Source organism: Cibotium barometz, chromosome 3 (genome assembly GCF_041138505.1).
Source record: "Cibotium barometz isolate CiBa-2024 chromosome 3, ASM4113850v1, whole genome shotgun sequence".
Classification (NCBI taxonomy): domain Eukaryota; kingdom Viridiplantae; phylum Streptophyta; class Polypodiopsida; order Cyatheales; family Cibotiaceae; genus Cibotium; species Cibotium barometz.
This window is the reverse complement of record NC_141048.1, coordinates 2,746,080-2,818,168: the sequence shown is the minus strand read 5'-3', so window position 1 is coordinate 2,818,168 and position 72,089 is coordinate 2,746,080. Positions and strand designations below refer to the sequence as shown.

The 72,089-nt window shown below is 39.3% G+C and overlaps 1 protein-coding gene and 1 pseudogene across 1 annotated transcript; both read left to right on the top strand.

Annotated features, from left to right (window-relative positions):
• The first annotated feature begins 31,779 nt into the window (after positions 1–31,779).
• On the top strand, positions 31,780–32,835 carry LOC147639602 (salt stress-induced protein-like). Its single transcript, XM_086772134.1, has 3 exons — positions 31,780–32,037; positions 32,156–32,341; positions 32,444–32,835. The coding sequence occupies exons 1-3, from the start codon at positions 32,020–32,022 to the stop codon at positions 32,693–32,695; spliced, it is 456 nt and encodes a 151-aa protein (XP_086628260.1). The 5' UTR covers positions 31,780–32,019; the 3' UTR covers positions 32,696–32,835.
• A 24,999-nt stretch (positions 32,836–57,834) lies between these two features.
• On the top strand, positions 57,835–58,790 carry LOC147639601 (uncharacterized; annotated as a pseudogene).
• The last annotated feature ends 13,299 nt before the right edge of the window (positions 58,791–72,089 follow it).

Sequence of the window (72,089 nt, the reverse complement as noted above, 5' to 3'; positions counted from 1 at the left end):
GTCGTTGATGGACGGCGTCGGTGGCGTACAGTCGTCAACCGACCAATCCTTACCCGGCGCTGCAGCCAGGCCAGGCCAGCGGCCAGCTGAGGCGGCCGGCCGGCCGGCCAGGCCACCCTTAGGCGCCCAGCGGGCAGCCAGTCTTAGGCGCCCAGCGGGCGGCCAGCCAAAGGCCAGGCGGGCGGCCAGCAGAGCGGCGGCCATCAACGACCACCAGGGACAGCAGCAAAAAAAAGAAAGAAAAGAAAAAAAAAGGGGTTTTTTTTATAAAAAAAAAACAATTTTTAAAAAAAAATATACTTTCATTATTTATTTTTATGAATAATGAAAATAGCGGGCGGCCAACCCTTAGGCGCGCTCCCCATGGGCGGGCAAAAGCGGCAATGAAACGGGCGGCCAGACTTGGCCCTAAACACTCCCCACGGGCGGGAGGCCCCGCCCGAAGCGGCGAGGGTCGGCCCGGCCCGTTATTTTTTTTTAAATTTAAAAAAAAAAAACACAAAACAACGGCACACCCCACGAAACAAATCCACACGACCGTCGTGTCGTATGGCCGTAGTGCCTGTTTTCAACGAGAGAGACCCACCGCATACGGCCGTAGCGCCGCGTGCTAAAAAAGAGACAAATCCCACGGATGTAGTGCCGAGTCCTTCGAGACAAAGCCGTTCTATGGCCGTTGTGCCTAGTGAACGCGTCTATGACCGTAGCACCTCGAAATGATTCCTGCCGTAGTGCACATGCTATGCATTCATGGTGTAGTAGACGAATATATGTGCCGTATCACACTAACCCCCCACCAACACTTGGAGTTATATCTTTGGGAGAAGTGTGGCACAGTCGTGCCGTAGTGCACCCTGGCCATTTGTGGCATAACGCACTTGCTCGTGCGGTGCACATACGTCTAAGGGTGCCGTAGCGTGCCCATGTCTGCTGAACCATTGACAGTCTTGCACAAACGTCATGTCATGGTGTGCACATGTTGGTGTCCATCGTAAGTGCACTCATACCCACATTGTGCCGTAGTGCACTAGAATTTTTTTTTAAGGTGGCAAGAGGGAAATCGATGGTAATGTTCTCGCGTAGTTCGAGAAGTATTCGTTGACAATACATAAATACATGATATAAATTCTCTCTGTTAGTGGTTTAACCATGTGGTTTACCACAAAGTAATATGAGAGAAGATCAGACACATTGTTCTTGTTGAAAGTCCACAAGAAGAAGTTCGTGGCTCCAATGTGCTTAGACCCAATGAAAAATGTCTACTTGGACATGGTCCATTGTGACGAACAAATGTAGTCCGTAGAGACACTTTTGCAAGCGCAGTCTTGCCATGGTCATGACTTCTAAAATTGGTCAATGGCATTTAAGATAGCTGGGATTGAGGTCGCGTTTATCAATTACCTGCTAGTAGCCTTGATCAACTCTGGGAGCGTAGCCTCGCCAGATTTCAATTTCCACTTTTGCGAGCGTCGTCTTGCTAGAGTTAAACTTTTGCTAGACAAACAAATCTGAAGGGGTATAGTCTTGAGATGTAATGCTCAATGCCCTTATACAATTTGATCGAAGAGAACTGTTCTTAAACTTACTAGCATGGTTTTCTCTTCTTTTTATTGCCATGCGTCGACATCCCACTGCTCGAGAGTTTGTGGTGATCTTTCGAGGGGGGAAAGAGCCTTTTTATATGTCACATCAATTGGTTTGGTGGTAATTTGATGGTATGGGACATCAATTCTCACGGAATCGATTGTAGTCTTGGTGGAATGGGACGCCAAGGCTTGTGCATGTAACTTGACTCTTTGGCAGGTCTGTATGTACACTTGTCCGTAGTGATAAAGTGTGCAACATAAAATTTGACCTTTGAAAATTACAAATATAGCCATGAGTTGGGATAAAACCCAGTTACAGAGTTCGGAGAAGCTCTAGGTAGCAAGACCATGATGGTGTACTAGTGCTAACAGAGTGATTTAGTTCCGGAGTGATCTAAATCTAGAGGTTAGCAGTAAGACTAGTTTGGTTGGACAATTTCATGCATGGGGGACGCCCTATAGCATTTTGCAAGCATAGTCTTGCCTATGTTCAACATAAGTGTGCGATTGTGAACACATTTTAGTTGCTACCATATGAATTTGGGAAATATATTACTTTCCTACATAAGCAATTGTAATATTGCATGACAGGCTATTTTTCTTACAAAGTTCATGTGGGTGTAAACCCTATAAGTCGTATGACCCCTGGGGAATGAGTGGAGCATTTCTCGGATTTAATAAGGTTTTACATGGCAATAGTGAGTAGTATCTCACTCCAGATGAGCCTGATTGTTGTTAGTATCGGATCCAACATATGAAGTGTACATAACTTGGGCTGAGTTAGGATAGAAGGCTAAGCCGGAGAGCTTAGTGGTAAATCCTACTGTATCTGGTGAGTTTTGACTTAACCGGAGTGTTAAGAAGTCAACTCAAAGTCTGGGGCTGAACTATAGTGTTCGGAGGCAGACATATCTTTTGTTAAATCGGAGAATTTAGCAATAGATGAGCTTGGGGTGAACCATGGTACCCAGGAAAAAAGCTCTTCACACTAAAATAGTGCACAATAATTTTAGGGTGATAAAAATCCATCGCAGGAATGTTTTACAACTTTCCATAGATGATAGATGAAGACCATGTACTTTACGGAGTTAAAGTACATAGGTGGTGACTTCGGCGCCACATTTTTTGTAGGAAGTCACCAGTGGTGTGGTTAGGTCAGCCGAGACTCCACAAGACCTATGCACTAGTTTTTAAGTTGACCTATATGATAAGGACGTCCAAAAATTCGTGTTGTAATACCAGAAATTGTACTGCAATGTGCAATGGAGGGGTCAATTTGTGTAGTCACTTCTTAGCATAGCAAGTGACTTAATCATCTTGTTATAGATGGTTGTATATGGTACTCCCACTCGGGGGAGGTACGCCATGGGTACGGAGTTACTCATAGACTAGTATGGAGCTACTAGTGTAATGATAGTGGGTACGTAGTTACTCACTACTAATACATAACTGCTAATAACATTAAGATCCTCGAGTGAAAGATACTCTAGATCAACATTTTAAATTACCGAACCACAATCCATGAGTATCGAGGTACTCATAAATATGTTAACGTTGCTCAAATCGAGGGACCGATTTGTTCGATGGTATGGAATAAGCAAGGAGAGTGGAGTAACTTAAAAGTTACACATCACTAGTCCTAGTGAATTGTCAAGGTCATCCGTAGTTTGATGATCTCCTCTACCTATCAGACAACATTCAATTTTGCAAGCCCTGGCATTTAATCCGTAGTGATTATGAGTCTGGTGTGAGATATGGTTATGAAGAACTTACAAGAGTACTCGTTTATTTGCTTGTCATTGGTAATAGCTTGGTAGAGATTGCCACCTGTGATGGGTAGGTAACTTTGCTGCTATAATGAGGAGGCAGCAAATAATGTTCTCATAGTTATACTTCATACCAACACCAAACATGGATAGGATGAAATTCCTACGTTCATCATCACGAAGTACTGTGATGTTTGCATTTATATTGAATGTACGATGGAATGGGACATTGGGCTTGTGTAATTACCATCAATTATCTAGCAACCTATGGCTTCGCAGCAGCAAGCTCAGTCATTATCTGTGGATTGATAATGTGGTTATTAGTAGTTTGGAATTTTTCTTGATAGATGGTACAACCCACCCACATGATTCATAAGTGTGTAACCGCTTATGAAGGGTAATAATATGCAACAATGAAGCACTTTGTTACAAGTGTGAAACCACTGATTTGTTGCAAAACAGTTTATCAATAGTACCACCATATGTGCGTAGACACTATACCACATCTTCGGTGCAAGATGTTTTAAAAGTTTCTTGGAAGGACTCAAGAATATAAGATATGATATTAAACACGGTCTAGATTTGTTCTTGGACCTATGACACTAGCGCGTAGTCCGCTTGACAGTAGAGTTTTTGAGTACAAAAACCTTTCTTGAGGGAAAGGAGGGATATCCTCAAATATCACATAAACTCGAATAGTTGTGTGAGTCCAGACAATACTTGAAGGGATGTGTCTGGTAATAGCAACAAAGAGTTGTAAGTGATTGGATGTAACTCCAGACACCCGTCCACATACTATATGGTCTGTCTCCGCATATATAGTATGGCATAAGAGATTGGAAGTTTGATTGTTATATTTGAAGGGAAATCTTCAAAAACTTACATTTACTCTGAGTTAGAGTGGAGTTTAACCATCCGTAGATTGATGGTAGTTAGAAACTCAAAAAGATTCTAGAGCATATGCTTGTGCAAAGATGTTACTCTGAGCGAAGTATCTCTCAACTTTGGAACTAATCCTTGTGATGCATGATTAGATTGGCTCTAGTTTATTTCTCCTATGGCCGTAGAGCTTTCCAAGGAGAAGTTTTAACAAGTTGGTAATGCAACATGGTAGTGTAGTCTACAAATATCTAGTAGCATAGTCTGAGAACTTGCGCTACTAGAGTGCTCTCCAGTACATTAGCTTCTGTGCTAATGACATGATGCAAAATCAAGGCATGAAATTTGCCTTAAGGTTTTGGGTTGAAATACCAAATCATGGCTTGTGTGAGCATGATCCTGTCTTTACAGAGGTCTGGCGTGCTGTACGCGTACGCACTTTGTCACAGCTGCGCCCACCTTCCTCGCCGGCACGTAATGCTAGTCCGCCGGAGAGACTGGCCGTAGGTGCGGTGGGTAGTGAGGCGAGAGTTAGTCCGGAGAGGCTAGCCGAGTCTTCGGGGTATAGTTTTGATAGTCCAAGTGCGGGTCATCCTGGGATTCAGAAGACCTATGCACTAGTTAAAAGACAATTTTATTGGCCTAGTTTGTTTAAGAACGTCCAGACTTATGTGCTGAAATGCAATAAGTGACAGGTCAATAAACATGAACGTCTTAAGGTTGGAGGACTACTCCATCCGCTGGAAATTCCTCAAGGAAAATGGAAAAACATTTCCATGGATTTCATTACCGGTTTACCCAAGACGAGTCAAGGGAATGACTCGGTGTGGGTGGTAGTGGACACGTTAACTAAAATGGCAAAGTTTATTGCCACGAAGAAAACTGTAAAAACGCCATAGTTGGCAAAACTCTTTATTGAACATCTCTACAAGCTATATGGCCTGCCCGCAGATATAGTGTCAGATAGAGATAGAAAGTTCAACAGTCATTTTTGGAGGGAAGTCTTCAAAAAGTTGGATACTACTCTGAGTATGAGCACGGTAGATCATCCGGAGTCTGATGGTCAAACAAGAAAAGTTAACCAAATACTCGAGGATATGTTGCGTTCTTATGTAAGTAAGAAGCAATCAAATTGGGAAGAATATTTGCCCATATTGGAGTTTGCTTATAACAACTCCAAGCATTCAGCGACGACGACTGGATTTACACCATTCATGTTAATGTATGGATTCCAGCCGAGATCTCCAAGCTGTAGACCTAGAAAAGGAGAAGATTCAATCTGTCAAGGATTTCCTTGAAGATATGAATGATATGCTCAAAGCTGTACGCGAGAGCATTCGTAGCGCACAGGATCGCGCTAAAACATTTGCCTATAAAGGACGCAGACAAGTGACCTTTGCAGAAGGTGACTTTGTATTTTTAAAGGTTCCTGCGCAGTCAGCAACCATGAAAACGGGAAAGTGTGATAAACTTTCTCCTAGATATTGCGGTCCTTTCAAGGTCCTTAAGAAGATTGGGGACGTAGCCTACAAACTTGAGTTACCGGAGAGTTCTCAAGTTCATCCTGTCTTCCATGTTAGTAAACTGAAGAAATCAGTTCACGGGTTAGAGAACGTAGTTTCTCTAGATATTTTGATGGAATTGATCACTCCACCAAAGATACCACATGAACCGGAAAGGATTCTTGGGTATCGAGATAGACAAACCCGACATAAAGTATACCAGGAGGTATTTGTTAAATGGATAGATAGGGATGAGGAGATATACCTGGGAATGCCGTAGTGCAATTTCCAAAAGGTTTCCCCAGTTTGTTTTTGAGGACGAAAACTCTTCTTAAGGGGGGGGTAATGTCACGTAGGCTGTAACGCCTGTGAACCGACGGCAGACCGGATGGCTATATCCGGGGTTCAGTGGGAGAGGACGCCCATGCGGAGTCATGGGTGGCCAGGCTAGTGTGGACGGCAGGCCACACACTATATAGCCTGGGGGATGAGGGGCAATCCTCATTCTTCCTCTATGGCTGGGTGGTGAGCCAGAGGCCGTCCCCTCTTGTGGTAATGCCCGTAGCGGCGTTACGGGAATGTAACATATACGTATGCATGTATATGTAAAACAAAAGTTATCCCTAGTGGCGAAAAATAACTTTTAAATTGTCCTACATGGGAAGTTATATAGTATTAACTATGTAACTACTAAGGAAATCTATCTTGCAAGTTGGAGTAGAGGAGAGAGTCACAAGATCCCAACGTTCAAGTTGTTCCTTCAATTATTCTCTAATCGTTGTAATTATCTACAAGTCTACGTTTGGTTGGTGAAATAGACATTGCCTTCTATTTCACACAAATTATAACAATGATAGTAGATTGTAGAAACATCACATCTCCTTCTACTAAGTAAATAGCTAACCATGTTAAGAGTATAGTAGATTACCCCCATCATGTGCTTTCACACTAATTCTTGTATCTCATTGGGCTTGATAGAAGTAACAATTTCTCTATCGGCATTTGCATTAATCTCGGCATCTAGCTTCTGCTCAATTGTTTGTTATAACAGTGGTCATCCATATTGCTATCATTTCAACTCAGTCATTTTGTGGTGTTACATCTAAGTGATTTCTTACATCCTTAATGATGAGCGAACCTTTCAAGGCTTCATATGCTTAGGCTTGCCACACCCAGCTTAAGTGGATGGCACAAAATGTGTCACACCAAAATGCTCCCGTGACCCCATCAACATGTAGGCATGTAGTGATGTAACTCGTGTGCTGCATATTTGGTCACTAGCTTACAGAGCTGGCAACTGTGCATGTGTCATTTCTGAAGTTAGTAATCTATATGCTGAATAAGTCCAAGACTCTTGGGCTAGAGTTGCTTGAATCTAAATCTTTAGCAACACTAATCACTGTGGCTAGGTCTCCTTGTCACCACCATGGGTTACAAAACCATTCCCCTTATCACCAACTCTAAAAATTTGCCAACAAGAGGTGATGGGCATTGGAGATGTGATTTGGATACTTCACTCTCCACTATGAAGCCCACATACCAATAAATGCACAAAATAAGTTGACTACCCACCATCAAATAGGACTCTACAAGTCCATGTTTGGTTGGTGAAATAGACATTGAGTTCTAGCCTCTAGTATTTCACACAAATTATAACAATGATGGTAGATTGTAGGAACATCACATCTCCTTCTACTAGGTATGTAGGTAACCAAGATAAGAGTATAGTAGATTACCCCCATAATGTGCTTTCACATTAATTCCTGAATCTCATTGGGATTGATAGAAGTAACAATTCCTCAATTGGCATTAGCATTAATCTCAGCATCTAGCTTCAGCTTAGTTGTTTGTTATAACAATGGTCATACATATTGTTATCATTTCAACTCTGTCATTTTGTGGTGTAACATCATCTGAGTGATTTCTTACATCCTTAATGATGAGCTATAGATTCAATATCCTATCCAAAATTTTTAAGGCTTCGTATGCTTAGGCTTGCCACCTAGCTCAAGTGGATGACACATTATGTGTCGCACCAAAATGCTCCCATGAGCTCATCCACATGTAGGCATGCAATGTTGTAACTCATGTGCTACACATTTTCTCACTAGCTTTTGAAAGTGTGTAAAAGAAGAAGCCCTAGTACCCAACTCTATACCCTCGAAGCTTGAAATCTCAAATGTTGTTCTTACTACACAATTTAGCTCAAGTAACGTTCATATCATGTTTCGTGGCCAATTATGGATTGTGCTCTTGAGTGGTGAAGAGCTGACAACTGGGTAGGTGCCGTTTCTCAAGTATAGTATTCTCTATGATGCTGAATGAGTCCGAGACTCTTGGGCTAGAGTTGCTTGCATCTAAATCTTTAGCAACACCAATCATTGTGGCTAGGTATCCTTGTCACCATGGGTTACAAAACCATTCCTCTTATCAATCTCTAAAAATTTTCCAACAAGATGTGGGGATGTGATTTGGATACTCCACCCTCCACGGTGAAGCCCATGTATCACTAAATGTACAAAATCAGTTGACTACCCACGTCAAATAGGACTCTTGTCTCATAATGCATTTATGTCTTATGCCTCGACAAAAATAGCACTATAAAGAGAATTGCCTCAACAACATGCTTGGTTCCTAACTTCAAGTTCAATGTCTCACTTCAACTCGTGAAGGGGACACTCTCATACTACACCTAAACAAAGCAGTGTGTTCCAAGCACGTCCACACGAACTCTAGCCTTTGATTATCTCCATCTTAATCTTAATGGGCAAAGGCAAGTCATTAGAAATTTTTTGGACCCAAAAAATGCCTCTTAAGGATTCCTAATTTTAAGGGATTAGAGCTTAAAAAGCTAGGCTTAAGGGAGACAAAGGCTATGATGACCCCTATTTTTTGCCTTGCCACATCAGCCATACCCCCCTAGTTTCACTTTTTAAAGGGAATATTCTCATACTCTCTCTCTCTTACTTTTTGACTTTTCTCATACTTTCTCTCTTACTTTTTGAATTTTTTATCTTCACTCTCTACAAATTGAATCTTTCTTGCCAGTTTGAAATCTCCTTTCTCATTAACTCCCACCATATCTCCCTTCCACATCAGCAAAACATTCTCGCATTTAGATGAGCCCCAAAAAGTGAAAATTTTTTCTTTTTTATCTTTTTACATTTTGAGGTGGAAAAAACACCACCCAACCAATATGTATAATGAAAATAATTTTTTCTCTCCAAAAAGCTTGTAATTCAAGGGTCACGTCAGAAGCCTATCAGGAGCCAGTACATCCATAACTAACTGTCAGGTCCCCACAACCCCATAAACATAACTAACTATCAGGAACCACTACATCCATGAGATCCCCAAATTGTGGGGACCCCAAAAATTATTATTTTTTAATTTTTCTCATAAATGTAATTTATTGATAAAAAAATCCATGTTAGTATATTTGTATATCAAAAATATCATTTTCTACTTATAGAAAAACGAATTTGTGTTAAACCTGTGAGAGCAAAGTTTTAACAGTCTCTCTCTCTCTCTCTCTCTCTCTGTCTCTCTCTCTCTCTCTCTCTCTCTTTCTCTCTCTCCCTCTCTGATGATCTCTCTACTTTAGCTTCTTCCTTTGCTTAGCTATGGAGCCTTTGCAAGCTGTGTGTGTAGCCCCTTGTGAAGCTAGAAAACGGAAGGTTGATTTACACATTCGTATTCCTGAAGAGTATGGCAGCTCTAAAAAAACCCATCCTACTAATGCACAATCTGTCCAAGCTCGTAAGATAGCTAAGGAGAAAAATGTATATTTTTGGATTGATGGGCATCTTTATCCAGTTGACCCTCCATTAAGAGCAAACCCTCCTTTTCGCAATTTATCATCTTTTATGCAATTTGTTCGTGAAGGAGAGCTTGGCTTGTTAGGATACTGTAGAAGATTGACTACAAGTAGAGCTTGGCAAACCCATATTCTGCAATCTCAATTGCAAGCATCACAATTCAGCCTTTTACAATGTCAAAGAAGGACTTAAAACATCATCAGATAAAATGAAAGAGATTCTCGCAGAGAACATTGTGGAGAAGGAAGCAAAGATTCAAAGGCTAGAGGAACTTTTTAAACGACTCAAAGCAACGCCAAATGGTGCTCGTCGTGAACGCATAAAGACATTGGCTGGTATAGAAACTCTTGCGTTAAAAGGTGGAGCCTGGAAGAAAAGGATTCTTACAACAAAGTAAGTAACATAAACTTTCATTATGGACTCAGTGATTTAAACAAAATAGTCATGATTTGTGTTCTGCCAGGAATTTTTCTGCAAACAAGAGGTGTGTGGTTCTAATGAAGAGGGATGGAAGGATTTGGTCAAAGCCATTCTGAATACTAAGGATATTCTCTCAATTATTACTGACCCTCGTCATCCTAAAATACGCCAAGCTAATGTCAGCAATGTAGTGAGCGAGATTACCACCTCCATCGATTCTTCATTAATTCAACATGCTTGTGATGCGGTTGGAATCAGCATGAAAGGGCACCAAGCAATTCGTCAGGTTATAAAAGATGCATTTCTAAGACAAGGAATCACTGGCACTTTATTTTCTACACTCAAGGTGATTCACAATGTCAAGCGTATCAATAATGATGATGTGCAGCAAGCTATAGGATAATTTTATCACGTTGAGGACACACTAACATTAGAGATAGGATAATTTTATCACGTTGAGGACACACTAACATTAGAGATAGGGTCGAGTAGAAAGAAAATCAAGACAACAAGTACAGAATTTCACTATGATGTTTACAATAACATCTTTGTTCATATTGAGAGACTGAAACAAGCTATGGTGAAGTTCTATGGTCTTTCACCAGAAGGTGAGAACTTGCAATTGCTACTATTCATGTTTTTCAGTAGAAAATGAAGACGATTATTTTGTTTTGAATATTGTAAATTATTGTTTATTTGCAGTTTTGGGGAGCACACTTTCATTTGTGCTCAAGCTAGATGAGTGTCAAATTGTGAAAGGTCAGAAACTGGAACGTATGAGCATTACGCTTATGAATGAGGCCATGATCTGTGCATGGGAAAAGACTACCAAACCAAGTTTTAGTGTGCAATTTGAGAAAGAGGTCTGGTGGCTTGGTGCATTCGAGGTACCGAAGGAGACACGAGGTATTGACATGGATGTTTGGAAGGACTCCCTGGATAACAGATGTAATCAAAAAGCAAATTGATGATCAACTTTTAGATGTAGAAAACATGGAAAAGTTCAAGATGGATTGGCATCTTGGGGGAGATTTGAAGACAATTAAATGCATGATGGGTTGTGCTCAAGGCGTGACATCAAGATGGCCTTGTCCATACTGCAATGCTTACATTCATATTCCTAGGTAAAAAAAGACAAATGGAAAAGGTATACAAAAGGTTGGTTCTGTTGGAATAAACTGGTGTTTTAACTTTGACTTTTTCTAATTAAATTCTATTGTCATGTGTACAACACATAGTTTATGCCCATGGTGCGTATTTCATAAACAAGTATGGATCGCTCGACATGTGGAGTACCCAAGGGATGGAGAAATCACATATTAAAGTAAGAGGGGTTTATTTCAAAAATACAAGACATGGAGGTGGAGCTTCTGCAGGAGGAACATGTACAAACTATCTACAAGAGATGTTCAATTGGTTTGATTGCACAACCCTTGGAAGGGTATTGTTTAGGGAGCGGGCCCAACAATCTAAGCTTGTGCAAGAGGCACGCAAGGCTGCAAAAAGTCATGCTCGGCTTGAATGGTCGCAGACCAATGCTCCCCATAGGCATGGTGCTTGGCATGCACGAATGAGGAGACAAGGGAGGCGTTGGGTTGTGCACGCACCAGCATAAATCTAGATGTAATAAGGCTAAGAAAATCAGTTTAGTTAGGTTTTTTGCCCTTTAAAAAAACTATTAATAGTTCCTTCTCTCACTTCATTTTCATTCACTTTTAGAGAGCTTAAGCTCAAGATCTACGTAGACACCCACGTAAGGACACCAGCACATCACCACGTTAGCATAGTTGTACATGGATATGGCACCAAGAACACCGCACGTGTTACCATGCCTTCACAAAACACAGTGCAAGGCACCCACAACGACCACATACTAGCGACACCACGGAAGAGAGTGACCCCTTGATTCTAGGACACACCCAATGGGATCACCAGGAGTCCAACCCTCCTCCCACAGCAACACCAACGCACACACATGCAGGCCCTTCTAGTGGGAGAAAGCGTGTGAAGAAGACCCCACAATGCAGCCAACCCAGAGATCAAGATAGAGAGGCCGATGATGAGCAGTTCGACTAGGTTGGTGAAAACATTCCTACATTGCGCAGTACCATAGGTGGCAAGACCCTACTACTAGGATAGGGTCCCCTACCTACCCGGGAGGAACTTGATACACAGGTATCACAGCAAACAGGAGGAGGAGAATTCAGACTATGAGAGAGACCAAGAGGAGGTTCGTGCAAGTGCGCGCAAGCGTAGAAAGGTCAAGCTCTTCAAGACAAGGAAGTCCCAACCTCATCAACGCACTAACACAACACAGAGAGCTCTAAGGAGAAGGATGCGCCAAGGGCATAGGGCTCTACAAGAAATCAAGTTGTATTAGAGGAACACTAAGTTGCTGATAAGAAGAGCCCCTTTCACTCGCACAGTGAAGGAGATTCTCCAACGATATAGAACAGAGTTCCGTGTGCAGGGGATTGCCCTTGAAGCATTGCAAGAAGCCTCCGAGGCTTACCTTTTTGGGCTTTTTGAAGACACCAACCTCCTTGAAATACATGCAAAGAGGATTACCATATCTGCCAAGGACCAGCAACAACTAGCTCGACGCATTCGAGACAAGCGAGACGACACGATCTAGAGATCTTAGATGTTAACCTTTTTTTTGAAGCAACTCTTTTGTTTCAAACCCCCCTTTGTAACAAGCCTATCTGGCTTTCATTTGTAATCTTCTGATAATTAAAATTTTAAGTTTCTCTTACAATGTCTCGGTGTCATCATGTTTGTTTAACATGGAGTGTCTATCATGTGCCAGTTTTTCACCCAAGGTATCAGAAATGCTCCTGGAGGACTGAGGAAGCTGTGCCAGAACATTACAAATTTGGCCTCTGCAGCAACGGCGATGTAGGCTCAAAATTCGCATTATTCTGGCACTTCTCCCCTAGCCACTCAGCATCATTTCTGATGCATTTATAATGAAGTTGAGCACACTAATTGCGGAGAAACAGTAGTTTATAGGATAAAAACACCTTTAATCATGTGTAAAAATATAGTGTTTATCATCTAATGCATCAGAATTGCTCTTGGAGGACTGGGGAAGCTATGCCACAATAGTGCGAATTTAAGCTCTGCAGCGGCAATGCAGGCTCAAAATTGGCACTGCTCTCCTATCCACTCAGGATCATTTCTGATCCATTTATAATGAGGTTGAGTACACTAATTGTGAGAAACAATAGTTTATGAGATAAAAACAGCTTTAATCATGTGTAAAATTACATTGTTTGTCATCCAATGCATCAGAATTGCTCCTGGAGGACTGGGGAAGCTATGCCAGAATAGTGCGAATTTAGGCTCTGCAGTGGCGGTGCAGGCTCAAAATTCACACTGTTCTGGCATTGCTCCCCCAGCCACTCAGGATCATTTCTGATGCATAATTAAGTTGAGTACATTAATTATAAAAACAATAATTTATAAAACAAAAATACCTTTAATCATGTGTAAAAATACATTGTTTGTCATCTAATGCATTAGGGCAAATTGTTGAATGTACTTAAGCAGCTCAACAGGCACCCATCGATCATTGGGGCAATTGGGAAAGGAGATGGAGTGGGAAGCCAAGTAATACTCCATGTATGCAATCTGCGTCTCATAATGTTGGGACGCAAGGGCGAGCGACTTTTCAAAGTCGACTTCACGAGAGAACATGACAAAGAGCTTACTCTTGTTCGCCCACGGGGTGGTGGAGAGGAACTCACAGAAGTTGTCAAAGTGGGTAGCCATGTGAATGCAAAGAGATAGTGTGAGCTCATGCTTGGTTTCTATCGCGTGAAAATGAGAAAGAAGGCACCTTTGGCTATTTATAGTTCAAATTTAAAGTTTGGCCTTTTCACACTAGACTGCTAGACAAAAAAATTACAGTTTGTAAAAATATTAAGATTTCAATTAAATAAAGGTTGGTTAAAAAAGATCCTGCTACAAAATTACAAGCATATCATCTAATCTAAAATTGTTATAATGTCTTTATTTTTTGCCCCTCTTGTGACATTTACTTCATGTTGATCTCCATCTCCTTGTTGACTTGAAAGCTTGTCATTGCCTTCACCTCGATCCTAAAACTCTTGCCCCTCACATGCATCAAAACAGAGGCTATTTTCCCATATACTCAGTTCATCTTCAAGCTCTTCCACACATGCCTACTATGTGTTGGTTGGGCTATGCACCTTACTGTGCTGCTGAAAATTCAAGGTCCCCCATTTGCCATGATTCTGAGACCATGGTTGTCCCTCCTTATGCTTCCCAATCTATAAAAATATAGAAAGTGGCACAATAACCAGAAAGTGTAAGGGTTAATTCTAGACATGTAGTGGAATTAGATATACATTTCTTCTCATCAACTTGAAACTTGACTCTTCCACATTGTCAAAGCCTACAATGCTAAAGTGTTGACGTAGGTCTGCTAGGCTCCAATGCTTGCTTTATGTGACCCCTCATTAACCTCCCTCTCCTAGTAATCCTTGAATGAGGTCAGACCGTACCTCCTTACAAATATACATTGTTTTTGTTTGGTGCATTGGCATGGAATTGAACATGTGCACAAAAACATGTAAAGGACAAAACCAATTTAGCCCTACTGACCTAGATGCCTTTGAAAACTTAAGTGATGTCTTGATATCACTTACCATCTTAAACTTTAAGCATAAGATGGTCCAAGCATCAGCTTTGGGCCATTCGGGATTGTTAAGAGGGGGGTTGGGGATCTCTTCTAGCTTGCCATATAAACTTGGTTTTTTATCTACAAAATATGAGTGAGAAAAGAAAAAGATATTGTTCTCTTACAAGATCACTTGGGCTTTGAGAGATACAAACATTGCCTCTCCAATGGATGCATGCATAGCATAGAAAACTCCGGTGAGGCTTTGGAGTGGTTGTTCCTCAAAATAATTAGAGGGGAAAACATCTGCAAAGAGACATAAGAAAATGGAGAATCATAAGAAAATTTGAAACAAAAAATCCAATATTAGCATGTTGTTAAAGGTGTGTTTATGTTACACTGACAATTTTAAGGAAACCTTGGTCGTTGGCCTTGAATAAACAGGGCTCCAAGGGTATACACATGTTGCACTATGGCAACAGTCCTTCCTCTTAGTATGCTTGAAGCCTTGTAGCCGCCCCTTCCAATGATGTAGCATATTACCCAGTTGATGCACTCGATGTGGTCACTTAGAGCTTGGCTGCATGTAGACCCAAGCCCCAACCCTGAATCTTGTTGGAGCCCAAACTCCATTCTCATCTCTTATGTTATGCAACACAAGCTCTTCCACCTTCTCCTCCCTAGGTCTTCTCACATTACTAGAAGAGGCCATGGTGGTAAGAAAAGAGAAGAAGGGAAAAGAAAAGCTTGTTTTACAATAGAGTAGTGGAGAGGAGAGAAAGTTCAGGGTTTTCAGTAGTGCAGCAAGGGAAAGCTTAAAAGAGGGTTAGAGTTTGAGAATAGGCTTCTTGAACCTAGAGTAGACTAAAGAGGGATAGAGTTTCTGCAGTAGCAATGGAGAGGGAGGGAGCTTGAGAGAGAGAGAAAGAGAGAGATTGAGAGGGAGGGAGCTTGAGAAGGAGGGAGAGCTTGAGAGGGATGGAGTTTTTGCAGCAATGGAGAGCTTAGAAAAAGAAGAAAGAGGGAGAGGGAGCTTGAGACTGAGGGAGCTTGACAAGGAGGAAGAGCTTGAGAGGCATGGAGTTTCTGCAGCAATGGAGAGCTCAGAAGAGGAAGAAAGAGGTTCAAAATGAGCTTTCCAAACCTAGAGTATGTTGGGGGGAAGTTTGAGAGAGAAAACACACTTTTGGAAAAAAAATAAAATTTTTTAATTTTTAGGGTTTCTAATCTGCACGATTCTAGGTGGGGGGACCTCTGAGTTTGGGCCCAAGAGGTAGGGGGACAAGATTAGTAATTAGGCCCCATTAGCAAACCAAAGCCTAGGCCCCCTAGGATCAAAGAAGTAAAAAATGTGCACCCAGCCCTCTTCCTATTGGTCCATTCCTAATCAAAAGTTAATCCAAGAGGCCCTCTTTGGGACCTAAAAATTTCTAATGTTCTCCTAGGAGGTTGCATGGACCTTCGGAGTCCTTGTTAAAAGAGATATCATATTTGAGAGCCTAAATTTAAGACTCTACTCCAAAACGTATACAATTTAAGACTTTACTCTAAAAATGTATACAATTTATTAAAAGTTACACACACAAGGAATGAGAAGGAGAAACCAAATGCAAGCACTTGAGGGAAAAATAAAGAGGTTTAAAAGAACACAACACTCTAATAAGGTCTAGGGAGAAAAGAGGAAGGGTATGCTGATACACATGGTAAAAGAGGGCATGAAAAACAATGACGAGGAAGGGCAAGTAGGTACAGGTGCAAACAAGTGTGTGGGTAAGAAGACTCAAATTTTGTGAAGCTCTTATGTGTTCAATCTTACTTTCAAGAAATTAAGAAGGTAGAAAATCATCTTTTCCTTAGCTTTAACAAAACTATTCTATAGGTTACACATTTTCCAGGAGTGCACAACATGTGATAAATTTTTCATCCCTTTCATCTTCCCTCTTTATACATCTTGTTGAAAACCAGTTGAATGAATACAGGATTAGCTTCAGACCACAATTACCAGAAAGCACCCATGAGATCTTCAAGCAGCCACAAATAATCACTACAACAGAATAATATTGTTGTAGCGAAAATAGCAGCGCTTTTATAAGTAGAAGGGTACCAAGATATTGGGCCTATATCATTGCTAAAAATGCTGCTATTTTCATTGCATGGGATCACTTCTCAGCAACAAAAATTCACTGCTCATCAGCCAACGATCTTTCATTGTTCAGTAGCAAAATCTCACTATTGTTTTTGCTATACTGAGCAACGATAGAACTGCCTAGAAAAAATAAGCTGGGGAAGACTGGGGAGTTTGCACAGGACTCCCCAGTCTGCTTTAGCTATTTTTTAATTAAAACATAGTCACAATATTTTAATACAAACATAAACTTGAAAAAGATAGAAACTAAGAAGAATGCAAGTGAGCCTATGCATAGAACCTATGCATAGAGTCTATGCATAAATCTCTATGCATAGAGCCTACGTGTAGAGCCTATGCATAGAGTCGTATGCATAAAGCTCATGCATAGAGCCTTATGCACAAAGCTCTACATATAGAGCCTACACATAGAACTCTACGCATAGACTCTATGGATAGAGGTAAACCTTAGCTAAACCTACACCCAACACCCAAGGGTGCAATAAAGGTACAACTTGAATAAGCAATTAAACAAAAAGGAGAGCTTATCTCTTTTTTGTGAAGACGAAGGAAAGGATTAGTGCAAGAGCTATAAAATAAAAGATTAAACAAAGTAATTAGTAGATTAAACATAAGCTTTATGCAAGCCTATGCATAGAGCTTGCAAGAAGCCTATGCATAAAGCTTGCATAAATAAAACTCTATGCAAAGAGCTTGCAAGCCTATGTAAAGCTTGCATAAATAAGCATAAAACTCTATGCAAAGAGCTTGCAAGCCTATGTAAGCTTTATGCATAAAGCCTATGCATAGATTAAACAAGCCTATGCATAAAGCTTGTAAGATCTATACATAAAGTGTATCCATAGAGCTTGCAAGCCTGTGTATAATCCTTTATGGAAGCCTATGCGTAGGCTTTAACCCGGCACCCAAGGGTGCAATCAAGTAAGATAAAATCATAAACAATTAAAACCATAAACTAAGATCTATACTTTTGCCAGTAACACTCTATTCTCTACTCTGTGTTAATTTTTATACACTTTACAGGTGATTTAGTCAGTTGGCAGCCATCCAAGGTTGCATTTAGTGAATACTCAGTCTTTGTAGTGTGTTGAAAGATTTTTCATTTGATAGAAAGTGATGGCTAGCAGTAGTGATGTATTCGACATGTTGTCTGCTAAGGACAAACTTGATGGGACTAACTACCCATTGTGGTCCTATATGATGAGGCATGTATTGGTTGCTAAAGGCCTTTGGAATGTGGTCATTGTTAGTTAAACTCGTCTTGTTTCACAACTACTAGTGCAACCAGGTGCTACAGGTACATCTAAAGTAGAATTTGATATACAGATGTGATTCCTCTACATGCACCACCAGTAACTCCCACTACTTGTCAAAAAAGATGGGATGGAAGAGATGCACAGGCACATGCATTGCTTGCACTTTCTATGAAGCAAAGCATTATTCCTCATATTCAGTCATGTAAGACTTCAAAACAGGCATGGGATGCTCTTTCTGCATTATACCAGGTGTGCAATGAGGCACGTGTTGCATATCTACGCAAATAGTTGGAGTCTGAGCACATGAATGAGAGAGACTCAATGGATAGCTTCTTGACCAAGATCAAAGATTCTAAGGAGTAGCTTGCTAGTGTGGATGAGATATATCCTGATAGTACATTCGTGCCCACAATTCGCCTTAAAAGCTTTGACCAAGATCAAAGATTTTAAGGAGTAGCTTGCTAGTGTGGATGAGATATATCCTGATAGTACATTGGTGCCCACAATTCTCAATGTATTGCTGGATTCTTATCAGAGTTTTGCCTCTACCCTTAGACTCATGATGAAGGGAAATCCAAATGCCCTTACATTTGATGAGATGGTTTCAGTACTCTTGCAAGAAGAGCAATCTAGGCAAAACAAATCTAATATGCGAGTTGATGACCAAGGTTTTATTGTTGCCAATCAGAAAGGCAAAGGTAAAGCTTCTTCCGCATGGTGGCTATAAGCCAAAGTCAAAATCCTCAGTTAAGGATATAGAGAAAGAGGGTGATAAGCCTAAAAACAAGGGCAAGTGTCACTCTTACAAGAAACTAGGGCACTACGTACATGAGTGCAAGAAAAGGCTATAGAAGGAGAAAAAGAGAGAATTGGGCATGGTTGTGGCTCATGCATCTACAGCAAGTGCAAAGAAGAAGGAATCTGTTAGTTTTTTTGAAGATTATTGGGCATGGACTGTACATTGCAGTTATGACCCTTGTGTTCATGATGTATGCATGTCAATGGCAATATTGGATGCTAGTAAGCACATTACTTCTCAAAAAGGTCATCTCTGGAATCTATCCCAAGTGCAGGAACCATCACATGTCTGAATGGTTCCTCATATCCTATCAAAGGAGTTGGTAGGATATCCTATCAAAGGAGTTCCTCATATCCTATCAAAGGAGTTGGTAGAGTTGTGCTTACTGCTGAATATGGGAGCGTACTTACTCTTTTTGAACGTTTTATATGTGCCAAGAATTAAGAAGAACTTGGTCAGTTTTAGCCTTAGCCTTGTCAGGCTTGATGGTGAAATTTGTAGATGATAGAAGTACAATTCAGGATAGAAATGACGGTTATTCTATCATTGCCTCAGGTACCTTGTTACATGGCCTATATAAGATGGATGTATTTGAGAAGTTGCACCATGAAATTTGTGGATGACAGAAGTACAATTCAGGATAGAAATGACGGTTATTCTATCATTGCCTTAGGTACCTTGTTTCATGGCCTATATAAGATGGATGTATTTGAGAAGTTGCACCATGATCCTTGATCAGTCTCTATGAATGATGGAGAATTATAGCATGCACGATTTGGCCATCTGAATTATGGTAGTTTGTTAAGCCTTAAAAGGCATGATATGGTGTCTAAGTTGCCACCTCTTGAGACCCCTACTAGACATGTAAGTGAGGGGTGTATTCTTGGTAAAATGCATTGGGCATCATTTCCAAAGGATGGATTTGTGAGATCTGTTAAGAAATTACAGTTTATACATAGTGATGTATGTGGTCCTATGAGGACACCATCTATTGGGGGATATCTCTACTTTGTCACTTTTATTGATGATTACTCTAGATATAGCTGAGTGTATCCATTAAAGCAGGAGTCTGAGGTTTTTATGTGCTTTAGGCACTTCCTATCTATGGCTAAAAATGCATGTGAATGTAAAGTTGGCACCCTACATTCAGATCGAGGCAGGGAGTTTATGTCCAAGGAATTTCATGCATATATGGCTGAAAAAGACATAAGGCATCAATGTACAGTGCCATACACACCTCAGCAAAATGGTGTGCGACTGAGTGGAAGAATAGGTCTCTCATGGAGATTGTAAGGTTCCTCTTCAATCCTAAAAGATGTATAAGCTCTCCTCTCAGTCCTTGTAACCATTCCCTATTTCAGAACGCAAGAAAACATTGTTTTTCCTTGTTTTTGGCCTAGAGAGAGAAAATATTCTAGAGAGAAGTAATTTAATTTTGAGATATTTTTGGATACAAAGTTTCTCCTTATATCTAAGATGAATTCCCCTGAAACAGAAGTTCAAAAATAATTTTCCAATGTGCATTAGAAATTAATTGAATATGTATATTAGAGACCTTACCCTGAGGGTCCACATTTTCAAAAAAATTTGATTAAGGTCCAAAGAGTGTTCTAAAGAGCCAATAGGATTAATCCAAGTGTTTCACTAAGAAAAATGTAAAGAATAAAAGAAAACCTCCCAAAAATGAGTAAATTCTCACATAAGATGAAGAGTTGACTAAGTATTGGGTTTATTAATTTAAAAAATGAGATTTATTAGTAAAAAAATAAAATTTTGACACTTCAATAAGGAGGGAGGGGGCTCATGAAGGAGGCGCTTATTTCACATCATTACTCCATATTTTTAATTCAAAAAAATCAGATATTTCATCTCTTCTCTCTCCTCCTTCAAACAAGATCAAAAAAGTTAGCCAAACTGGTCCAAATCTTGTCCAAACTGCATCAAACTTAAGCTGGAAGCCTAGATAGAACCTAGTTGGACTTGGTTAGTAGCCTTCCTAACCTATAAATAGATCCTCATTCCTTTCTATTTTTTTCTTTGGCCCATTTACATGCCAGTATAATTTTTAAATTAGTGTATTTTTATTATACCTAGAGCTATTTTGCCTCTCCTTTGGGAAGCTTTGGAGCTTCACTAATCTTCATCCACTCTTGGAGATTACCCTCTCCATCTTGCTGGCCAAGCTTCTCTTGGGGACTTCACTTCTCTCTAAAGAATCAAGCAAAAAACCAAGGGTAAGCCTAAATCAATGGTGTTTTTCTATCTTTTTCAATGGTAATCATCTTCCCAACCTTTCTAATGCTTGGGAAGCATTTTAATCAATGGTTTTTTTCTTAGAACCAATCTTTTAGTGATTCATAATGTTTAATGGATTAATGCTAATCTTTTATGCTTAAATATAATATTTTTTATTAGTAAATCTCTCTTTTTGTAAGAATATTCACCTTTTTGGTTGAATCCTTCGTGGAATGATGAATCTTAGTGTTAATCTCATTTTCTTAACCAAAACTCTAGGCTTAACAAGCTAGAGATAGAGATTAAGCAATTGAAAAAGGGCTTATTCTAACATTCTTGTAATTATTTTCTTATAGGAATGATAAATGGATATTTTAAAAATAAACAAGAGGTTAAATGTAATTATGCTCATAATTATGCTTAGGTATGCATAATAAATTTTTAGTTTAAAAGAGGAAGTCCCACCATTATGTATTGAAATTTAGAAGTAGAATTTTGAGTATTTTCAAAAAATGCAGTGAAGCAATTTTACCATAAAAAAATGAATTTAATTTTTATGCATAAATTTGATAATTCAAAAAGAGAAATTCTCATCATATTCTATGCATAAGCATTTTAATTCAGGATAAAAGAGGGATTTTTGTTGCATTTATGGAAAATACATTTATAGTATTTATGCATAAATATTTAAATAGAGAAAAGAGGAATGTTTGTTATATTATTTTTTTAGTATGTGCATTCTTAAAAATTTAGATGCAAAAAGATGAATTTTCATGATATTCTATGTACATACATTTTAAATATTAAAAGATAAATTTTGGGTATATTTCAAAATAGGTATATTCATGTTATGTATATACATGGGTATTTTTATTTATTTATTAAAAAAAAGGAATTTTCATCGTACTTTTAATTAGAAAAATGCATAAATTAGTTTCAGTGTTAAAAGAGAAAGTTTCACCATAATTCTACATAGATAATGTAGGGCATATTGATGCTGAGGTTCAATTGGAGAAAAGAATAATTTAGAATATTGCTATGAGAATAATTCAATAAAATGATGTATGCATATTATATCAGTCACATAGAAAAAGAAATCTTCTCGTTAAAATTTCATTATTCTCAAATAAAAGTATTATGACCAAGAATGAATGAATTTTAGTTTTTTTTTGGGATTTTACCCTTACGATTAGAAACCACAGTTCTTTTATCAGATAAATAAGAGAAAAATCTTTAGGAAATAAGTCTAAGATTAAATCCGAGTAATTCAGGGTTAGACATTGAGCCAGTGAGAAAGGTGGGTCAGTAAGATGCCCGCCCATCTCTTGAATCAAAAATTAAACCAAGTCTTGTGACCATTCCCATTTCTTCAGTACACAAAGAATGGATAACCGGCTGATTTAGAGAAGTTTTCCCTAAGACATTGAGAAATGACTTATAAATTTGTTGTAATTGATGGGTGGATCACCGAGATAGGAGATTCGTGATTTTCATTAAGAAAGTCTGGGTTTTAAGAAAAAGGGTCTTGTGAAATAAAACTCAACGGGAAATTCTTACTTGCATACAAACTCTATTTTTGAAAAAGGACTGTTTGATGCCAGAATGCTAGAGGAAGCATTTGGCTTATGGGTTAATCTAAGGAGAGTTACGTTGTTGCAACAACTAGCGGGAAGTCATCGAAGGACGTCTCTTGATGCCAAGGTCTTGATGACCAGCCTCAGTATGGTTAAAAATGGTGCGCTTTCGGTACGATGGGTGAGGGCCGACGAAGCAGTCCCTGAGTGAAGTGCTAGGACACCTAAGGAGGATCCCAAAGGGTTCTTACCAGGCGATGCACGGGCTCGCGACTACTAAGACACCCATACGTATGTCGAGGAAGATATTGATGGATTGGCGAGAAATTATCTAAGTGAACTGGAAACTTAAAATTCGATCTCATTGGTTGACTAGCTGGTCTTCAACGGAGAGTTCGGATGACATTTTGATTGTAATCTGAGAGTGATGGAAAGGCAATAGCACCCCTCTTTATAGAAAAAAGAGGTACTAGTAGTCTGTCTCCCTCCTCACGACCCTGTTTTTTGTCTCCGATTGAGATACCTCTTTTTAGTGTGTTGTTTTTTGTCTCCTCACGACCCGATTGAGTATATTGTAGTGTGTTGTATACAAAGTATACAATGTTTTTGGGGTCCTCGGCATGATTCAAGCGCAATTCACATGCGTTTTGGGCAGCGTAAGGTTTCTGCAAATGTTCTTAAAAGGCGTCATTTTATATTAGTTCTGCTCAATTTTGGGTGTTTGGGTTGTGTAGTGGCAAAGCTTTGGTGTGCAGCAGCATCTACAGTGTCTTCAACATCGACCATCATCCTTTTGCTAGTAACACTCTATTCTCTACTCTGTGTTAGTTTTCATACACTTTATAGGTGATTCAGTCAATTGTTGGCAACCATCCAAGGTTACATTCCAGTGAATACTCAATACTTGTAGTGTGTTGAAAGATTTTGCATTTGGTAGAGAGTCATGGCTAACAGTAGTGATGTATTCAACATGTTGTCTGCTGAGGACAAAATTGATGGGACTAACTACCCCTTGTGGTCCTATATCATGAGATATGTATTGGTTGATAAAGGCCTTTGGAATGTGGTCAATGTTAGTGAAACTCGTCTTGTTTCACAACTACTAGTGCAACTAGGTACTACAGGTACATCTGAAGTAGAATCTGATACAGATGTGGTTCCTCTACATGCACCACCAATAACTCCCTCTACATACAGATAAAGATGGTGATAAGCCTAAAAAAAGAAGGGCAAGTGTCACTCTTGCAGGAAACCAAGGGACTACATACATGAGTGCAAAAAAGACTAGGGAAGGAGAAAAAGAAAGAATTGGGCATGGATGTGGCTGATGCATGTGCACCAAGTGTAGAGAAGAAGAAATCTACTAGTTTCTCTCAAGATTATTGGGCATGGACTGTACTTTGCAGTTATGACCCTTCTGCTCATGATGTATGCATGTCAGTGGCAAAATCAGATGCTAGTAAGCACATTACTTCACAAAAAGGTTTTTTCTCATCTCTGGAATCTGTCCCAAGTGCAGGAATTGTCACATGTGTAAATGGTTCCTCATATCCTATCAAAGGAGTTGGTAGGGTTGTGCTCACTGCTACAAATGGGGATGCATTTACTCTTTTTGGAAGTTTTATATGTGCTAGGCATTAGGAAGACCTTGCTATAGCCTTAGCCTTTTTAGGCTTGATGGTGAAATTTACGGATGATAGATGTACAGTTCAGGATAAAAATGATGGTTATTCTATCATTGCCTCAAGTACCTTCTTTCATGGCCTATACAAGATGGATGTATTTCAGAAGTTGCAGCATGATGCTTGCTCAGTCTCTATAACTCGTGCAATAGGTGATGTAGAATTATGGCATGCACAATTTGGTTATTAAAATTATGGCAGTTTATTACGCCTTCAAAGGCATGATATGGTGTCTGAGTTGCCACCTCTTGAGACCCCTACTAGACATGTAAGTGAGGAGTGTATTCTTGGTAAAATGCATCAGGCATCATTTGCAAAGGATGGATCTATGAGATCTGTTAAGAAATTACAGCTTATACATAGTGATGTATATAGTCCTATGAGGACATCATCTATTGGGGGATATCTCTACTTCGTCACTTTTCATGATTACTCCATCCATTAAAGCAGAATTCAGAGGTTTTTATGTGCTTAAGGCACTTCGTATCTATGGTTAAAAATGCACGTGAATGTAAAGTTGGCACCCTTTGTTCATATCCAGGAGGGGGGAGTATATGTCGAAGGAATTTCATGTATATATGGCTGAAAAAGGCATAAGACATCAATGTATAGTGCCATACACACCTCAACAAAATGGTGTGGCTGAGTGGAAGAATAGGTCTCTCTACATGGAGATGGCACGATGTATGGTGAAAGCCCAAGATTTATCTCATGGTTTTTGGTTAGAGGCAACTACGTGCACAAACTATGTGTTGAACAAATGCGCTACCAAGGCTGAAAAAGGCATAAGACATCAATGTATAGTGCCATACACACCTCAACAAAATGGTGTGGCTGAGTGGAAGAATAGGTCTCTCTACATGGAGATGGCACGATGTATGGTGAAAGCCCAAGATTTATCTCATGGTTTTTGGTTAGAGGCAACTACGTGCACAAACTATGTGTTGAACAAATGCGCTACCAAGGCCTTGCAGTCTAAAACTCCTTTTGAAGCTTGTAGGAAGCCTTTTGTGGCTCATTTGCGTGTTTTTGGTCGTCTTTCTTATCGTCTTGTGCCTGAGCAATAACGTAGTAAGCTTGATGTGATAAGGCACTTAAATGCATATTTGTGGAATACTATTTAGAAAGCAAGGGATATAGACTCTACCATCCAACCTCAAAGCAGATTTTGCTAAGTAGAGATGTTGTTTTGTCAAAAACTCAGTTCAGGCCATGCTTTCATACAAAAAACAGTAGAATGTATGCTCAGAGGACATGTTTGATTCACTCCTACCTTTGTTTAATGGAGGGCAGCCATATATAAAGCAATTGAATGCTCAACAAAGTATTGAAATTTAGCCTTTACATGTGCAAAATCAACTTGCAAATCATTTTTTTGATGAGGTAATTATTGAGGATGTAGATGATGAGGAGAGAGCAGCCATAGAAGAATCTAGGCATATGCCAAGATGGCTTGTGCAACCATTGAGGGATAGCAAGTTGGCAGCTTCTTTACCTAGCGAAACTCGTGCAGGTTCTTATCATGCAGATTATTCTCATGTGGATCATGTTCTCATTTCTACTTTATGTAATGAGGAGAAGCCTGTTTCCTTTGAGGAAGCACAGGATGATGATCATTGGATGCATGCTATGCAGTATGAGTATAACTCTATACTCAAGAATGACACCTGGTATTTGATAGATCTACCTCATGGCAAGAAGGCCATTGGTACTAAGTGGGTTTACAAGTTAAAACGCAAAGAAGATGGTAGCATTGATCGCTACAAGGCCAGACTTGTTTACAAAGGGGTATGCCCAGCAAAAGGGCATTGATTATGATGAGACCTTTGCACCCACATCTTGTATGACTACCATTGGGTGTCTCATTGCTTTGGTAGCACATCATGGGTGGAATGTACATCAGTTGGATATTAAGACTGAATTCTTGAATGGTGACTTACATGAAGACATGTATGTATCGAAGCCTCCTAGTTTTGATGTGAGAGGAGAAGAGTCTAAAGTATGTAGGTTGAAAAAGGCTCTTTATGGCCTTAAGCAGGCTCCTAGAGCATGGTATGAGAAGATTCATGCATACTTCATTGCAAATGATTTTTGCAACAGTCCAACAGAGAGTACCCTCTATGTGAAGAGGAGTAAGGACACATTTTTTTGTCATCATTCTATATGTTGATGACATGCTGCTCTCACGGGACCTGATATAGATCAGATTTCAGCCTTTAAGGCTGATTTGTAGGTCATCATTTGAGATGTCAGATTTGGAGTCCTTGCATTATAATTTAGGGATTCGGTTTATGCAGCACAATGATGGCATTATTTTGCTGCAATCTAAATATATACAAAAGCTATTAAAGAGGTTTAATCTTGAAGACTGTAAACCTATGGCTACACCTATGGAGATAGGTACTCGACTTAGTCTTCAAGATGCAAGAGACTCTTTTGGTGCTAGTTTGTATCAGTAGACTGTTGCATCCCTTCTATATGTATGCAACACGAGGGCAAATATACAGTATGCGGTCTCACAGTTGAGAATATTTATGCATGGCCAAAGTACGAAGCATTGGTAGGATATCAAGCGCGTTTTTCGCTATTTGTAGGTCACTCAGTATTTTGGATTGTTTTATCCAAAGGGGGGTTAGTCACAGCTGCATGCTTTTAGTGGTTCATATTGGGCTGGATGTTATGACACACGAGTGTCCACTACTGGGTTTTGCTTTTGCCTTAGTGATTCAGGTATATTAAGGGGCTCAGCAGCAAGAAGCAACCTACAGTGGCCACTTCCAGCTCTGAAGCTGAGTACAGGAGGGCAGCTACAATTCAGTGTGTGTGGCTCAGATGTCTTATGGTTGATTTGAGTGTTGGACAGTCGTATAGTACTACGATTTTCACTAACAGCCAGAGCGCATTAGGAGTTATTGCGAGGAACCGAGTCGTTCATGCTCGCACTAAGAACATTGAGGTGCATTACCACTTTGTTAGGGAAAGACTCTCTACAGCAGAGATCCTCTTTATCTCTATGTGCCTACACATGACAACATGGCAGATTTATTCACAAAGGCTCTTTCTTATGAAAAGTTCAAAGCTTTTCGTAAAGCTTTGGGCTTACTACCTTTTTAGGATTGATCGGCCATATCCTATACATGTTCACATTATGACTCCAGGGGGGATTTGTAGCATTATATGGTAGTATTGTGTGTGAACACACTTAGGACCGTCATGGCACTTTTTTCCTCACTATGAGGTTTTTTCCCCCATGCGTATGTACACACTCTTATCTAATCATTTTGGGGTGTGTACTTATCTTTTGTATCTGGCACACATTTGTTCATTCTAATCTAGTGAGTGTGTGTACTCTCAAGCTTCTCTATCTTGTGTGTGTGCATTGTTGCAACCCTATCCCTAATTCCAACACTTCCAACCAGCTTTGTTAGAATCAAAATGGTGGTATATATAATATAAATTGCACCTCGAAGCAAACACATATTTAAAGATAGGGATGTTGAGGAAGAAATAGAAGAAGGTGATAACACCCCCAATGCTTTAGAAAGTAACTAAAAATATGCTCATGATGTAAATGTTATGGACGATGATGTCATTGAGAATCAATTAATATATACATGAGGAGGGCTCATCATCATCTAGTGGATTTACTGATAGTACATGCTCTTATCCTTCTATGGATGGTAACGAATTCCCTTTTAATATTGTGTTTGGAGATATTGGAGATATGTAGACCTCATTTTAGAAATTGAGCCTTTGGAGCCATGGACCTTATATAGGATGAATAATCATAAAATTTCTATTATATTCTAAAAGCAAATATATTCACTAATATTTTTGATAAAATGTTGTAAGTAAATTTTGATGTAAATATCGACACACATTTCAACCCACATATCGATGCAGGTACCGAAATCTTCTACTGACAATAATGCTAAGGCCCAAGAGATCGCATACTTGAAAAAAACTATCTCGACAAAAACATTGCACATCATTACTATGGGTAGATCTCTTGTAGTGAAAGTTTTGAGTTTTTATATGCACCCAGGAGGCTTTGAATATGCACCACTCCCATTTCTTTACCCTTTTTCCTCCTACACTGATGGGAGAATGTACATGCACCCTACTCCGAGAATCCTAATGGGGGAGTAGTATCCTTACCCTCGCTCATTACCACTTATCTTCTGTGAATATTTTTAGGTTATTTAATTTGTCTTATGTTTTATTTTGTTTGGTTTTCTAAATAGATTAATAATGTAAACATGTCTTCAAAGAAAGGTCAATAGTTTAAGTCATCTCTCTGCTTTACCTTTTTTAATCTTATGCCATGTCATTGCCATCTTTCCTTCTTCTATACTAGAGGAAGAAGAGAGAGGTGTCGAAGAATACTTTTCTTGTTTTTGTCCTTATGAGAAGAAGAATAAAGGGAAGAAGAGAAAGAATCTCTTCTCTTTGGGGAGGTTTTTCAAATTTCTTTATATTGAAGAAAATGAAGAGAAAAATAAAGATATACATTAATTTTGGTGTTTGTTGCTTGTAGTATTAAGGTCTCTTTAATCGCATCTTCAACCTGACATTCACTCTCGACTCTACGTAAGACTCCCATCGCTTCTATGTTTTTACTATGTGCCACCCTTGTGTAGAATTAGAAGGAGAAGATGCTACAGCCATGCTGGTGTTGCCATGGCTGTAGCATACACGAGAGCGAGAGGGAGAGGAGGAAGGAGACGCGCTCAGAGTTGTGAATCGTTTTTTTTTTTATTAATGAGAGAGTACATTTATTTATAGTTATTGAGTTGTGCCTCTTCGTGTGTCCGTTCATTGCTCACATGCGTTCACACACATGCGGGCATTATAGCATTAATTCCTACACTCCCCCTTAATGCGAATGTCCGCATAAGGGTAAGTGAGAGCATGCTATGTGTCTAGTGATGTATGTATTGTGAATGCTTGAGACATGATATATTTTGTTTACATCATGAGTGAACAATTGAATGTGATGAACAAGGTTAAAAAGTATATGAGTGTTGATGTCGATGTTGATGATGACGAAGACAACTTTAGGTACTCTATTGGAAATAATGATGTCGGTGATGCTTTATAGCCGCAACACTTTTGATTCTCTTTGTGAGCTTGAACCATCCATTGAGCTCTCCCCCTCAAGCACATAAAGGGAATGAAATGTAGTTGCATTTGTACATGTCAAAAGGAAATGAATATATGAGTATGAGTTGAGTTATCATAAATATAGATGTGAAACGATGTTATTTACAAGTGTGTATGTACAATTAAGTTTAATTTGTCTCATCGCTCAGAGGCTGATTCGTTTTCAGCTTGTCGAAGACCAATGTTTAATTTTGGCCTCATGGATGTTGTAGACACTCCAATGGGCTCAATTTGCCTCTTTGGGCATAGTTGTTTCATGCCACTTTGGGCGCTTAGGGTGGACGATTATATCACCCATAATTTTGTTTTAATATCATACCTCGTGGGTGTGGCCAACACTCCAACGGGTTGATGCCTCTTTGGGCTAACTTTTTATTTATTTGTTTGTTTTTTATGTTTTGTTTTTTATTATTATTATTTTTTGGTCATTTGTTTGCCCAGGTCTTATATTAGTGTCCATTGTAGGACGGACATCTTTGGGTCCTTTTACGGGTCACTGCCCATTGGTAGGTCTTTGCTTTTTTGTGGGTCTTTGCCTTTTTGTGGGTCTTTGCCCATTTGTGTTGTTTATTTGTTTGTTTGTTTCTTTTAATTATTATTATTATTATTATTTGTTATCATTTTTGTATAAAATGTCATGTGTGCACGCAAATAGCCTGAAAGAGTAGGCATGTTTGCGCTCACGAATAGCCTGAATGTTTAGGCATGTTCGTGATGTTGAGTAAATTATTAAATAAAATTATTGTTTTATTGCTTGTAAATAAAATATTAACTTTTTTTAAAGTTTATTGTTATTATTGATTTGTGTTAATTGGTTGTTCATAAAAAAAATATTGATTTTTAAGTATTGTGGGTTTTTTTTTAAAAAATGAAATAAAATAAAGTTTATAGTTATTGATAGTTTTTTTTTAACGGTTTAGTATAGTTAATAAAATTATCTAGGTTAAAGTTATCTATGTTAAAGTTATTTTATAAAAATAAAAATAAAAAAAAAGTTATTGTTAGTTGTTGGTTATTGTTTTTTTTTTTTAATAAATAAAATTGGCAGCCGGCTTCACCTTGTGACGACGTGGTCGGGCTCCACAAGCCTTCAGGAGAGGGAGAGTCGCTGCAAGGTGGAGGAGGCAAAAACATGGAAACCCAGGTGGGCTGCACAACGAGCGGTGGCAGAGGCAGCTTTTCGAAAAAAAAAAAAACTGGAAAAAAGAAAATAAAAATCACACAGCTGCATGCTATGGTGGGCAACGCCAACGATGGCAGAGGCGCTTTGGCGGTTTGGAGCAGGCGAACAAGAGCGCGCAGAAAGGAATGGGATGCTGCGCAGGCTAGCGTGGGCGTCAACGCTAGGTACCGAGCCCACACAGGCGCACCAGGAGGAGGCGATAGCAGTTGGTGGCGATGCTGAAGGTTTGTGAGAGAGCAGCGAAGTTGGTGAGAGAATGAATCTCTGGTTCGTTTCTGGGAAGCAGAGAAGGCCCACACAGGCACTCCAGGAGGGAAGGCGATGATACCATGTAGAATTAGAAGGAGAAGATGCTACAGCCATGCTGGTGTTGCCATGGCTGTAGCATACACGAGAGCGAGAGGGAGAGGAGGAAGGAGACGCGCTCAGAGTTGTGAATCGTTGTTTTTTTATTAATGAGAGAGTACATTTATTTATAGTTATTGAGTTGTGCCTCTTCGTGTGTCCGTTCATTGCTCACATGCATTCACACACATGCGGGCATTATAGCATTAATTCCTACACCTTGTGTTCATTGATATATCTTTTTTAAATATAGAAAATGAAATATAAGGGCAATATATATTTCAGGAGATAATACCCTTGAAAAGGAAGGATCAACTGTATACCTATGCCCTTTCATAGCAGCCATGCGGTTAGGTTACGTTGTAGCAATTCAATCACAGAAAGCTGTAGATGAGTACTCAAAGGGGCGAACCACCCTGTCGTGCCTACAAAGGACCACGTGATGTGGCCATGAGAACGAAAGAAAGAATCAGCATTGCGCTAGGAGTGACTTGTGTGGATTGTAATGAGGATCCTGGGGATAAGGATTATGAATCAGCATGTGTACTCGAAGGGGCGACCCACAAAGGACCGCGTAATTTGGCAGAAAGACTGGACCGCGTACTTTGGCCATGAGAACGACAGAAAGACTGGTGTGGATTACAAATCAGCATGAGCATGTGCTATTAAACGAGAGAGAGAGAGAGAGTGTGTGTGTGTCCGTCCGCGTGCGCGCGTGTGAGAGAGAGACACAGAGAGAGAGACACAGAGAGAGAGAGAGAGAGAGAGAGAGTACGGACAAGCTGGCGGAGGCGAGACGTCTAATTTTTCTTTTTCTGACACTAACAAGAGATCAGAGCGACGCGGTGACAAGGCAGGACAGAGAGCACGAGAGAAATGCTTAGCAGCTTAGGTCGGTGATCATGTCCTGCTCGACTCCACAACGAGTCTTCCGGCTATCTACATAAGAAGTAGAGCTCGGCACACCAGCGTATCAGCACCAACAACGCCTTTCCTCCACTTTGCAACAGATTTAGCGAGATGTCTAGTTCTGCCCAAGTACGTAGGGCGAACAATGTATCATCAACTTCTAATTGGTATGATATTTGATTTTAGCCTCTTGTATAGCTGGCTATAGTAGCTAATTGAATAATTAGTATGCTTCATGATTCTGCAGGCTGATGCAGCGGTGATTCTTGGGCCTTGGGGGGGCGCTGGCGGTGACGCCTTCGACGACGGATGGCATAACTCAGGTGTTTCGAAGGTCACCATTTATTACACGGAAATACTCCGGGGCTTGGAGGTTGTGTACGGCAACGGAAACACGAAGCTTCACGGTTCCCGCGTGGGCAGCACAAAGGAGGTAGGAGAGTAACGAGTTAGAGAGCGCCTCTCACAATTACGTCACGTTCTTCTACCTTAACTCGTCTTTTTAATATTGCTTTTCATTTCGTTCACGGCGCAGATCCAGTTCAACCCGGCAACGGGGGCGCTCGAGGCGTTAAGTAACATCTCCGTCACCGTCGCTCGTGATTCCGGATACTTCTCCGGCGATCCTAACCACATTGGCGTGGTGGCTGTGGGCCTCTCTGCCTCAACCCAGTTTCCGAGTGCCAGGAATGGCCAGATTGTCCGACCCCAAATTCTTGGCTTCTTCGGCGGTGCCGGCACCAACATCGATCGCCTCGGTGTTTACGTCTCCAACGTTCGCGCCTAGCAGCATGTGGACGTCAACAGGCTTTGTGCAGGATGCCCAATAAGAAATAAAATAAATAATCACTCTCCGTGCACGTGAGACATGCATGCACAAATGCCAGACCTGCGTTTCCCAAAAAAAAAAATGGTTCTGTTTCTCTACATGTGCTGTTGCTGTGATTGTGTGTAACAATGTATGTATCGTGTGCCGTGAGATTAATCTTTGAATGACCGCCGATCTTTCGTTCACGCAACCATTTTGTAACCATATAAAAACCTATATAGCTCTCTCTATCGCTAGATAGATTATGGATATGTACGTGTATATATGTACATATACGTATGCATGTATATGTAAAACAAAAGTTATCCCTAGTGGCGAAAAATAACTTTTAAATTGTCCTACATGGGAAGTTATATAGTATTAACTATGTAACTAAGGAAATCTATCTTGCAAGTTGGAGTAGAGGAGAGAGTCACAAGATCCCAACGTTCAAGTTGTTCCTTCAATTATTCTCTAATCGTTGTAATTATCTACAAGTCTACGTTTGGTTGGTGAGATAGACATTGCCTACTATTTCACACAAATTATAGCAATGATAGTAGATTGTAGAAACATCACATCTCCTTCTACTAAGTATATAGCTAACCATGTTAAGAGTATAGTAGATTACCCCCATAATGTGTTTTCACACTAATTCTTGTATCTCATTCGGCTTGATAGAAGTAACAATTCCTCTATCGGCATTTGCATTAATCTCGGCATCTAGCTTCTGCTCAATTGTTTGTTATAACAATGGTCATACATATTGCTATCATTTCAACTCAGTCATTTTGTGCTGTTACATCTAAGTGATTTCTTACATCCTTAATGATGAGCGAACCTTTCAAGGCTTCATATGCTTAGGCTTGCCACACCCAGCTTAAGTGGATGGCACAAAATGTGTCACACCAAAATGCTCCCGTGACCCCATCAACATGTAGGCATGTAGTGATGTAACTCGTGTGCTGCATATTTGGTCACTAGCTTACAGAGCTCGCAACTGCGCATGTGTCGTTTCTGAAGTTAGTAATCTATATGCTGAATGAGTCCAAGACTCTTGGGCTATAGTTGCTTGCATCTAAATCTTTAGCAACACTAATCACTCTGGCTAGGTCTCCTTGTCACCACCATGGGTTACAAAACCATTCCCCTCATCACCAACTCTAAAAATTTGCCAACAAGAGGTGATGGGCATTGGAGATGTCATTTGGATACTTCACTCTCCACTATGAAGCCCACATACCAATAAATGCACAAAATAAGTTGACTATCCACCATCAAATAGGACTCTACAAGTCCATGTTTGGTTGGTGAAATAGACATTGAGTTCTAGCCTCTAGTATTTCACACAAATTATAACAATGATGGTAGATTGTAGGAACATCACATCTCCTTCTACTAGGTATGTAGGTAACCAAGATAAGAGTATAGTAGATTACCCCCATAATGTGCTTTCACATTAATTCCTGAATCTCATTGGGATTGATAGAAGTAACAATTCCTCAATTGGCATTAGCATTAATCTCAGCATCTAGCTTCAGCTTAGTTGTTTGTTATAACAATGGTCATACATATTGTTATCATTTCAACTCAGTCATTTTGTGGTGTAACATCATCTGAGTGATTTCTTACATCCTTAATGATGAGCTATAGCTTCAATATCCTATCCAAATTTTTTAAGGCTTTGTATGCTTAGGCTTGCCACCTAGCTCAAGTGGATGACACATTATGTGTCGCACCAAAATGCTCCCATGAGCTCATCCACATGTAGGCATGCAATGTTGTAACTCATGTGCTACACATTTTCTCACTAGCTTTTGAAAGTGTGTAAAAGAAGAAGCCCTAGTACCCAACTCTATACCCGCGAAGCTTGAAATCTCAAATGTTGTTCTTACTACACAATTTAGCTCAAGTAACGTTCATATCATGTTTTGTGGCCTATTATGGATTGTGCTCTTGAGTGGTGAAGACTTGACAACTGGGTAGGTGCCGTTTCTCAAGTATAGTATTCTATATGATGCTGAATGAGTCCGAGACTCTTGGGCTAGAGTTGCTTGCATCTAAATCTTTAGCAACACCAATCATTGTGGCTAGGTATCCTTGTCACCACCATGGGTTACAAAACCATTCCTCTTATCAACCTCTAAAAATTTTCCAACAAGATGTGGGGATGTTAGTTGGATACTCTACCCTCCACGGTGAAGCCCATGTATCACTAAATGTACAAAATCAGTTGACTACCCACGTCAAATAGGACTCTTGTCTCATAATGCATTTATGTCTTATGCCTCGACAAAAATAGCAATATAAAGAGAATTGCCTCAACAACATGGTTGGTTCCTAACTTCAAGTTCAATGTCTCACTTCAACTCGTGAAGGGGACACTCTCATACTACACCTAAACAAAGCAGTGTGTTCCAAGCACGTCCACACGAACTCTAGCCTTTGATTATCTCCATCTTCATCTTAATGGGCAAAGGCAAGTCATTAGGAATTTTTTGGACCCAAAAAAGGCCTCTTAAGGATTCCTAATTTTAAGGGATTAGAGCTTAAAAAGCTAGGCTTAAGGGAGACAAAGGCTATGATGACCCCTATTTTTTGCCTTGCCACATCAGCCATACCCCCCTAGTTTCACTTTTTAAAGAGAATATTCTCATACTCTCTCTCTCTCTTACTTTTTGACTTTTCTCATACTTTCTCTCTTACTTTTTGAATTTTTTATCTTCACTCTCTACAAATCGAATCTTTCTTGCCAGTTTGAAATCTCCTTTCTCATTAACTCCCACCATATCTCCCTTCCACATCAGCAAAACATTCTCGCATTTAGATGAGCCCGAAAAAGTGAAAATTTTTTCTTTTTTATTTTTTTACATTTTGAGGTGGAAAAAACACCACCCAACCAATATGTATAATGAAAATAATTTTTTCTCTCCAAAAAGCTTGTAATTCAAGGGTCACGTCAGAAGCCTATCAGGAGCCAGTACATCCATAACTAACTGTCAGGTCTCCACAACCCCATAAACATAACTAACTATCAGGAACCACTACATCCATGAGATCCCGAAATTGTGGGAACCCCAAAAATTATTATTTTTAATTTTTCTTATAAATATAATTTATTGAAAAAAAAATCCATGTTAGTATATTTCTATATCAAAAATATCATTTTCTACTTATAGAAAAACGGATTTGTGTTAAACCTGTGAGAGCAAAGTTTTAACACTCTCTCTCTCTCTCTCACTCTCTCTCTCTCTCTCTCCCTCTCTGATGATCTCTCTACTTTAGCTTCTTCCTTTGCTTAGCTATGGAGCCTTTGCAAGCTGTGTGTGTAGCCCCTTGTGAAGCTAGAAAACGGAAGGTTGATTTACACATTCGTATTCCTGAAGAGTATGGCAGCTCTAAAAAAACCCATCCTACTAATGCACAATTTGTCCAAGCTCGTAAGATAGCTAAGGAGAAAAATGTAGATTTTTGGGTTGATGGGCATCTCTATCCAGTTGACCCTCCATTAAGAGCAAACCCTCCTTTCCGTAATTTATCATCTTTTATGCAATTTGTTCGTGAAGGAGAGCTTGGCTTGTTAGGATACTGTAGAAGATTGACTACAAGTAGAGCTTGGCAAACCCATATTCTGCAATCTCAATTGCAAGCATCACAATTCAGCCTTTTACAATGTCAAAGAAGGACTTAAAACATCATCAGATAAAATGAAAGAGATTCTCGTAGAGAACATTCTGGAGAAGGAAGCAAAGATTCAAAGGCTAGAGGAACTTATCAAACGACTCAAAGCAACGCCAAATGGTGCTCGTCGTCGTGAACGCAAAAAGACATTGGCTGTATAAAAACTCTTGCATTAAAAGATGGAGCACGGAAGAAAAGGATTCTTACAATAAAGTAAGTAACATAAACTTTCATTATGCACTCAGTGATTAAACAAAATAGTCATGATTTGTGTTCTGCCAGGAATTTTCTACAAACAAGAGGTGTGTGGTTCTAATGAAGAGGGATGGAAGGATTTGGTCAAAGCCATTCTGAATACCAAGGATTTGGTCAAAGCCATTCTGAATACCAAGGATATTCTCTCAATTATTACTGACCCTCGTCATCCTAAAATACGCCAAGCTATTGTCAGCAATGTAGTGAGCGAGACTACCACCTCCATCGATTCTTCATTAATTCAACATGCTTGTGATGCGGTTGGAATCAGCATGAAAGGGCACCAAGAAATCCGTCAGGTTGTAAAAGATGCATTTCTAAGACAAGGAATCACTGGCACTTTATTTCCTACACTCAATGTGATTCACAATGTCAAGCGTATCAATAATGATGATGTGCAGCAAGCTATAGGATAATTTTATCACATTGAGGACACACTAACATTAGAGATAGGGTCGAGCGGAAAGAAAATCAAGACAACAAGTACAGAATTTCACTATGATGTTTACAATAACATCTTTGTTCATATTGAGAGACTAAAACAAGATATGGTGAAGTTCTATGGTCTTTCACCAGAAGGTGAGAACTTGCAATTGCTACTATTCATGTTTTTCAGTAGAAAATGAAGACAATTATTTTGTTTTGAATATTGTAAACTATCGTTTATTTGCAGTTTTGGGGAGCACACTTTCATTTTTGCTCAAGCTAGATGAGTGTCAAATTGTGAAAGGTCAGAAACTGGAACGTATGAGCATTACGCTCATGAATGAGGCCATGATCTGTGCATGGGAAAAGACTACCAAACCAAGTTTTAGTGTGCAATTTGAGAAAGAGGTCTAGTGGCTTGGTGCATTCGAGGTACCGAAGGAGACACATGAGATATTGACATGGATGTTTGGAAGGACTCCCTGGATAACAGATGTAATAAAAAAGCAAATTGATGATCAACTTTTAGATGTAGAAAACATGGGAAAGTTCAAGATGGATTGGTATCTTGGGGGAGATTTGAAGACAATTAAATGCATGATGGGTTGTGCTCAAGGCGTGACATCAAGATGGCCTTGTCCATACTGCAATGCTTACATTGATATTCCTAGGTAGAAAAAGACAAATGGAAAAGGTATACAAAAGGTTGGTTCTGTTGGAATAAACTGGTGTTTTAACCTTGACTTTTTCTAATTAAATTCTATTGTCATGTGTACAGCACATAGTTTATGTGCATGGTGCGTATTTCATGAACAAGTATGGATCGCTTGACATGTGGAGTACCCAAGGGATGGAGAAATCACATATTAAAGTAAGAGGGGTTTATTTCAAAAATACAAGACATGGAGGTGGAGCTTCTGCAGGAGGAACATGTACAAACTATCTACAAGAGATGTTCAATTGGTTTTATTGCACAACCTTTGGAAGGGTATTGTTTAGGGAGCGGGCCCAACAATCTAAGCTTGTGCAAGAGGCACACAAGGCTGCAAAAAGTCATGCTCGGCTTGAATGGTCGCAGACCAATGCTCCCCATAGGCATGGTGCTTGGCATGCACGAATGAGGAGACAAGGGAGGCGTTGGGTTGTGCACGCACCAGCATAAATCTAGATGTAATAAGGCTAAGAAAATAAGTTTAGTTAGGTTTTTTGCCCTTTAAAAAAACTATTAATAGTTCCTTCTCTCACTTCATTTTCATTCACTTTTAGAGAGCTTAAGCTCAAGATCTACGTAGACACCCACGTAAGGACACTAGCACATCACCACGTTAGCATAGTTGTACATGGATATGGCACGCACCAAGAACACCGCATGTGTTACCATGCCTTCACAAAACACAGTGCAAGGCACCCACAACGACCACATACTAGCGACACCACGGAAGAGAGTGACCCCTTGATTCTAGGACACGCCCGATGGGATCACCAGGAGTCCAACCCTCCTCCCACAGCAACACCAATGCACACACATGCAGGCCCTTCTAGTGGGAGAAAGCGTGTGAAGAAGACCCCACAATGCAGCCAACCCAGAGATCAAGACAGAGAGGCCGATGATGAGCAGTTCGACTAGGTTGGTGAAAACATTCGTACATTGCGCAGCACCATAGGTGGCAAGACCCTCCTACCAGGATAGGGTCCCCTACCTACCTGGGAGGAACTTGATACACAGGTACCACAGCAATAGGAGGAGGAGAATTCAGACTATGAGAGAGACCAAGAGGAGGTTCGTGCAAGTGCGCGCAAGCGTAGAAAGGTCAAGCTCTTCAAGCCAAGGAAGTCCCAACCTCACCAACGCACTAACACAACACAGAGAGCTCCAAGGAGAAGGATGCGCCAAGGGCATAGGGCTCTACAAGAAATCAAGTTTTATCAGAGGAACACTAAGTTGCTGATAAGAAGAGCCCCTTTCACTCGCACAGTGAAGGAGATTCTCCAACGATATAGAACAGAGTTCCGTGTGCAGGGGATTGCCCTTGAAGCATTGCAAGAAGCCTCCGAGGCTTACCTTTTTGGGATTTTTGAAGACACCAACCTCCTTGAAATACATGCAAAGAGAATTTTTTGAAGACACCAACCTCCTTGAAATACATGCAAAGAGGATTACCATATCTGCCAAGGACCAGCAACAACTAGCTCGACGCATTCGAGGCAAGCGAGACGACACGATCTAGAGATCTTAGATATTAACCTTTTTTTTGAAGCAACTCTTTTGTTTCAAACCCCCCTTTGTAACAAGCCTATCTGGCTTTCATTTGTAATCTTCTGATAATTAAAATTTTAAGTTTCTCTTACAATGTCTCGGTGTCATCATGTTTGTTTAACATGGAGTGTCTATCATGTGCCAGTTTGTCACCCAAGGCATCAGAAATGCTCCTGAAGGACTGAGGAAGCTGTGCCAGAACATTACAAATTTGGCCTCTACAACGGCGATGTAGACTCAAAATTCGCATTGTTCTGGCACTTCTCCCCTAGCCACTCAGCATCATTTCTGATGCATTTATAATGAAGTTGAGCACACTAATTGTGAGAAACAGTAGTTTATAGGATAAAAACACCTTTAATCATGTGTAAAAATATAGTGTTTATCATCTAATGCATCCGAATTGCTCCTAGAGGACTGGGGAAGCTATGCCACAATAGTGCGAATTTAAGCTCTGCAGCAGCGATGCAGGCTCAAAATTGGCACTGCTCTCCTATCCACTCAGGATCATTTCTGATCCATTTATAATGAAGTTGAGTACACTAATTGTGAGAAACAATAGTTTATAAGATAAAAACAGCTTTAATCATGTGTAAAATTACATTGTTTGTCATCCAATGCATGAGAATTGCTCCTGGAGGAATGGGGAAGCTATGCCAGAATAGTGCGAATTTAGGCTCTGCAGCGGCGGTGCAGGCTCAAAATTCACACTGTTCTGGCACTGCTTCCCCAGCCACTCAGGATCATTTCTGATGCATAATGAAGTTGAGTACATTAATTATAAAAACGATAATTTACAAAATAAAAATACCTTTAATCATGTGTAAAAATACATTGTTTGTCATCTAATGCATTAGAATTTCTTCTGGAGGGCTGGGGAAGGTATGCCAGAACAGTGCAAATTTGGGGTCTACAGTAGCGGTGCAGGCTCAAAATTCGCACTGTTCTCGCACTGCTCCCCCATCCACTCAGAATCATTTCTGATGCATTTATAATCAAGTTGAGTACATTGATTATGAGAAACAATAATTTATAAGATAAAAATACCTTTAATCATGTGTAAAAATACATTATTTATCATCCAATGCATTAGAATTGCTCCTCAAGGGCTAGGGAAGCTGTGCCAAAACAGTGCAAATTTGAGCTCTACAACAGCGGTGCAGGCTTAAAATTTGCACTGTTCTAGCACTGCTCCCCCAGGCTCCCAGGGTCATTTCTGTTGCATTCACAAAAACATTGATGGTACAAACTAGAAAAAACAATGATATACTTAATGAAAACAAGTTTGCAAAAATTGTATTATCTTTACAAAAGATTTCTTACAATATTGAGCTTCCTTCTCTTGTTATTGGGTAGAGTGTGCTCAAGGAGTGATTGGGCTATTTCTTGAGGATCCTCTATGTCTATGCTTTTGGCTATACCTATACGAGCAAGAAGTTTACCCCTTAATCCAGAACCAAAAACATCGAAGGCAAGGGATTTTTTAATCAAAACTATACATTTGGTGCTCTGTGCCATAGAGACTACACAGAGCACCTTAGAGAGGGCTTTGAAAACGAAGAGAGTGAAGGCAGATTGAGGGGTGTAGTCCCCGTGGATAATGGCAATGCCATCCCCCACCAAGATAGTGTGCCAACGCAGCATCATGTCCATGGACCTTGGCCTGGTCTCTGCTCTCTCGCCGCCTCTCTCAGCAACAAATGCGTCAATTTTAACCACTCTCTGTAATCAAAAGAAAAATCAAAATATTTTTCTATACATAATTACAAATGTTTCTAGGTTGTAAAAGGTCGAGTATTACCTCTTGCTCAATGTCTTCTTTTGCCAAAGTGCTGGTGGGGGCGGAGAGGTCAATCGAGAACTTAGCCTCATCCTTTTTTGGTGCTTTGGTCCCCTCCATCACTCCAGTATAGCAAGGGTTTCCTTTTCAGCCTCTAGCTTGTCTTGTAAGGTTGTGAATTCCTCCTGTGGAACTAGGGCTTGCTCTGTGGTCTCAACCACAGTTTCCTTGACCAAAGCAACTGTCTCTGCGATAGATTCTCCAAGGAGTAATATAGCACTATCTAGGTGAGGACTATCTAGGTGAGGACTGAGGTTGGACGTATCAAGGTCCACCTCACATCGCATGCATATAATGCTGAAGCATTCATCCATTCTCAAGCCAGTTGCCTTTTCAAGGTCATGAAGAAATAGGTGTTCTTCAAGGTCATGAAGAAATAGGTGTTCTTCACCTTCCACCACCATAATGGTGCTCAAGAGATTGATCTCAATCTATGGCAGCACCTTGCTCTCCTCGTGTGGGGAAGATGGCCCCGTATCTTCTACTACATTGGGCTGTTTGGCTACAGATTTTGCACCCTCTCGAAAGTGCTCTGATGCAAGCTGCTCTTCCACAGCAGTACTCGTTCCTACTACCTTCACTTCCTTGTCATCCCTCAAATACCCTGCCAACTGCAATGCAGGCATCTCCACCTCGTCATCCGAATCCTCATCATTAATGAGGAACACAAAAGTGGTGAGTCACGAGAGGAACCTAGTTCCTAAATTGCCATTCCAGATGTCGATGAAGCATTCAAGGGACTGGATGTAGGGGTGGGCAAATTGTTGAATGTACTTAAGCAGCTCAACAAACACCCATCGATCATTGGGGAAATTGGGAAAGGAGATGGAGTGGGGAGCCAAGTAATGCTCCATGTATGCAATCTGCGTCTCATAATGTTGGGACGCAAGGGCGAGCGACTTTTCAAAGTCGACTTCACGAGAGAACATGACAAAGAGCTTGCTCTTGTTTGCCCACGGGCTGGTGGAGAGGAACTCACAGAAGTTGTCAAAGTGGGTAGCCATGTGAATGCAAAGAGATAGTGTGAGCTCGTGCTTGGTTTCTATCGCGTGAAAATGAGAAAGAAGGCACCTTTGGCTATTTATAGTTAAAATTTAAAGTTTGTCCTTTTCACACTAGACTGCTAGACAAAAAAATTACAGTTTGTAAAAATATTAAGATTTCAATTAAATAAAGGTTGGTTAAAAAAGATCCTGCTACAAAATTACAAGCATGTCATCTAATCTAAAATTGTTATAATGTCTTCATTTTTTGCCTCTCTTGTGACATTTACTTCATGTTGATCTCCATCTCCTTGTTGACTTGAAATCTTGTCATTGCCTTCACCTCGATCCTAAAACTCTTGCCCCTCACGTGCATCAAAACAGAGGGTATTTTCCCATATACTCAGTTCATCTTCAAGCTCTTCCACACATGCCTACTATGTGTTGGTTGGGCTATGCACCTTGCTGCTGCTGAAAATTCAAGGTCCCCCATTTGAAATGATTCTGAGACCATGGTTGTCCCTCTTTATGCTTCCCAATCTATAAAAATATAGAAAGTGGCACAATAACCAGAAAGTGTAAGGGTTAATTCTAGACATGTAGTGGAATTAGATATACATTTCTTCTCATCAACTTGAAACTTGACTCTTCCACATTGTCAAAGCCCATAATGCTAAAGTGTTAATGTAGGTCTGCTAGGCTCCAATGCTTTCTTGCTGCCACTCGCTCAATCCATCCATTTTGCATCATCACAGCTACCTCAATAGGCATAATTTCTTCTTTTGAGACTTGAAGTGGGATCCATGTCCCGTGCTTTTGCATCCATCTTTGGTAGTGCAGACGCATGTACAAAATAGAGCGTGCCTTCAAGTACCTCAAAGACACTGTAGAATCTACTACATTGCACTTGTACACATCACCTTGATGTGACCCCTCATTAACCTCCCAGCCCTCTCCTAGTAATCCTTGAATGAGGTCAGACCGTAACTTCTTACAAATATACATTGTTTTTGTTTGCTGCATTGGCATGGAATTGAACATGTGCACAAAAACATGTAAAGGACAAAACCAATTTAGCCCTATTGACCTAGATGCCTTTGAAAACTTGAGTGATGTCTTGATATCACTTACCATCTTAAAATTTAAGCATAAGATGGTCCAAGCATAAGATGGTCCAAGCATCAGGTTTGGGCCATTCGGGATTGTTAAGAGGGGGGTTGGGGATCTCTTCTAGCTTGCCAAATAAACTTGGTTTTTTATCTACAAAATATGAGTGAGAAAAGAAAAAGATATTGTTCTCTTACAAGATCACTTGGGCTTTGAGAGATACAAACATTGCCTCTCCAATGGATGCATGCATAGCATAGAAAACTCCAGTGAGGCTTTGGAGTGGTTGTTCCTCAACATAATTAGAGGGGAAAATATCTGCAAAGAGACATAAGAAATTGGAGAATCATAAGAAAATTTGAAACAAAAAATCCAATATTAGCATGTTGTTAAAGGTGTGTTTATGTTACACTGAGAGGGGACAAGATTAGTAATTAGGCCCCATTAGCAAACCAAAGCCTAGGGACCCTAGGGTCAAAGAAGTCAAAAATGTAAACCCAGCCCTCTTCCTATTGGTCCATCCCTAATCAAAAGTTAATCCAAGAGGCCCTCTTTGGGACCTAAAAATTCCTAATGTTCTCTTAGGAGGTTGCATGGACCTTCGGAGTCCTTGTTAAAAGAGATATCATATTTGAGAGCCTAAATTTAAGACTCTACTCCAAAAACGTATACAATTTAAGACTTTACTCTAAAAACGTATACAATTTATTAAAAGTTACACAAGGAATGAGAAGGAGAAACCAGATGCAAGCACTTGAGGGAAAAATAAAGAGGTTTAAAAGAACGCAACACTCTAATAAGGTCTAGGGAGAAACAAAGAAAGGGTATGCTGATACACATGGTAAAAGAGGGCATGAAAAACAATGACGAGGAAGGGCAAGTAGGTACAAGTGCAAACAAGTGTGTGGGTAAGAAGACTCAAATTTTGTGAAGCTCTTATGTGTTCAATCTTACTTTCAAGAAATTAAGAAGGTAGAAAATCATCTTTTCCTTAGCTTTAACAAAACTATTCTATAGGTTACACATTTTCCAGGAGTGCACAACATGTGATAAATTTTTCATCCCTTTCATCTTCCCTCTTTATACGTCTTGTTGAAAACCAGTTGAATGAATACAGGATTAGCTTCAGACCACAATTAGCAAAAAGCACCCATGAGATCTTCAAGCAGCCACAAATAATCACTACAACTGAATAATATTGTTGTAGCGAAAATAGCAGCGCTTTTATAACTAGAAGGGTACCAAGATATTGGGCCTATATCATTGCTAAAAATGCTGCTATTTTTATTGCATGGGATCACTTCTTAGCAACAAAAATTCACTGCTCATCAGCCAACGATCTTTCATTGTTCAGTAGCAAAATCTCACTGTTGTTTTTGCTATACTGAGCAACGATAGAACTGCCTAGAAAAAATAAGCTGGGGAAGACTGGGGAGTTTGCAGAGGACTCCCCAGTCTGCTTTAGCTATTTTTTAATTAAAACACAGTCACAATATTTTAATACAAACATAAACTTGAAAAAGATAGAAACTAAGAAGAATGCAAGTGATCCTATGCATAGAACCTATGCATAGAGTCTACGCATAAATCTCTATGCATAGAGCCTACGTGTAGAGCCTATGCATAGAGTCGTATGCATAAAGCTCATGCATAGAGCCTTATGCACAAAGCTCTACATATAGAGCCTACACATAGAACTCTACGCATAGACCCTATGGATAGAGGTAAACCTTAGCTAAACCTACACAAAACACCCAAGGGTGCAATAAAGGTACAACTTGAATAAGCAATTAAACAAAAAGGAGAGCTTATCTCTTTTTTGTGAAGACGAAGGAAAGAATTAGTGCAAGAGCTATAAAATAAAAGATTAAACAAAGTAATTAGTTGATTAAACATAAGCTTTATGCAAGCCTATGCATAGAGCTTGCAAGAAGCCTATGTGCATAAATAAGCCTATGTGCATAAATAAGCATAAAACTCTATGCAAAGAGCTTGCAAGCCTATGTAAGCTTTATGCATAAAGCCTATGCATAGATTAAACAAGCCTATGCATAAAGCTTGTAAGATCTATACATAAAGTGTATCCATAGAGCTTGCAAGCCTGTGTATAATCCTTTATGGAAGCTTATGCGTAGGCTTTAACCCGGCACCCAAGGGTGCAATAAAGTAAGATAAAACCATAAACAATTAAAACCATAAACTAAGATCTATACTTTTGCCAGTAACACTCTATTCTCTACTCTGTATTAATTTTTATACACTTTACAGGTGATTTAGTCAGTTGGCAGCCATCCAAGGTTGCATTTAGTGAATACTCAGTCTTTGTAGTGTGTTGAAAGATTTTGCATTTGGTAGGTAGAAAGTCATGGCTAGCAGTAGTGATGTATTCGACATGTTGTCTACTAAGGACAAACTTGATGGGACTAACTACCCATTGTGGTCCTATATGATGAGGCATGTATTGGTTGCTAAAGGCCTTTGGAATGTGGTCAGTGTTAGTGAAACTCGTCTTGTTTCACAACTACTAGTGCAACTAGGTGCTACAGGTACATCTAAAGTAGAATTTGATATACAGATGTGGTTCCTCTACATGCACCACCAGTAACTCCCACTACTTGTCAAAAAAGATGGGATGGAAGAGATGCACATGCACATGCATTGCTTGCACTTTCTATGAAACGAACCATTATTCCTCATATTCGGTCATGTAAGACTTCAAAACAAGCATGGGATGCACTTTCTGCATTATACCAGGTGTGCAATGAGGCACGTGTTGCATATCTACGCAAACAGTTAGAGTCTGAGCACATGAATGAGAGAGACTCAATGGATAGCTTCTTGACCAAGATCAAAGATTTTAAGGAGTAGCTTGCTAGTGTGGATGAGATATATCCTGATAGTACATTCGTGCCCACAATTTGCCTTAAAATCTTTGACCAAGATCAAAGATTTTAAGGAGTAGCTTGCTAGTGTGGATGAGATATATCCTGATAGTACATTGGTGTCCACAATTCTCAATGTATTGTTGGATTCTTATCAGAGTTTTGCCTCTACCCTTAGACTCATGATGAAGGGAAATCCAAATGCCCTTACATTTGATGAGATGGTTTCAGTACTCTTGCAAGAAGAGCAATCTAGGCAAAACAAATCTAATATGCGAGTTGATGACCAAGCTTTTATTGTTGCCAATCAGAAAGGCAAAGGTAAAGCTTCTTCTGCATGGTGGCTATAAGCCAAAGTCAAAATCCTCAGTTAAGGATATAGAGAAAGAGGGTGATAAGCCTAAAAACAAGGGCAAGTGTCACTCTTACAAGAAACTAGGGCACTACGTACATGAGTGCAAGAAAAGGCTATAGAAGGAGAAAAAGAAAGAATTGGGCATGGTTGTGGCTAATGCATCTGCAGCAAGTGCAAAGAAGAAGGAATCTGCTAGTTTTTTTGAAGATTATTGGGCATGGACTGTACATTGCAGTTATGACCCTTCTGTTCATGATGTATGCATGTCAATGGCAATATTGGATGCTAGTAAGCACCTTACTTCTCAAAAAGGTCATCTCTGGAATCTGTCCCAAGTGCAGGAACCATCACATGTCTGAATGGTTCCTCATATCCTATCAAAGGAGTTGGTAGAGTTGTGCTCATTGCTGAAAATGGGGGCGTACTTACTCTTTTTGAAAGTTTTATATGTGCCAAGAATTAAGAAGAACTTGGTCAGTTTTAGCCTTAGCCTTGTTAGGCTTGATGGTGAAATTTGTAGATGACAGAAGTACAATTCAAGATAGAAATGACGGTTATTCTATCATTGCCTCAAGTACCTTGTTTCATGGCCTATATAAGATGGATGTATTTGAGAAGTTGCACCATGAAATTTGTGGATGACTGAAGTACAATTCAGGATAGAAATGACGGTTATTCTATCATTGCCTCAGGTACCTTGTTTCATGGCCTATATAAGATGGATGTATTTGAGAAGTTGCACCATGATCCTTGATCAGTCTCTATGACTCGTGCTATGAGTGATGGAGAATTACAGCATGCACGATTTGGCCATCTAAATTATGGTAGTTTGTTAAGCCTTAAAAGGCATGATATGGTGTCTGAGTTGCCACCTCTTGAGACCCCTACTAGACATGTAAGTGAGGGGTGTATTCTTGGTAAAATGCATTGGGCATCATTTCCAAAGGATGGATTTGTGAGATCTGTTAAGAAATTACAGTTTATACATAGTGATGTATGCGGTCCTATGAGGACACCATCTATTGGGGGATATCTCTACTTTGTCACTTTTATTGTTGATGATTACTCCAGATATAGCTGAGTGTATCCATTAAAGCAGGAGTCCGAGGTTTTTATGTGCTTTAGGCACTTCCTATCTATGGCTAAAAATGCATGTGAATGTAAAGTTGGCACCCTACATTCAGATCGAGGCGGGGAGTATATGTCCAAGGAATTTCATGCATATATGGTTGAAAAAGACATAAGGCATCAATGTATAGTGCCATACACACCTCAGCAAGATGGTGTGCGACTGAGTGGAAAAAAAGGTCTCTCATGGAGATTGTAAGGTTCCTCTTCAATCCTAAAAGATGTATAAGCTCTCCTCTCAGTCCCTGTAACCATTCCCTATTTCAGAATGCAAGAAAACATTGTTTTCTCTTGTTTTTGGCCTAGAGAGAGAAAATATTCTAGAGAGAAGTAATTTAATTTTGAGATATTTTTGGATACAAAGTTTCTCCTTATATCTAAGATGAATTCCCCTGAAACAGAAGTTCCAAAATAATTTTTCAATGTGCATTAGAAATTAATTGAGTATGTGTATTAGAGACCTTAGCGTGAGGGTCCACATTTGCAAAAAAAATTGATTAAGGTCCAAAGAGTGTTCTAAAGGGTCAATAGGATTAATCCAAGTGTTTCACTAAGAAAAATGCAAAGAATAAAAGAAAACCCCCCAAAAATGAGTAAATTCTCACATAAGATGAAGAGTTGACTAAGTATTGGGTTTATTAATTTAAAAAATAAGATTTATTAGTAAAAAAATAAAATTTTGACACTTCAATAAGGAGGGAGGGGGCTCATGAAGGAGGAGCTTATTTCACATCATTACACCATATTTTTAATTCAAAAAAATCAGATATTTCATCTCTTCTCTCTCCTCCTTCAAACAGGATCAAAAAAGTTAGCCAAACTGGTCCAAATCTTGTCCAAACTACATCAAACTTAAGCTGGAAGCCTAGATAGAACCTAGTTGGACTTGGTTAGTAGCCTCCCTCACCTATAAATAGACCCTCATTCCTTTGTATTTTTTTCTTTGGGTATTTACATGCCAGTATAATTTTCAAATTAGTGTATGTTTATTATACCTAGAGCTATTTTGCCTCTCCTTTGGGAAGCTTTGGAGCTTCACTAATCTTCATCCACTCTTGGAGATTACCCTCTCCATCTTGGTGGCCAAGCTTCTCTTCGGGACTTCACTTCTCTCTAAAGAATCAAGCAAAAAACCAAGGGTAAGCCTAAATCAATGGTGTTTTTCTATCTTTTTCAATGGTAATCATCTTCCCAACCTTTCTAATGCTTGGGAAGCATTTTAATCAATGGTTTTTTTCTTAAAACCAATCTTTTAGTGATTCATAATGTTTAATGGATTAATGCTAATCTTTTATGCTTAAATATAATATTTTTGATTAGTAAATCTCTCTTTTTGTAAGAATACTCACCTTTTTGGTTGAATCCTTCTTGGAATGATGGATCTTAGTGTTAATCTCATTTTCTTAACCAAAACTCTAGGCTTAACAAGCTAGAGATAGAGATTAAGCAGTTGAAAAAGGGCTTATTCTAACATTCTTGTAATTATTTTCTTATAGGAATGATAAATGGATATTTTAAAAATAAACAAGAGGTTAAATGTAATTATGCTCATAATTATGCTTAGGTATGCATAATAAATTTTTAGTTTAAAAGAGGAAGTCCCACCATTATGTATTGAAATTTAGAAGTAGAATTTTGAGTATTTTCAAAAAATGCAGTGAAGCTATGGCAAAATTTTACCATAAAAAAATGCATTTAATTTTTATGCATAAATTTGATAATTCAAAAAGAGAAATTCTCATCATATTCTATGCATAAGCATTTTAATTCAGGATAAAAGAGGGATTTTTGTTGCATTTATGGAAAATACATTTATAGTATTTATGCATAAATGTTTAAATAGAGAAAAGAGGAATGTTTGTTATATTATTTTTTTAGTATGTGCATGCCTAAAAATTTAGATGCAAAAAGATAAATTTTCATGATATTCTATGTACATACATTTTAAATATTAGAAGAGAAATTTTCATGATATTCTATATACATACATTTTAAATATTAGAAGAGAAATTTTTGGTATATTTCAAAATAGGTATATTCATGTTATGTATATACATGGGTATTTTTATTTATTTATTAAAAAAAAGAAATTTTCATCGTACTTTTAATTAGAAAAATGCATAAATTAGTTTCAGTGTTAAAAGAGAAAGTACATAAATAATGTAGGGCATATTGATGCCGAGGTTCAATTGGAGAAAAGAATAATTTAGAATATTGCTATGAGAATAATTCAATAAAATGATGTATGCATATTATATCAGTCACACAGAAAAAGAAATCTCCTCATTAAAATTCCATTATTCTCAAATAAAAGTATTATGACCAAGAATGAATGAATTTTAGTTTTTTTTGGGGATTTTACCCTTACGATTAGAAACCACAGTTATTTTATCAGATAAATAAGAGAAAAATCTTTAGGAAATAAGTCTAAGATTAAATCCGAGTAATTCAGGGTTAGACATTGCGCCAGTGAGAAAGGTGGGTCAGTAAGATGCCTGCCCATCTCTTGAATCAAAAATTAAACCAAGTCTTGTGACCATTCCCATTTCTTCAGTACACAAAGAATGGATAACCGGCTGATTTAGAGAAGTTTTCCCTAAGACCCGAAATCGTTGAGAAATGACTTATAAATTTGTTGTAATTGATGGGTGGATCACCGAGATACGAGATTCGTGATTTTCATTAAGAAAGTTTGGGTTTTAAGAAAAAGAGTCTTGTCAAATAAAACTCAACAGGAAATTCTTACTTTCATACAAACTCTATTTTTGAAAAAGGACTGTTTGATGCCAGAATGCTAGAGGAAGCATTTGGCTTATGGGTTAATCTAAGGAGAGTTACGTTGTTGCAACAACTAGCGGGGAGTCATCGAAGGACGTCTCTTGACGACAAAGCCTGCCAAGGTCTTGATGACCAGCCTCAGTATGGTGAAAAATGGTGCGCTTTCGGTACGATGGGTGAGGGCCGACGAAGCAGTCCTCCTGAGTGAAGTGCTAGGACACCTAAGGAGGATCCTAAAGGGTTCTTACCAGGCGATGCACGGGCTTGCGGCTGCTAAGACACCCATGCGTATGTCGAGGAAGATATTGATGGATTGGCGAGAAATTATCTAAGTGAACTGGAAACTTAAAATTCGATCTCATTGGTTGACTAGCTGGTCTTCAACGGAGAGTCCGGACGACATTTTGATTGTAATATCAAGGCAATAGCAATGGAAAGGACAACATTTTGATTGTAATCTGAGAGTGATGGAAAGGCAATAGCACCCCTCTTTATAGAAAAAAGAGGTACTAGTAGTCTGCCTCCCTCCTCACGACCCTGTTTTTTGTCTCCGATTTAGATACCTTCTTAGGAGAAGAAGGTGTATATTGTAGTGTGTTGTATACAAAGTATATTGTAGTGTGTTGTATACAAAGTATACAATGTTTTTGGGGTCCTCGGCACGATTCAGGTGCAATTCACATGCATTTTGGGCAGCGTAAGGTTTCTACAAATGTTCTTAAAAGGCGTCATTTTATATTAGTTCTGCTCAATTTTGGGTGTTTGGGTTGTGTAGTGGCAAAGATTTGGTGTGCAGCAGCATCTACAATGTCTTCAACAACATCGACCATCATCCTTTTGCCAGTAACACTCTGTTCTCTACTCTGTGTTAATTTTCATACACTTTATAGGTGATTCAGTCAGTTGTTGGCAACCATCCAAGGTTGCATTCAGTGAATACTCAATACTTGTAGTGTGTTGAAAGATTTTGCATTTGGTAGAAAGTCATGGCTAGCAGTAGTGATGTATTCAACATGTTGTCTGCTGGAGGACAAACTTGATGGGACTAACTACCCCTTGTGGTCCTATATCATGAGACATGCATTGGTTGATAAAGGCCTTTGGAATGTGGTCAATGTTAGTGAAACTCGTCTTGTTTCACAACTACTAGTGCAACTAGGTACTACAGGTACATCTAAAGTAGAATCTAATACAGATGTGGTTCCTCTACATGCACCACCAATAACTCCCACTGCTGCTCAAACAAGATAGGATGGAAGATATGCACAAGCACATGCATTGCTTGCACCTTCTATGAAGCGAAGCATTATTTCTCATATTCGATCATGTAAGACTTCAAAACAAGCATTGGATGCACTTGCTGCATCATACCAGGTGCGCAATGAGGCACACGTTGCATATCTGCGCAAACAGTTTGAGTCTGAGCACATGAATGAGGGAGACTCAATGGATAGCTTCTTGACCAAGATCAAAGATTTTAAGGAGCAGCTTGCTAGTGTGGATAAGATATATCTTGATAGTACATTGGTGCCCACAGTTCTCAATGCATTGCCTCGGATTCTTATCAGAGTTTTGCCTCTACTCATAGACTCATGATAAGGGGAAATCCAAATGCCCTTACATTTGATGAGATGGTTTCATTACTCTTGCAAGAAGAGCAATCTAGGCAAAACAAATCATATATGCGAGTTGGTGAAAGGAAAAGGTAAAGCTTCTTCGCATGGCGGCTATAAGCCAAAATTCAGAATCCTCAGGTAAGGATATAGATAAAGATGGTGATAAGCCTAAAAAAAGAAGGGCAAGTGTCACTCTTGCAGGAAACCAAGGGACTACATACATGAGTGCAAGAAAAGACTAGGGAAGGAGAAAAAGAAAGAATTGGGCATGGATGTGGCTGATGCATGTGCACCAAGTGTAGAGAAGAAGAAATCTGCTAGTTTCTCTCAAGATTATTGGGGATGGACTGTACATTGCAGTTATGACCCTTCTGCTCATGATGTATGCATGTCAGTGGCAAAATCAGATGCTAGTAAGCACATTACTTCACAAAAAGGTTTTTTCTCATCTCTGGAATCTGTCTCCCAAGTGCAGGAATTGTCACATGTGTAAATGGTTCCTCATATCCTATCAAAGGAGTTGGTAGGGTTGTGCTCACTGCTACAAATGGGGGCGCATTTACTCTTTTTGGAAGTTTTATATGTGCTAGGCATTAGGAAGACCTTGCTACAGCCTTAGCCTTTTTAGGCTTGATGGTGAAATTTACGGATGATAGATGTACAGTTCAGGATAAAAATGATGGTTATTCTATCATTGCCTCAAGTACACCTTGTTTCATGGCCTATACAAGATGGATGTATTTCAAAAGTTACAGCATGATGCTTGCTCAGTCTCTATAACTCGTGCAATAGGTGATGTAGAATTATGGCATGCACAATTTGGTTATTAAAATTATGGCAGTTTATTACGCCTTCAAAGACATGATATGGTGTCTGAGTTGCCACCTCTTGAGACCCCTACTAGACATGTAAGTGAGGAGTGTATTCTTGGTAAAATGCATCAGGCATCATTTGCAAAGGATGGATCTATGAGATCTGTTAAGAAATTACAGCTTATACATAGTGATGTATATAGTCCTATGAGGACATCATCTATTGGGGGATATCTCTACTTCGTCACTTTTCATGATTACTCCATTCATTAAAGCAGAATTCAGAGGTTTTTATGTGCTTAAGGCACTTCGTATCTATGGTTAAAAATGCACGTGAATGTAAAGTTGGCACCCTTTGTTCATATCCACCAGGGAGGAGTATATGTCGAAGGAATTTCATGTATATATGGCTGAAAAAGGCATAAGACATCAATGTATAGTGCCATACACACCTCAACAAAATGGTGTGGCTGAGTGGAAGAATAGGTCTCTCTACATGGAGATGGCACGATGTATGGTGAAAGCCCAAGATTTACCTCATGGTTTTTGGTTAGAGGCAACTAAGTGCACAAACTATGTGTTGAACAAATGCGCTACCAAGGTCTTGCAGTCTAAAACTCCTTTTGAAGCTTGCAGGAAGCCTTTTGTGGCTCATTTGCGTGTTTTTGGTTGTCTTTATTATCGTCTTATGCCTGAGCAACAACGTAGTAAGCTTGATGTGATAAGGCACTTAAATGCATATTTGTGGGATACTATTCAGAAAGCAAGGGATATAGACTCTACCATCCAGCCTCAAAGCGGATTTTGCTAAGTAGAGATATTGTTTTGTCAAAAACTCAGTTTAGCCCATGCTGCTTTCATACAAAAAACAGTAGAATGTATGCTCACAGGACATGTTTGATTCACTCCTACCTTTGTTTAATGGAGGGCAGCCATATAGAGCAATTGAATGCTCAACCAAGTATTGAAATTCAGCCTTTACATGTGCAAAATCAACTTGCAAATTAGTCTTTTGATGAGGTAATTATTGAGAATGTAGTGGATGATGAGGAGAGAGCAGCCATAGAAGAATCTAGGCATATGCCAAAATGGCTTGTGCAAACATTGAGGGATAGCAAGTTGGCAGCTTCTTTACCTAGCAGAACTCGTGCAGGTTCTCATCATGCAGATTATTCTCATGTGGATCATGTTCTCATTTCTACTTTATGTAATGAGGAGAAGCCTGTTTCCTTTGAGGAAGCACATGATGATGATCATTGGATGCATGCTATGCAGTATGAGTATAACTCTATACTCAAGAATGACACCTGGTATTTGATAGATCTACCTCATGGCAAGAAGGCAATTGGTACTAAGTGGGTTTACAAGTAAAAACGCAAAGAAGATGGTAGCATTGATCGCTACAAGGCCAGACTTGTTTACAAAGGGGTATGCCCAGCAAAAGGGCATTGATTATGATGAGACCTTTGCACCCACATCTTGTATGACTACCATGGTGTCTCATTGCTTTGGTAGCACATCATGGGTGGACATTAAGACTGAATTCTTGAATGGTGACTTACATGAGGACATATATGTATCGAAGCCTCCTAGTTTTGATGTGAAAGGAGAAGAGTCTAAAGTATGTAGGTTGAAAAAGGCTCTTTATGGCCTTAAGCAAGCTCCTAGAGCATGGTATAAGAAGATTCATGCATACTTCGTTTGTAAATGATTTTGCAACAGTCCAACAGAGAGTACCCTCTATGTGAAGAGGAGTAAGGACACATTTTTTTGTCATCATTCTATATGTTGATGACATGCTGCTCTCACGGGACCTGATATAGATCAGATTTCAGCCTTTAAGGCTGATTTGCAGGTCATCATTTGAGATGTCAGATTTGGAGTCCTTGCATTATAATTTAGGGATTCAGTTTATGCAGCGCAATGATGGCATTATTTTGCTGCAATCTAAATATATACAAAAGCTATTAAAGAGGTTTAATCTTGAAGACTGTAAACCTGTGGTGGCTACACCTATGGAGATAGGTACTCGACTTAGTCTTCAAGATGCAAGAGACTCTTTTGGTGCTAGTTTGTATCAGTAGACTGTTGGGTCCCTTCTATATGTATGCAACACGAGGGCAAATATACAGTATGTGGTCTCACAGTTGAGAAGATTTATGCATGGCCAAAGTACGAAGCATTGGTAGGCTATCAAGCGAGTTTTTCGCTATTTGTAGGGCACTGAGTATTTTGGATTGTTTTATCCAAAGGGGGGTGAGTCACAACTGCATGCTTTTAGTGGTTCATATTGGGCTGGATGTTATGACACACGAGTGTCCACTAGTGGGTTTTGCTTTTGCCTTAGTGATTCAGGTATATTATGGGGCTCAGCAGCAAGAAGCAGCCTACAGTGGCCACTTCCAGCTCTGAAGCTGAGTACAGGAGGGCAGCTATAATTCAATGTGTGTGGCTCAGATGTCTTATGGGGCTCAGCAGAGCAAGAAGCAGCCTACAGTGGCCACTTCGAGCTCTGAAGCTGAGTACAGGAGGGCAGCTATAATTCAGTGTGTGTGGCTCAGATGTCTTATGGTTGATTTGAGTGTTGGACAGTCGTATAGTACTACGATTTGAGTGTTGGACAGTCGTATAGTACTACGATTTTCACTAACAGCCAGAGCGCAGGAGTTGTTGAGCGAGGAACCGAGTGTTTCATGCTCGCACTAAGAACATTGAGGTGTATTACCACTTTGTTAGGGAAAGACTCTCTACAGCAGAGATCCTCTTTGTCTCTATGTGCCTACACATGACAACATGGCAGATTTATTCACAAAGGCTCTTTCTTATGAAAAGTTCAAAGCTTTTCGTAAAGCTTTGGGCTTACTACCTTTTCAGGATTGATCGAGCATATCCTATACATGTTCACATTATGACTCCAGGGGGGATTTGTAGCATTATATGGTAGTATTGTGTGTGAACACACTTAGGACCGTCATGGCACTTTTTCCCTCACTATGAGGTTTTTTCCCCATGCATATGTACACACTCTTATCTAATCATTTTGGGGTGTGTACTTAGCTTTTGTATCTGGCACACATTTGTTCATTCTAATCTAGTGAGTGTGTGTACTCTCAAGCTTCTCTATCTTGTGTGTGTGCATTGTTACAACCCTATCCCTAATTCCAACACTTCCAACCAGCTTTGTTAGAATCAAAATGGTGGTATATATAATATAAATTGCACCTCGAAGCAAACACATATTTAAAGATAGGGATGTTGAGGAAGAAATAGAAGAAGGTGATAACACCCCCAATGCTTTAGAAAGTAACTAAAAATATGCTCATGATGTAAATGTTATGGACGATGATGTCATTGAGAATCAATTAATATATACATGAGGAGGGCTCATCATCATCTAGTGGATTTACTGATAGTACTCTTATCCTTCTATGGATGGTAACGAATTTCCTTTTAATATTGTGTTTGGAGATATTAGAGATATGTAGACCTCATTTTAGAAATTGAGCCTTTGGAGCCATGGACCTTATATAGGATGAATAATCATAAAATTTCTATTATATTCTAAAATCAAATATATTCACTAATATTTTTGATAAAAAGTTGTAAGTAAATTTTGATGTAAATATCGACACACATTTCAACCCACATATCGATGCAAGTACCGAAATCTTCTACTGACAATAATGCTAAGGCCCAAGAGATCGCATACTTGAAAAAAACTATCTCGACAAAAACATTGCACATCATTACTATGGGTAGATCTCTTGTAGTGAAAGTTTTGAGTTTTTATACGCACCACCACTCCCATTTCTTTACCCTTTTTCCTCCTACACTGATGGGAGAATGTACATGCACCCTACTCCGAGAATCCTAATGGGGGAGTAGTATCCTTACCCTCGCTCATTACCCCTACTTATCACTTATCTTTTGTGAATATTTTTAGGTTATTGAATTTGTCTTATGTTTTATTTTGTTTGGTTTTCTAAATAGATTAATAATGTAAACATGTCATCAAAGAAAGGTCAATAGTTTAAGTCATCTCTCTGCTTTACCTTTTTTTATCTTATGCCATGTCATTGCCATCTTTCCTTCTTCTATACTAGAGGAAGAAGAGAGAGGTGTCGAAGAATACTTTTCTTGTTTTTGTCCTTATGAGAAGAAGAATAAAGGGAAGAAGAGAAAGAATCTCTTCTCTTTGGGGAGGTTTTTCAAATTTCTCTTCACTTTCTTTATATTGAAGAAAATGAAGAGAAAAATAAAGATATACATTAATTTTGGTGTTTGTTGGTGTAGATGTGTACTCAAAGGGGCGAACCACCCTGGCGTGCCTACAAAGGACCACGTGATGTGGCCATGAGAACGAAAGAAAGAATCAGCATTGTGCTAGGAGTGACTTGTGTGGATTGTAATAAGGATTATGAATCAGCATGTGTACTCGAAGGGGTGACCCACAAAGGACCGCGTAATTTGGCAGAAAGACTGGACCGCGTACTTTGGCCATGAGAACGAGAGAAAGACTGGTGTGGATTACAAATCAGCATGAGCATGTGCTATTAAACGAGAGAGAGAGAGAGAGAGAGAGTTTGTGTGTCTGCGCGCGCGCGCGTGTGAGAGAGAGAGAGAGAGAGAGAGAGAGTACGGACAAGCTGGCGGAGGCAGGACAGAGCACGAGAGAAATGCTTAGCAGGACAGAGCACGAGAGAAATGCTTAGCAGCTTAGGTCGGTGATCATGTCCTCCTCGACTCCACGACGAGTCTTCCGGCTATACATAAGAAGTAGAGCTCGGCACACCAGCGTATCGGCACCAACAACGCCTTTCCTCCACAACAACAACAGATTTAGCGAGATGTCTAGTTCTGCCCACGTAAGTACGTAGGGCGAACAATATATCATCAACTTCTAATTGGTATGATATTTGATTTTAGCCTCTTGTATAGCTGGTTATAGTAGCTAATTGAATAATTAGTATGCTTCATGATTCTGCAGGCTGATGCTTCATGATTCTTGGGCCTTGGGGGGGCGCTGGCGGTGACGCCTTCGACGAGACGGATGGCATAACTCAGGTGTTTCGAAGGTCACCATTTATTACACGGAAATACTCCGGGGCTTGGAGGTTGTGTACGGCAACGGAAGCACGAAGCACAAAGGAGGTAGGAGAGTAACGAGTTAGAGAGCGCCTCTCACAATTACGTCACGTTCTTCTACCTTAACTCGTCTTTTTAATATTGCTTTTCATTTCGTTCACGGCGCAGATCCAGTTCAACCCGGCAACGGGGGCGCTCGAGGCGTTAAGTAACATCTCTGTCACCGTCGCTCGTGATTCCGGATACTTCTCCGGCGATCCTAACCACATTGGCGTGGTGGCTGTGGGCCTCTCTGCCTCAACCGTCACCATCCAGTTTTCGAGTGCCAGGAATGGCCAGATTGTCCGACCCCAAATTCTTGGCTTCTTCGGCGGTGCCGGCACCAACATCGATCGCCTCGGTGTTTACGTCTCCAACGTTCGCGCCTAGCAGCATGTGGACGTCAACAGGCTTTGTGCAGGATGCCCAATAAGAAATAAAATAAATAATCACTCTCCGTGCACGTGAGACATGCATGCACAAATGCCAGACCTGCGTTTCCCAAAAAAAAAAAATGGTTCTGTTTCTCTACATGTGCTGTTGCTGTGATTGTTACACCTGTTGCTGTGATTGTGTGTAACAATGTATGTATCGTGTGCCGTGAGATTAATCTTTGAATGACCGCCGATCTTTCGTTCACGCAACCATTTTGTAACCATATAAAAACCTATATAGCTCTCGCGCGCGCTCTCTATCGCTAGATAGATTATGGATATGTACGTGTATACATGTACATATACGTATGCATGTATATGTAAAACAAAAGTTATCCCTAGTGGCGAAAAATAACTTTTAAATTGTCCTACATGGGAAGTTATATAGTATTAACTATGTAACTAAGGAAATCTATCTTGCAAGGTGGAGTAGAGGGGAGAGACACAAGATCCCAACGTTCAAGTTGTTCCTTCAATTATTCTCTAATCGTTATAATTATCTACAAGTCTACGTTTGGTTGGTGAAATAGACATTGCCTTCTATTTCACACAAATTATAACAATGATAGTAGATTGTAGAAACATCACATCTCCTTCTACTAAGTATATAGCTAACCATGCTAAGAGTATAGTAGATTACCCCCATAATGTGCTTTCACACTAATTCTTGTATCTCATTGGGCTTGATAGAAGCAAAAATTCCTCTATCGGCATTTGCATTAATCTCGGCATCTAGCTTCAGCTCAATTGTTTGTTATAACAGTGGTCATACATATTGCTATCATTTCAACTCAGTCATTTTGTGGTGTTACATCTAAGTGATTTCTTACATCCTTAATGATGAGCGAACCTTTCAAGGCTTCATATGCTTAGGCTTGCCACACCCAGCTTAAGTGGATGGCACAAAATGTGTCACACCAAAATGCTCCCGTGACCCCATCAACATGTAGGCATGTAGTGATGTAACTCGTGTGCTGCATATTTGGTCACTAGCTTACAGAGCTGGCAACTGTGCATGTGTCGTTTCTGAAGTTAGTAATCTATATGCTGAATGAGTCCAAGACTCTTGGGCTAGAGTTGCTTGAATCTGAATCTTTAGCAACACTAATCACTGTGGCTAGGTCTCCTTGTCACCACCATGGGTTACAAAACCATTCCCCTTATCACCAACTCAAAAAGACAAACATAAACTTCAAAAAAACAGAAACTAAGAAGAATGCAAGTGAGCCTATGCATAGAACCTATGCATAGAGTCTACGCATAAATCTCTATGCATAGAGTCTATGCATAAATCTCTATGCATAGAGCCTACGTGTAGAGCCTACGCATAGAGTCGTATGCATACAGCTCATGCATAGAGCCTTATGCACAAAGCTCTACAGATAGAGCCTACACATAGAACTCTATGCATAGACCCTATGCATAGAGGAAAACCTTAGCTAAACCTACACCCAGCACCCAAGGGTGCTTACCTCTTTTTTGTGAAGACGAAGGAAAGGATTAGTGCAAGAGCTATAAAATAAAAGATTAAACAAAGTAATTAGTAGATTAAACATAAGCTTTATGCAAGCCTATGCATAGAGCTTGCAAGAAGCCTATGCATAAAGCTTGCATAAATATGCATAAAACTCTATGCAGAGAGCTTGCAAGCCTATGCAAGCTTTATGCATAAAGCCTATGCATAGATTATGCATAAAGCTTGTAAGATCCATACATAAAGCCTATCCATAGAGCTTGCAAGCCTGTGCGGTATAATCCTTTATGGAAGCCTATGCGTAGGCTTTAACCCGGTACCCAAGGGTGCAATAAAGTAAGATAAAACCAAAAAAAATTAAAACTAGTAAGATAAAACCATAAACTAAGATCTATACTTTTGCCAGTAACACTCTATTCTCTACTCTGTGTTAATTTTCATACACTTTACAAGTGATTTAGTCAGTTGGCAGAGCCATCCAAGGTTGCATTTAGTGAATACTTAGTACTTGCAGTGTGTTGAAAGATTTTGCATTTGGTAGAAAGTCATGGCTAGTAGTAGTGATGTATTCAACATGTTGTCTACTGAGGACAAACTTGATGGGACTAACTACCCATTGTGGTCCTATATCATGAGGCATGTATTGGTTGCTAAAGGCCTTTGGAATGTGGTCAGTGTTAGTGAAACTCGTCTTGTTTCATAACTACTAGTGCACCAGGTGCTGTAGGTACATCTAAAGTAGAATTTGATACAGATTTGGTTCCTCTACATGCACCACCAGTAACTCCCACTGCTACTCAAACAAGATGTGATGGAAGAGATGCACAGGCACATGCATTGCTTGCACTTTCTATGAAGCGAAGCATTATTCCTCATATTCGATGAAGTAAGACTTCAAAACAGGCATGGGATGCACTTGCTGCTTTATACCAGGTGCACAATGAGGCACGTGTGGCATATTTGCGCAAACAGTTGGAGTCTAAGCACATGAATGAGAGAGACTCAATGGACAGCTTCTTGGCCAAGATCAAAGATTTTAAGGAGTAGCTTGCTAGTCTGACTGAGATATATCCTAATAGTACATTGGTGCCCACAGTTCTCAATGCATTGCCGGATTCTTATCAGAGTTTTGTCTCTACCCTTAGACTCATGATGAAGGGAAATCCAAATGCCCTTACATTTGATGAGATGGTTTCAGTGCTCTTGCAAGAAGAGCAATCTAGGCAAAACAGATCTTATATGCGAGTTGGTGACCAAGCTTTTGTTGCCAATTAGAAAGGCAAAGGTAAAGCTTCTTCCGCATGGTGGCTATAAGCCAAAGCCAAAATCCTCAGTTAAGGATATAGAGAAAGAAGGTGATAAGCCTAAAAAGAAGGGCAAGTGTCACTCTTGCAGGAAACCAGGGCACTACATACATGAGTGCAAGAAAAGGCTAAAGAAGGAGAAAAAGAAAGAATTGGTCATGGTTGTGGCTAATGCATCTGCAGCAGCAAGTGCATAGAAGAAGGAATCTGCTAGTTTTTCTAAAGATTATTGGGCATGCACTGTACATTGCAGTTATGACTCTTCTGTTCATGATGTATGCATGTCAGTGGCAAAATCGGATGCTAGTAAGTATATTTACTTCACAAAAAGGTCATCTTTGGAATCTGTCCCAAGTGCAGGAACCATCACATGTGTAAATGGTTCCTTATATCCTGTTAAAGGAATTGGCAGAGTTGTGCTCACACTACTGAAAATGGGGGCGTACTTACTCTTTTTGAAAGTTTTATATGTGCCAGGAATTAAGAAGAACTTGGTCATATTAAGCCTTAGCCTTGTCAGGCTTGATGGTGAAATTTGTGGATGATAGAAGTACAATTAAGGATAGAAATGATGGTTATTCTATCATTGCCTCAGGTACCTTGTTTCATGGCCTATATAAGATGGATGTATTTGAGAAGTTGCACCATGATCCTTGATTAGTCTCTATGACTCGTGCTATGAGTGTGGAGAATTATAGCATGCATGATTTGGCCATCTGAATTATGGCAGTTTGTTAAGCCTTCAAAGGCATGATATGGTGTCTGAGTTGCCACCTCTTGAGACCCCTACTAGACATGTAAGTGAGGGGTGTATTCTTGGTAAAATGCATCGGGCATCATTTCCAAAGGATGGATTTGTGAGATCTGTTAAGAAATTACAGTTTATACATAGTGATGTATGCAGTCCTATGAGGACGCCATCTATTGGGGGATATCTCTACTTCGTCACTTTTATTGATGATTACTCCAGATATAGCTGAGTGTATCCATTAAAGCAGAAGTCAGAGGTTTTTATGTACTTTATGCACTTCGTATCTATGGCTGAAAATTCATGTGAATGTAAAGTTGGCACCTTCATTCAGATCGAGGGGGGGAGTATATGTCCAAGGAATTTCATGCATATATGGCTGAAAAAGCATGATTCAATCTACAGTGCCATACACACCTTAGCAAAATGGTGTGGCTGAGTGGAAGAATAGGTCTCTCATGGAGATTGTAAGGTTTCCTTCAATCCTAAAATATGTATAAGCTCTCCTCTCATTCCCCTGTAACCATTTTCTATTTCAGAATGCAAGAAAACTTTGTTTTTCCTTGTTTTTGGCCTACAGAGAGAAAATAGAGAGATAATTCAAATTTGAGATATTTTTGGATAGAAAGTTTCTCCTTATAACTAAGATGAATTCCCTTGAAACAGAAGTTCAAAAATAATTTTCCAATGTACATTAGAAATTGATTGAATATGTGTATTAGAGACCTTAGCCTGAAAGTCCACATTTTCAAAAAAATTTGATTAAGGTCCAAAGAGTGTTCTAAAGAGCCAATAGGATTAATCAAAGTGTTTCACTAAGAAAAATGCAAAGAATAAAAGAAAATCTCCCAAAAATGAGTAAATTCTCACATAAGATGAAGAGTTGACTAAGTACTGGGTTTATTAATAAAAAAATGAGGTTTATTAGTAAAAAAATAAAATTTTGACACCTCAGTAAGGAGAGAGGGGGCTCATGAAGGAGGTGCTTATTTCACATCATTACTCCATATTTTTTATTCAAAAAAATCAGATATTTCATCTCTTCTCTCTCCTCCTTCAAACTGGATAAAAAAAAGTTAGCCAAACTGGTCCAAATCTTGTCCAAACTGAATCTGGAAGCCTCTAGAACCTAGTTGGACTTGGTTAGTAGCCTCCCTCACCTATAAATAGACTCTCATTCCTTTGTATTTTTATCTTTGGGTATTTACATGCTAGTATAATTTTCAAATTAGTGTAATTTTATTATCCCTCTATTTTGACTCTCCTTTGGGAAGCTTTGGAGCTTCACTAATCTTCATCCACTCTTGGAGATTACCCTCTCCATCTTGGTGGCCAAGCTTCTCTTGGGGGCTTCACTTCTCTCTAAATAATCAAGCAAAAAACAAAGGGTAAGCCTAAATCAATGATGTTTTTCTATCTTTTTCAATGGTAATCATCTTTCCAACCTTTCTAATGCTTGGGAAGCATTTTAATCAATGGTTTTTTTCTTAAAACTAAGCTTTTAGTGATTCATAATGTTTAATGGATTAATGCTAATCTTTTATGCTTAAATATAATATTTTTGATTAGTAAATCTATCTTGCAAGTTGGAGTAGAGGAGAGAGTCAATTGATCTCACAAGATCCCAACGACGTTCAAGTTGTTCCTTCAATTATTCTCTAATCATTGTAATTATCTACAAGTCTACGTTTGGTTGGTGAAATAGACATTGCCTTTTATTTCACACAAATTATAACAATGATGGTAGATTGTAGAAACATCACATCTCCTTCTACTAAGTATATAGCTAACCATGTTAAGAGTATAGTAGATTACCTCCATAATGTGATTTCACACTAATTCTTGTATCTCATTGGGCTTGATAGAAGTAGCAATTCCTCTATTGGCATTTGCATTAATCTCGGCATCTAGCTTCAGCTCAATTGTTTGTTATAATAGTGGTCATACATATTGCTATCATTTCAACTCAGTCATTTTGTGGTGTTACATCTAAGTGATTTCTTACATCCTTAATGATGAGCTATAGATTCAATATCATGTCCAAACCTTTCAAGGCTTCATATGCTTAGGCTTGCCACACCCAGCTTGAGTGGATGGCACAAATTGTGTCACACCAAAATGCTTCCATGATCTCATCAACATGTAGGCATGTAGTGATGTAACTCGTGTGCTGCATATTTGGTCACTAGCTTACAGAGCTGGCAACTACGCATGTGTCGTTTCTAAAGTTAGTAATCTATATGCTGAATGAGTCCAAGACTCTTGGGCTAGAGTTGCTTGCATCTAAATCTTTAGCAACACTAATCACTGTGGCTAGGTCTCCTTGTCACCACCATGGTTTACAAAACCATTCTCCTTATCACCAACTCTAAAAATTTGCTAGCAAGAGGTGATGGGCATTGGAGATGTGATTTGGATACTTCACCCTCCACTATGAAGCCCACATACCACTAAATGCACAAAATAAGTTCACTACCCACCATCAAATAGGACTCTACAAGTCCATGTTTGGTTGGTGAAATAGACACTGAGTTCTAGCCTCTAGTATTTCACACAAATTATAATAATGATGGTAGATTGTAGGAACATACCACTAAATGCACAAAATAAGTTCACTACCCACCATCAACATGGACTCTACAAGTCCATGTTTGGTTGGTGAAATAGACACTGAGTTCTAGCCTCTAGTATTTCACACAAATTATAATAATGATGGTAGATTGTAGGAACATCACATCTCCTTCTACTAGGTATGTAGGTAACCAAGATAAGAGTATAGTAGATTACCCCCATAATGTGCTTTCACATTAATTCTTGAATCTCATTTGGGATTGATAGAAGTAACAATTCCTCAATTGGCATTAGCATTAATCTCAGCATCTAGCTTCAGCTCAGTTGTTGTTATAACAATGGTCATACATATTGTTATCATTTCAACTCAGTCATTTTGTGGTGTAACATCATCTGAGTAATTTCTTACATTCTTAATGATAAGCTATAGATGCAATATTCTATCCAAATTTTTTAAGGCTTCATATGCTTAGGCTTGCCACCTAGCTCAAGTAGATGACACATTATGTGTCGCACCAAAATGCTCCCATGAGCTCATCCACATGTAGGCATGCAATGTGGTAACTCATGTGCTACACATTTGGTCACTAGCTTTTGAAAGTGTGTAAAAGAAGAATCCCTAGTACCCAACTCTATACCCTCGTGAAGCATGAAATCACAACAAGACAAAGCACCTACAGACGCGCACACAGACGCGTTTACTCAACTAAAAAAAACTCTTACGGGCGCGTCTATTTGCACGTATATTAGCGTGTCTACAGACCTGCGTCTAAAGGAGCGTCTAAAAGATAGCAAACAGACGCGTCTATAGACGCGCGTATAGACGCGTAAATAGACGCTCTGCTATAAATTTTAAAAAACAAATAGACGCATGCATAGACGCATTTATAGATGCATTTATAGATGCATTTATAGATGTGTTTATAGACGCTTTTGTAGACGCGCAAATAGACGCTTCTCGAACAGACAAACCTGTATATAGATGAATTTATAGACGCGCTACATAATATTTTTTAAATTTGGTGTGCTTGAAGAGAATGCTGTGTATGTTGTGTATGCTATGTAGTTACAGGAATCCCATTTCCACATTGTGTAATTCAATTCTTACACCCAACTGCATTTTAATTAGCACTCTTGCAAGCACGTCTCTGGCCGACATTAATTACAATTTCAAATAAAACATTACAACTCCAAAACGTTTAGTTCACAAGGCATTAATTGATAGAACGTTGCACAAGAAAATTGAAAGCCAAAAAAAATCAAAAGAGTGTATGTTAATTCATAGCTCAAAAAGTGCTTATATGTACATATAGCACGAAGCTAAGCCACGTCTTATGGCTTCAAGTACCAAAAAAAAGAGGAGTGTATATACAAGAGGCACGAAGCTAAGCCAGTGGCTAAGTCACTAGATAGATTATGGATATGTACGTGTATATATGTACGTGTATATATGTACATATACGTATGCATGTATATGTAAAATAAAAGTTATCCCTAGTGGCGAAAAATAACTTTTAAATTGTCCTACATGGGTAGTTATATAGTATTAACTATGTAACTAAGGAAATCTATCTTGCAAGTTGGAGTAGAGGAGAGAGTCACAAGATCCCAACGTTCAAGTTGTTCCTTCAATTATTCTCTAATCGTTGTAATTATCTACAAGTCTACATTTGGTTGGTGAAAATTAAAGTACAGAATATTGTCCCAAAAAGGGTGTGTTCATATGGACAAAATGAACAAAACAAAAGCCAATTTGTGGAATCACTCAACAAAATCAACTTTCCTTTTGGCATGAGATGACCCTGCATCTTTAGAGAATATTTCTCTCTTCTGTTTGCTTCGATCAAATTTTGCTGATTGAGGTTCAAGTTCTGAAGTTTTCAGCTCTTAAGGTGTTGGAGAGGAAGACTTTAGAGTGAATTCCTCTAATGGTGGTAAGTTGGGCTCCTCTCTGAGACCTTCAGGTGTTGGCGAGGGAGATTTGGTAGTGGGGTCTGGTTTTGGAGAAGGTTCTTTGGAGGTTGGCCTTGGAGACTTGGCAGTCTTCTTGGGGAACATGAAAAAGAAATTTAATGGAGAGCCAACATTTGCCCTCTTACTACCTTTGTTGGATAAACGACGCTTCTGAATTTTAAATTTCACTGGTGAGTGAAATGGAAGACCTTTAGAAGCACTCCTCTCTTTGACAGGGGTCTTCTCTTTGATAGGTGTCTTCTCTTGAGCTGGAGAAGAGCTCTTCTCTTTGGCAGGAGGACTAGGGATCTTCTCCTTGATAGGAGTCTTCCCTTGAGCTGGTGAAGAGCTCATCTCTTTGGCAGGAGGGCTAGGGGTCTTCTCTTTAGCAAGAGGGCTAGGGCTCTTCTCTTTAGCAAGAGGGCTAGGGCTCTTCTCTTTAGCAAGAGGGGTAGGGCTCTTCTCTGTAGCCTGAGGGATATTTCCTTTAGAATGGGTCTTTTCTTTAGCAAGAGGGCTAGGGCTCTTCTCTTTAGCAGGAGGGGTAGGGCTCTTCTCTGTAGCCTGAGGGATCTTTCCTTTAGAATGGGTCTTCTCTTTAGAATGGCTCTTTTTCCCCTTGGAAGATCTGCTCTTAGTAGGGCTCTTCTTTCTCTTCTTCTTCTCTTTGTGACAGAGGTCTTTTCCTTTTTGGATGAGTCATCCTTGACATTGCTTTCCTTTTTGGATGAGTCATCCTTGACATTGCTTTCCTTCTTCTCCCTTTTCCTTTTCTTTGAAGTTGTATCCTTGGCTCCTTTATTAGGTGGAAAGGGAGAATCAGGATCATATGGATTGATGGATCTGCTCAAAACCATGGACATTGCCTTCTCCCTTACCCAACTTACCCAAGAATCCGGATACTCATGCAACTAAGACAAAAGAAAATAAGAAAGTAAGAAAATAGGTCACTAAATGTATTCACTAAATCAATCAATGGTTTTCATTCATGAACTTACAGTAAGTGTTGTCATTCTAAATCTTGACTCAAGATATCTCCAAGCATTAGCAAGCACCATCCATCCACAAGATGTTGAGTCTTTCTGCAAAGGAACTTCCTAATTGTAGTACTTAAAATCTTCAAGTTTGTAGTCTACATAGGTAGAACCTAGAAAACTCAAGATAAGTTTGGCAGCACTGCAAGCATAAAATATTGAGGGTCAACCAAATAATTGAAAACATACAAGAAATTGTTCTGGAACATAAACCATGGAAAAGTTGAATCTTACATTTTACTTCTCCCATGAATGGATGCTAAAGAGTTCATAAAGATCACATCTCTATCCAATAGATTGAAGATAATAAGACTCCAATGGCCTCTGTGATAAGATGAATACTGCAATTAGTTATGAATATTGTAATGTCTATTATAGGTAAAAGATAATTGAGTATGAGTCTTACACTTCAACATAAGGGTATACAATGTAATTGCAGGTAAGCATATCAAAGTTTTTGAGAAAACTTGCAAGATCTCCTTGCCTATTGAAAAGGCACTGTGTAACAAGGGGATTAAGAATGGTCACTTGCACAGCCACCCATTGATTCATGAAGATCCCTCATAAGACATCTGGAGACACAAACAAAACATGTCAACAAAATATGGAGTCTGAGAAATTCATCAAGAAAACAAAAGCAAATCCACACAAACCTCAGACAGATGAAGAGGACTGTGTCAGATATCTCAATATTGTGATTCACAAGCATACTTGTGTCTTCAGGGGCAATGTCATAATAAACCTCATCCTCTCCATGCATGGACACATCTACTATCATTTGACCTGTCACATTCTGATAAAGCTCTGAATTGGATGCATGGAGAATTTCAGCTTGCTGAGAAAGAATGGCATCCTCTGTAATCTTCTCCTGCTCTCTCTCTTTTTCAACTTCTTCTTTGATATCCTGAGCTTTTCTTGTATCATAAGTATGAGAAATATCTTCAATAACAACTGATTGTTTGGGTTGCCTTGCTGGAGGGATATTAAGAATTTCAAAAGCTCTCATATCTTGACTTGGAATGGGCTCCAAAGCTTTCTCAAACTTATATCTAAGTCTGGACACAAGCACAAAATCTTTGCTCATAAGAGTGATCCTATGAGCAAATGCAGCAGCAATGTAGCCATCATTCATAAAGTCGATTAAAAAATCTTCAGTAGCCTCTTGAAGACACATGAGGGCCTGGGTCTCCCATCGCACTTTCTGAAGATTTGTGTTTCTCATTTTGCCAACTAACCTTTCTGATATGTCCCTGACAACCCGAGTAAATGGCAGTCGAGGGATGAGAAGACTAGTAGATTTCTGTGCTGCTCTTATCTCTCTTAAGGACTTCACCTGATAATTTAATCTCTTTCTTGCTGTCGCCCTCGCACGAGGCTTTGGAAGAGGCTTTTCTTGTTTGGAAGGTCCTGGTTTTTCCTCAGCTTTTTCAGTCTCCAAAGGTGGGTAGACTTTCCTTGCAGTCTGTTTTGTCCTTGCCATTGAAGCTTAAAAAAAGAGACCCGATGAAGAGATTTGTATAATAAGACAAAAAAATAAGGTGGCCCGAACGAAGCGATAGAGCGAATCCAAAGATAATGGAAAGGGATAATCGCTTGATTCAAGAAATTACAAATGAAGGAGTCCCGAACGAAGCGATGAGGCAAATCCAAAAATGTCAGATAAGCTTAATCGCTTGATTCGGGCAATCAAGAAAAGGACGGAACGAAGTGATTGAAGATTTCCGAATGTCCTGGAAAGGTGCAATCGCTTGATATGGGAAAGAAATGAAAAAGTAGGTTTGGGGAAATAAGGTGGCCTGGTCTCGCTTGATACAGTGTCGGTGAAAAATATGAATATTTTCAACAAAATTAACTTTTTATACCTCGAATCTGTCGTACAAAGGACCGTTAGATACACGTGTCATACAATCATTTTTGCCACGTGGCATAAACGGTCACTATTTAAGGTGTTTTTATCACGCTACAAATATTCTTCAAAACTCTCTTTCAATTTTTTTCCCCATTTTTGGACCACTTATTTGCGTCAAATCAAGCTGTGCACCATACTGTCTTCCTAGCCCTATTTTGCAAAACTCAATATTTTTTTTTGGGACCTTGGAATTGCCAAAGCCCGCACCAAGCGATAGAGGAATTCTATTTTTTTTGGACCTTTCATTTTCGCTTCGTTCGGACTCATCAGAATTATTCAAGCATTTTTCTCAAATATCTCAATGAGTAAAAGTGTTGCGGGTCGACATGAACTTGTTGAAGAAAGCCCAAGTGAAAAACTCTTGAATGCTATTTTGCAAGATGGTCATGATATGAAGATATACGTTGATGCAGTGGAGATATTCAATGCAAGGTTTTCTCTTTCAGATGTTTTGTTGAAGCTTAAGGACATTCTTGAAGATGAGTACAAAAAATTTGAAATGTCAATTGAAGCTCATTGTTTTCGTATCGGAGACCATGATTTTTGTCACCTTATAGATTTTACACAGCTGTCAGTGGAGAAAGCCAAAGTTACAAAGAGGTTCAGTAGATTTTCAAATAGAACCTCTTTCACATGCCCTTCATCCATTTCTTGTCCAATCCATAAAAAGCATTGCAACCTTGTCCCCAAGGATGTCTCCTTTCTTTTCTTCCTATTTTTGAAAGCAGAAATACAGGATAAAGAGCAACAACCAGAAATTGATGCAGAGAATGAGGAAGAAAACTTAAATGTCACCACAGTCTCAAAGTTAGAGAAAAGTGAGATTTTAGAAGAGGAAGAAATTGATGTTCAAGCTGAGGAGAGAGAAAGTGCCAATCTTGATGTTGCAGAATTTAGGGCTTTCACTATTACTGAAGAGCCCTCAGAGGAAGCAAGCATATCTGAATCCTCTATTACTCTTCCAAACCTTCCTTTCTTCTATATCAATGAGAAAGATTTTATTCCTCTGTTCTATCTTCAATGTCTCTTCAATATCAGAGAAGACTACTGTATTGCAACAATTTCAGAAGCTTGTGAAGTGGCCAAAGACTTTATTGATACAGAAGTAGAGTCAAAGGAAGAGTTTTTGGCACTTGATTTGCAAACATCTGACCACTCATTTATCCCTGCTACTAATGCACTTGCCTTGTGCCTTAAAAAAGTGGATGAGGGGAAACCTTCCCTGAGAGATGAGGATTTTGAGAACAGGCTTATTGAGTTAGGTATTGAGTCTTTTGGCAGAGATTTCAAGCTTCAGGCAGATTCTGATAAAGTGGAAAGGGTTGGCTCATTCAACTTGATGAAAGACAAAGTAGTAATTGAGGATGAGTTGCAGAAGGTAGCTTCCATTTAATCTTTTGTAAAATGTTATTGTGATTGTAATTTTTTTAAATTGAGGTTTTTGTCTTGCAGATTGAATTGCTTGATAAGGATGATTTTCTAGGAAGAGCTAGAGGCAGCAGAGTGAAATCTACAGACACTAGGTCAAGAAGGCCTTCATCTGCTCTCATGCACTACTTGCCTACACTGGATAAGGCTGTGTTCTGTGCATTCCACATGAACTTCTCTGAAGATGCTGAGTTGCCAATATTTGCCTTGAAGGTGTTGTCAAGGTTCATGGGATACACTCCCCTTCAAATAAATGCTAACAAGGTTTTGCTTCTGGAGAGAAGTGCTGCTCTTAGAATCTTTGGATATGCTGCAGGTTTCAATGCCTCAAGAGTAGGATACTTTCTTTGCTACTCTAGCTATGCAGCTGCAGCTGAGGTGTCAGATATCAATCTTCTTGGAGGTTATAGAAGGAGAAAATTTTTGAGATACAGAGGTGACATGCCAAGTAGTCCCAAGAGAATCAAAAACTAATGTACACAATATTTTGCAAGGACCGATTATATTTCAGCAAATATTTTGTTAGAGGTACAAATGTGTTAGTAATCATTAGTCTCTGTCTTGAGGTGTTGGTGTAGTTTCAGATTGCTGGGTCTTTGATCTCATCCTTTGTAATTGCCTCCTGTAGAACCAATTGAATAATTCTTTAAGTGCATTGCTTCTTCTTTGACCACCTCCTCCTCTTCTGGTACATCTAAAAAAGGAAGTTCTCGCTTGATAATGAGACTTTTCCATTCCTTGTGTATTCCATGTTGCAAGGGGTCCTTCTGTAGCAAAATATGGTCCATGCAAGTAAAGAATATGCTACAAAGATAATTTTTTGTTAGTACATTTAAGAAATTACACTTATATTTTAACTGTTTTGATAAGTCTGAACACTCACCAAGTAATAAGTTATGTCTTTTTCTCCCCAGGCATCTATGATAGCTTTGATCAAAAGCTTTATTGCTTTTTTGAAATCATCTGCATAAGTATTTGAACCAACTTGTTGTCTAAGGACTTTGAAAAAATTGTCGAGTTTTTTCCAAACTTCCATACGTTTGTTGGCTACATCTGGTCTACTTTTGACATTTGTGGTGATGACACATAACTGTTTCCAACAGTTCCACATTGCATTGACTTGTTTGGTGTCATGGTTGCTCAAAAATCTTCTCGCTTTTGCTCCTCCCATTGAAACATCTTGCAGAACATCACATGTACCTCCAGAAAGAACATGATCTTTTTTAAGATGCACTTCCCCACCATGAAAACCCATTTGAGAGAGCAAGGCTTCG

Bases quoted from the DNA above. Each gene is read 5' to 3' on its own strand.
- LOC147639602 (XM_086772134.1), top strand. The intron at 32,342-32,443 runs GTAGGAGAGTAA...TTCACGGCGCAG, and splicing joins GCGTGGGCAGCACAAAGGAG to ATCCAGTTCAACCCGGCAAC.